The following is a 72,089-nucleotide window of genomic DNA, read 5'->3' as shown; positions in this document are numbered from 1 at the left end:
CCTACTGTGCCCAACCCACACACTATTTTGTCTCAAATTACATCAGATGCACAGTTTTTCTCAGTGGTTGACTTGTCGCCAGTGCACCCTGATAGCCCATTTTGGTTTGCTTTTTAGTTTGAAGGGAGATCTTGGACTTTTACCCGGTTATGCCAGGGGTACTGTGAAAGTCCCACTATTTACAATGCTGCCCTCAAAGCTAGTCTGGATTAACTTCAATCAACCACAGGCTCTGCTCTTTTGCAGTATGTGGATGACATCCTTTTATGTGGTCCATCTAAACAACAGTGTGAAAAAGACAGTGAATCTTTTGAAACATCTTCCTTCTTATGGCCATAAAGCCAGCCTTTCTAAATTACAGTTTGTACAGGACGAAGTCACCTTTTTGGGTCATGTGATTTCTAAGGATGGGCGCTCACTTTCTCCTAAACGTGTTGCTGCAGTTCAGATCATTCCTAAACCGGTTACTAAAAAACAGCTTATGTCATTCTTAGGTATAACATCTTACTGCAGGAATTTTATTCCTAACTACTCTTTTCTCGAAGCTCTCTTAGGTTCTCTTATCCATGGTAAAGGCAGCTGCAGTTCTGACATGCAGCTCCAGTCAGCTGATCGTGTTCCATGGACTCCTGAGGCTGAATCAGCCTTTAGTGAGCTTAAGCTGGCTCTTCAAACAGCACCAACACTTGGCATTCCAGATCCTCATAAACCTTTCATACAGGCAGTTGATGAGAAGCATGGTTGTATGACATCTGTTCTTATGCAGGAACATGGGGCAGGCAAAGGCCAGTGGCTCATTTCTCAGCAAAACTGGACTCTGTGGCTGCAGGCCTGCCTGGTTGTCTTCGTGCTGTTGCAGCTGCAGAGAAAGCTGTCCTGGCCTCCCAAGATATTGTGGGCTACGCTAATTTGACTGTTTTGGTTCCTCATACTGTTGCCATTATTCTTCTCGAGCAGAAAACTTCACATCTTTCAACTGCTTGTTGGCTCAGATACACCTCTGTGCTCCGTGATATGCCAAATGTCACTGTTAAACGTTGTACTGTTCTGAATCCTGCTACTTTGCTTCCGACTCCTGAGGATGGGGAGCCTCATGACTGTGAAGCTGTTTTGGAACAAGTTTGTACACCCCGACCTGAACTTTTAGAGACTCCTCTTCCAAACTCTGACATGATTCTTTTTGTAGATGGATCAGCTTTGCGTGATCCAGCCACAGGTACTAACTGTGTTTGGTTTGCAGTATGTTCTTCACATGACACTTTGTTGTCTGGTTCTCTTCCTAAACATTTCTCCGCTCAAACTACTGAACTTATTGCACTTACTGAAGCTTGTAAGTTGGCAGCTGGTAAGTCTGTCACTATTTACACAGATTCCAGATATGCTTTTGGTGTTGTTCATGACTTTGGTGCGCTGTGGAAACACAGGCATTTCCTTAAATCAGATGGTAAAACTATTCTGAACTCCAAGCAGGTTTCTGATCTTCTTGATGCGATCCATTTGCCTACAGCAATCTCGGTCTGTAAGTGTGCGGCTCACACTAACTCAGACGATCCTGTTGCTTGTGGTAATGCCAGAGCTGATGCTGCAGCTAAGCAAGCAGCTAATTTTTTTCCTGTTTTTGCTTCCCTCTCTTTGCAGGCAGAAGACTCCCTCACAGATCTCCATGCTTTGCAAACTTTTGCCTCTGCAGATGAAATTTGGTCCTCTGGACGCATTTGGTCCTCTGTGGGTGCAACTCATACGGATGGTGTTTGGATGGGACCTGAGGGTAAACCCTGTCTACCTAAACATTTTTTTCCTCATTTTTCAAAATTGACACATGGGTTGAACCATGTGTCAAAAGGAGGGATGCTGAATGCACTCACTGCTCAGTGGTTCACAAAAGGGTTCAGTTCATATGCGCAAAAATACTGTCAGTCATGTATGGTTTGTGCCACACATAATGTAGGAAAGGCATTACACACATCGCAAGTTGCACACCCTCCACCAGAGAAACCTTTTGAACATTTGATGATGGATTTTGTTGAACTCACACCAGCTGAAGGAAAGAAATATGCACTAGTAATAGTGGACGTGTTTAGTAAATGGGTTGAAGTTTTCCCTGCAAAACATGCAAACAGTAATGCAGTGACTAAAGCACTGCTAAACAGAAATCATTCCTAGATGGGGCATTCCAGAGAAGATCAGCAGTGATAATGGCACACATTTTGTAAACACTGCATTGACTGAGGTTGGTAAATTCCTGGGAATAAGCTTGCGCACACATTGTGCTTATCATCCACAGAGTGGAGGTGCTGTGGAAAGAGAAAATGGTACATTAAAGTCCAAGTTAGCCAAATGTTGTGAAGAAACAGGTCTGCCATAGACAAAAGCATTACCTATTGTGCTTACCTACATGAGAATGAGAATCAGAGCTCAATTGAATCTCAGCCCATTTGAAATTTTATTTGGCAGACCTCCTAACCTGGGATTGGGACCTGTAACCAGACCCCTCCCTTCCACAACTGTTTGTGATGATGCTATGTTGTCTTACTGTCGAAACCTTTCCACTGTTCTATCTCAAGTTTCACAGGCAGTAAAAGCAGCCCTTCCAGCCACAGAAAACACACCACTCCAACCAGATGACAGGTGGTGAAGGAACTTCGCAGGAAACATTGGAAGTCCAAACGTTGGCAAGGCCCGTTCCAGGTGCTACTGGTCACTCACACAGCTGTTAAAGTTGCAGAGAGAGCAACCTGGATTCATGCCAGTCACTGTAAGAAGGTACCAGAACCAGTAGATGACTTCCACCCTGACATACATCAGCCTAACCAACACGCCCGGAAGGACAAAGATAAGAGTCAGCAGTAAAAGCTGTACTCCACCGGTGTGTTAAGTGCTAGTAACCTCTGACACCGAAGATTGAAACATCCTTACTGAGACCAGCGATGAAGATGATCATACACATGCTGTGAACCATGGAAGAAATTGTTTGTTGTTTGTATTTTCTTATTTGTAACCAGCATGTGCACATTGTATCTTGATTTCACAGGAAGCAATAATACAGGGCTGCTGTATTTCCCCACGACCCGAGAGACCACCAGACGCCCGAAGCCACACAGCCCCCCCCAGCACACACCCAACCGCCCAGAGCGACGGGACAGCAACCCACCACCACCACTATGTGATCAAGCTAATCAGAAGGGACCAGAGAGAATTAAATTCAGCCAATTGATGTTTTGAGGAAGCAGACATTGTTTCCATGCTAATATAATCTAAAAGAAAATTTCTAAACTGGTTAATACACAGATTGTTCTTCGCTTTCCAGTTCATGAGAATAGTTTTCTTTGCTATACATAACACTGTGAGGATCATGTGTGCTAAGCTAAATTCCACGTTGATGTTGTCTAAGTCACCCAGTATGCACAGTGTGGGGCATGCAGGAATGCTACACTTTAGTCATGTTGATAGGTCCGCACAGACTTCAAGCCAGAACTTCTGGACAGGCGCACAAAACCACAAAGCGTGTGCATAATCATCAGGTGTGTTATCTGTGCAATGTGAGCAGATGTTTGAGTGTGTTAAACCCATCCTGAACATCCTTTGTCCTGTATAGTGTGTTCTATGAAGAATTTTGTATTGTATGAGCTGTAAATTAGGATTTCGAGTCATTCTGAAGGTGTTCAAACATATATGTGGCCAGAAGCTATGACTAGAACTGATGGATAAATCTGCCTCCCATTTTGAGGACGGTAGAGACATTGTGTCATCTATCTTAGACAATAATTTATATATTTTTGATAGTAGTTTTGGGGTGCAGATGCTTAGAAATTCTACTACCCTAATCGGGAGTTGTAAGTCTGGTTGGTGGAGGATATATTTCTTTTTTATTATAGACTTAAGTTGTTGATATTCTAGGAATTTATTGCTGCCTATCTCATGTTGTGATATGAGCTCATCAAATAAAATAAAATGTCCATTTTGGATTATATGTTCCAGATGTTTGATTCCTTTGATCTTCCAGAGAGTAAAGTTTAGCATTTTTTTGTTTTGCAGGATGTCAGGATTGTTCCAGATGGGTGTAAGCTTACACGGGACAAGTGAAGACTATGTTATTTTAAGAAATTCCCACCAGGCTGTCAGAGAGGTGCTGATGTTAATGCTTTTGAAACATTTGTGATTTTTTACATTTTGACTAATAAGTGGCAGATCAGAGATTTCCAGATTATCACACAATGCTTGTTCTATATTTATCCATGGTTCATCTATTGGGCTAGGTTTAAACCATTTTGATATATACTGTAACCTATTGGCTAAGGAATAGTGCTGAAAATTAGGTAAATCTAATCCACCCTGTCCTTGGTCTTCTGTAGGGTTTTTAAACTAATACGTGGTGGTTTGTTTTTCCACAGAAATTTGGAGATGCATGAACCTAGTGACTCAAACCAAGTAGCAGATGGTTTTATGGGGATCATTGAGAACAAATAGTTAACTTTTGGTAGTATCATCATTTTAATGGTTGTAACTCTCCCCATAAGTGATATAGGTAAGGACTTCAAACGAGAGAGATCGTCCTCTACTGTCTTTAATAATTGCACATAATTTAGCTTTGTTAGCCCTGAGAGCCTGGAGGAAATGTTTATTCCTAAATATCTAATATTTCCTGACTGTAAAATGATCGCAGGTATATTCTGGTCCCTATAGTTAATGGGCAGAACTGTGGTCTTAGACCAATTGATAGAGTAGTCAGAAAGTGCTGAGAATTTATTTATGAGTGTGATCGTGTGAGTGAGAGACGTTTGTGAGTTCTGAAGGAAAAGTAATACATCATCAGCATAAAGACTTATTTTATGCTCAATATTTTGGGGTTGGATGCCTTTAATATTTCTATCTTGTCTGATAGCAGCTGCTAAAGGTTCGATGAAAATAGCAAAAAGTGAGGGCGAAAGTGGGCAACCCTGTCTTGTACCTCTCTGCAGACTGAAGCTTGGAGAAGTTTGATAATTTGTCCTGACACTTGCACTTGGGGAGTCAGTTATTTTCTTTTGAGGAGATAAGAGGCTTTAATAATAATATCTTGCAAGAGAGAACAACACAGTACAGAATACAGAGTTGCTCTGACCACTGAAGCAAAAACACACAGTTATATTGCCCACTCATCACGTCATCTGTTTTTGGGTATAGTTGATTGTTCTTCTAACTTTCCTCCCCAACCATTAGTTGAGGTTACCCAGACACACTCGTAAATACCAGCCTAACCCTGTCCCCCCTAAAGTGCAGCTATCTCATAATAACAAGCCCACCATTGTAAAGAGGAATTTAAGAAAACAGGGCAGGGTGGTACCTTGCAGCTCAGTGTTTTGCAGGTTATACACAGTAACACTCAATGCAATGCATATAAGAATTATTTTCCATTACATTCCTCCCTTTTGATTATAATAATACCATTATATTAATCAACCCAAAAGAAACAAGGAAAATAATAACTTTATCTGTAAAACATCAGCCTGCATTTGCACACAACGTGAGTTTAAAATGCAGGCATCATAGTGATAAAGGGTCCAATGATAAACAATCAAAACATGAACAATTAAATATGATTATCTTCATCCCTCTCTAAGTCAGCGTCACTAGAGGAAAAATTTTGAAAGCAAAAAAGTTCTTTGAGTCATTTGAATCATTTGGTGAGATACATACAATGAGGCCTTTCACACAGGGAAAAATACAGCAGCCCTGTATTATTGCTTCCTGTGAAATCAAGATACAATGTGCACATGCTGGTTACAAATAAGAAAATACAAACAACAAACAGTTTCTTCCATGGTTCACAGCATGTGTATGATCATCTTCATCACAGGTCTCAGTAAGGATGTTTCAATCTTCGGTGTCAGAGGTTACTAGCACTTAACACACCGGTGGAGTACAGCTTTTACTGCTGACTCTTATCTTTGTCCTTCCGGGCGTGTTGGTTAGGCTGATGTATGTCAGGGTGGAAGTCATCTACTGGTTCTGGTACCTTCTTACAGTGACTGGCATGAATCCAGGTTGCTCTCTCTGCAACTTTAACAGCTGTATGAGTGACCAGTAGCACCTGGAACGGGCCTTGCCAACGTTTGGACTTCCAATGTTTCCTGCGAAGTTCCTTCACCACCTGTCATCTGGTTGGAGTGGTGTGTTTTCTGTGGCTGGAAGGGCTGCTTTTACTGTCTGTGAAACTTGAGATAGAACAGTGGAAAGGTTTCGACAGTAAGACAACATAGCATCATCACAAACAGTTGTGGAAGGGAGGGGTCTGGTTACAGGTCCCAATCCCAGGTTAGGAGGTCTGCCAAATAAAATTTCAAATGGGCTGAGATTCACTTGAGCTCTGATTCTCATTCTCATGTAGGTAAGCACAATAGGTAATGTTTTTGTCCATGGCAGACCTGTTTCTTCACAACATTTGGCTAACTTGGACTTTAATGTACCATTTTCTCTTTCCACAGCACCTCCACTCTGTGGATGATAAGCACAATGTGTGCGCAAGGTTATTCCCAGGAATTTACCAACCTCAGTCAATGCAGTGTTTACAAAATGTGTGCCATTATCACTGCTGATCTTCTCTGGAATGCCCCATCTAGGAATGATTTCTGTTTAGCAGTGCTTTAGTCACTGCATTACTGTTTGCATGTTTTGCAGGGAAAACTTCAACCCATTTACTAAACACGTCCACTATTACTAGTGCATATTTCTTTCCTTCAGCTGGTGTGAGTTCAACAAAATCCATCATCAAATGTTCAAAAGGTTTCTCTGATGGAGGGTGTGCAACTTGCGATGTGTGTAATGCCTTTCCTACATTATGTGTGGCACAAACCATACATGACTGACAGTATTTTTGCGCATATGAACTGAACCCTTTTGTGAACCACTGAGCAGTGAGTGCATTCAGCATCCCCCCTTTTGACACATGGTCCAACCCATGTGTCAATTTTGAAAAATGAGGAAAAAAATGTTTAGGTAGACAGGGTTTACCATCAGGTCCCATCCAAACACCATCCATATAAGTTGCACCCACAGAGGACCAAATGCGTCCAGAGGACCAAATTTCATCTGCAGAGGCAAAAGTTTGCAAAGCATGGAGATCTGTGAGGGAGTCTTCTGCCTGCAAAGAGAGGGAAGCGAAAACAGGAAAAGATTTAGCTGCTTGCTTAGCTGCAGCATCAGCTCTGGCATTGCCACAAGCAACAGGATTGTCTGAGTTAGTGTGAGCCGCACACTTACAGACCGAGATTGCTGTAGGCAAAAGGATCGCATCAAGAAGATCAGAAACCTGCTTGGAGTTCAGAATAGTTTTACCATCTGATTTAAGGAAATGCCTGTGTTTCCACAGCGCACCAAAGTCATGAACAACACCAAAAGCATATCTGGAATCTGTGTAAATAGTGACAGACTTACCAGCTGCCAACTTACAAGCTTCAGTAAGTGCAATAAGCTCAGTAGTTTGAGCAGAGAAATGTTTAGGAAGAGAACCAGACAACAAAGTGTCATGTGAAGAACATACTGCAAACCAAACACAGTTAGTACCTGTGGCTGGATCACGCAAAGCTGATCCATCTACAAAAAGAATCATGTCAGAGTTTGGAAGAGGAGTCTCTAAAAGATCAGGTCGGGGTGTACAAACTTGTTCCAAAACAGCTGAGGCTCCCCATCCTCAGGAGTCGGAAGCAAAGTAGCAGGATTCAGAACAGTACAACGTTTAACAGTGACATTTGGCATATCACAGAGGTGTATCTGAGCCAACGAGCAGTTGAAAGATGTGAAGTTTTCTGCTCGAGAAGAATAAAGGCAACAGCATGAGGAACCAAAACAGTCAAATTAGCGTAGCCCACAATATCTTGGGAGGCCAGGACAGCTTTCTCTGCAGCTGTAACAGCACGAAGACAACCAGGCAGGCCTGCAGCCACAGAGTCCAGTTTTGCTGAGAAATGAGCCACTGGCCTTTGCCTGCCCCATGTTCCTGCATAAGAACAGATGTCATACAACCATGCTTCTCATCAACTGCCTGTATGAAAGGTTTATGAGGATCTGGAATGCCAAGTGTTGGTGCTGTTTGAAGAGCCAGCTTAAGCTGACTAAAGGCTGGAGCTGCATGTCAGAACTGCAGCTGCCTTTACCATGGATAAGAGCACCTAAGAGAGCTTCGAGAAAAGAGTAGTTAGGAATAAAGTTCCTGCAGTAAGATGTTATACCTAAGAATGACATAAGCTGTTTTTTAGTAACCGGTTTAGGAATGATCTGAACTGCAGCAACACGTTTAGGAGAAAGTGAGCGCCCATCCTTAGAAATCACATGACCCAAAAAGGTGACTTCGTCCTGTACAAACTGTAACTTAGAAAGGCTGGCTTTATGGCCATAAGAAGGAAGATGTTTCAACAGATTCACTGTCTTTTTCACACTGTTGTTTAGATGGACCACATAAAAGGATGTCATCCACATACTGCAAAAGAGCAGAGCCTGTGGTTGATTGAAGTTAATCCAGACTAGCTTTGAGGGCAGCATTGTAAATAGTGGGACTTTCACAGTACCCCTGGCATAACCGGGTAAAAGTCCAAGATCTCCCTTCAAACTAAAAAGCAAACCAAAATGGGCTATCAGGGTGCACTGGCGACAAGTCAACCACTGAGAAAAACTGTGCATCTGATGTAATTTGAGACAAAATAGTGTGTGGGTTGGGCACAGTAGGAGCATGTGGCTGAACTGCAGCATTCACCGCTTGGAGGTCCTGTACAAAACGCCATTCATCTGGCTGGCCAGCATCTTTAATCTTTTTAACAGGAAACAATGGAGTAAGCACAGGTGAATTTTCAAAAGGAACAATAACGCCTGTTTTCTGAAAAGATTGAAAAACAGGTTTAATCCCTTTAATTGCTTCAGGCTTAAAAGGGTATTGTTTTTTACATGGACAAAAGTCTGATTTAGGGGTGACAATTACTGGTTCACAGCCTTTTATCAACCCCACATCATATTTGCTCTTAGCCCAAAGATCATTGGGCACTTCAGCCAACATGGGTATCGAAGACAAATCTGTTTCAGATAAAAAACATGCTTCAAAATGTGATTCTGTGGTAGGAATTAAGTCCACAGTTCTTTGACAATGCATTGTACTCAAAAATGTTTTTTTGTATGCTGACAATCGTTCAGAAAACATCAAATTTGGATCAGCAGGTGAAACGGTCCACTCCATTTCTTTCTGACATGTAGCAACAAACTCTCCCACACCTTGTCACTGCCAGTGTGTACATTTGGCCAAGGAAATGTGAGGGCGAGTACCACAAACATTAAAAAAATCGAAGTGCTCTGGAGTGAGCGACACAGCCAATAAAGTAGGCGCACATATTTTTTCACTTCTTCTCATAGTCATTGTCAGGCCCCGAAGAAATGTGTGATGTGCAGTGCAAATCAGTAGGTTGCATGAAATCAGAAAGGGGTGAAACTAACGCTTTTGCTTCTTCCACTAGTTGTTGTGAAAAAGGAGAGCTGGGAAGTTTCCACTCATAAGCATATGTAAGTGCCGATGAATCAAACTGCACTGCTGTGAAAACTTTGTCAGGCTGTAACATAACCTTAACACCCTCTGGTGTAGAAGTTAAAATAATGCCTAATTTACACATGAGATCACAGCCCATCAGGTTAATGGGACACAACTCTGATAACAAAAATGAGTGTTTGAAGGAGAGCTCATCGGGAGTGACAACACGCAATGGCCATTGTCATTTTCTCCTTCACAACCTGGCCTGAGGCAGACATACAGTAAACGTGGTTTCCACTTAACTTTTGAGGACAATCAAACTCCCCTGACGTCACTACTGATGAACATAAGTTCCTATATTCTGAAAGAAATATCTTTGCTCTAGGAGGGAAATAGCATGCAAAACTTTACTACGTGAATCACAGTCGGCAAGCGTTTCTTCACTACACAGAGCAGGAAAAATGTGTGAGTGTGTTTGTGCTATCACCCATCAGTGGAGGCTCCGCTGCCGCGTGACGTCCAGAACCTGCCTCCCACCCTCAGTCAGCCTTTTGCCCAATTTCATCACTTTTCAGCTGTGGACAGTCCTTCTTCCAGTGTCCAGTCTGGCCACAGTAAAAACAAATATTCGGATCATAGCTCTGGCGTGGCCCATTTCGACCTCCTCTCCCACACGTCCACGTCTTCAACTTCGGCCTCGTCCTCTGTTTACACCAACTGCGTAATACATGGTCATGGCTGCCAAATGCAGCTCCTTTTCACACTTGTCCCTTTTGGTTGTCTTACGCGTCTCAACTTGGTTATGAGCATGGCAAACATATCGGCGAACGTCAGCCAAACGAGGACCCTCACACCATCCCACGTAAATGTTCTTTACTTCAGTGGCGACATCTGGCATGAGGCCTTTAATTATTGCATTGCATGCAATACTCTCCCATGGTCCTGATTCATTACCCAAATCCCTTGGTCTCTGATGACCGCTGTGCTTGCTGACTTCCTCAAGGATGCGGTGTACAAAATCATCAGTCCCTTCACCGGGTTTCTGTTTGCAGGTGTAAATGTGGGACATATTGATTTTGGTTGGAAATTGAGTGGTGATGGCTTGACACAGTCTTTGGATGGCTGCTTCATATTGAGCGTTATCATTATGTCCTCGTTCACTGTTGGTAGGTCGCAAATCCAGTTGTAGCATACTGGCCTCTATTTTGCAGAGGTCGGTCGGTTTGAACTTTTTTGCCAATGTGCGACGCAATTCAACCCCAGTCGGGCAGATTGTGCGCAGAAATCTCGCAACTCGTCAGCAAAATGGGGTCCAGAAATCTCTGGATCTGGTAAGCATTGTTATGCTTCCATGATGTCAGTCTCAGTCCAGGGTCGATAAACCAGTAATGGTCCAGTGGGAACTGCAACTTTAACCATAGGCATGGTTTGAATCTGGTTTTGTTTTTTCTCACGTTTAGATCTCTGAAGTCCAGATTGTGGGTAAAGGATTTTTGTCACTTGCGTTAAAAGTTCTTGGGCAGGTACGCTGGAGAACCAAACGTCTTCCTTTTCCTCATCATCAGACCTATGTAACTGATGTTGTGAGAATGATGGAATTTCTTCCAGAGGGAGGATGGAAGAAGTCCCTTCTTCCCGAGAGGCTTGTGGCAGGGCTGGCTGTTGTTGTTGCAGGGCAGGAGTCCAGGTCTGGATCCGGCACAGCTAATACTAAATTATTATCATCATTCCGTCATGGCATTTGTTTAACATTTTCCTTTCTTTCTCTTAATACACTTTATTTTTTCCAAAATTCTATACCTTTCTTACTTCTTATTTAAACTTAATTTTCTTTTTTTTGCTTCATCTCTTTCTCATATTTGCAAAACTTTTCTTCTAATTTTCTTATTTCTAACATACTAAAAGAACCTTCAGGTGGAAAACCTCTGGACCATATGTCTTTTTCATTTCATCATGCTTAGGTCCCCCGGTAGGGTCAAAAGTCTGAGACCTACTGTTTCCCATTCTCAGACTTGGAATGGGGAAATATATTCCTTCACTCAAAGAACGTCTCCAATGAGGACCTTAATCTGTACTCACACTTCTTCGGAGTACTTCACACTTCTTCGGACTGCTTCAAAAGTTTCACTTACTCATGAAATCTCTGTCTCACTGATGACACAACCGGGAAACACTCTTTTATTCAAATAAAAACTAAAAAGCAGTCCTATCGTCTCAGACTATCATATTTCAAAAATGATCCCAGCGCTGGTATTCAAGAAAAGGACCTGCCAGTCCTCTCTCTCAGAAAAGGCCTTGGAGGTATGAGGCTGGAACAGCTACTTCAGTCCAGGCTGGCCATGCACTGCGATCCGGTCCAGAGACACCAGTCGAGGGATCCTGTTCGTGACGCCAAAATTGTGGTGGAAATTTAGTAACGCACAGAGTCAGTTATTTTCTTCTGAGGAGATAAGAGGCTTTAATAATAATATCTTGAAAGAGAGAACAACACAGTACAGAATACAGAGTTGCTCTGACCACTGAAGCAAAAACACACAGTTATATTGCCCGCTCATCACGTCATCTGTCTTTGGTTGATAGTTGATTGTTCTTCTAACTTTCCTCCCCAACCATCAGTTTAGGTTACCCAAAAGGAGTGTATTGCTCCATCACAAGTATGCTTCTTTCACATACAGGGTAATATGAAGAATTTTATGCCTGAAACCTATTTAGACATGCAAAAATATGAAGGACAAAGCAGTTTTAACTTGGTTTGAGTGAAGGAATTCATTTTATATCAAAATCCGGAATTGTGCATTATGGCAGCAGAATTGTAGTCTGAATACCTTTATGCCAAACAGATTTGCTTTGCCAAGGGAAGTTTTATAAATGTTTATTGTTTATGTTTACAATATATAAACTAGCAGAATAATTAATTCATCCTCCTGGTCCCTCCCACCCCGGAGAGGGCAGCCAGAGACTGGCTGCAATAGGCATCCCCGCTACCTGGGACCCAACACAGGGCAGGAGGGCCTGATGTCCACCAGGCTCGGGGCCTGCAGTCACCATATTCCGGGAGCTACTGTACCCCCAGAAGGAACCCATCCCGCCCCACCCCACTCAACCCAACCCCACCCCGGAGGACCTCTACAAAAACAAACAAACAACAACAAAAATCAAACAAACAAACAAACAAATCACCCGGTCACACCAGTCGCAGCAGCGAGACCCACCATCACCCAGGCCCCCCCCAACAGGGGAAAAGCACACCCCCACACAGACCCCCTCCCCCTCACCGCACGCCCCAACACCCTAAAAAAAATAACCACCTGCGGACACCTTGGAGTTCCCAGAGCAACAAGGCCGGCACCAGGATCTGCACCAACCCACGCATATTGTGGCATGTCCAGGGCAACCCAGACCCCCCAGGCACAGGCAGGGCCCCGCCCCGGGCGCAAGGCAGCGGCAAGCCACCAGGTCCAGGCCCAGCTCCACCACCCACGCCAGAGCGGCCCGGTCACCCGGTACAGAGCCAGCAGCCACCACCCCAAGGCCCCTAAGGGACCCCGCCCCACACCGCAAGACAGCCCCACCCGCAAGCCCCCAAAACTGCCCTCCAAGCCCGACACACAGTCCCCCCCAGCAATGAACAACCCGGTCCCCACGACCCGAGAGACCACCAGACGCCCGAAGCCACACAGCCCCCCCCAGCACACACCCAACCGCCCAGAGCGACGGGACAGCAACCCACCACCAACACTATGTGATCAAGCTAATCAGAGGGGACCAGAGAGAATTAAATTCAGCCAATTGATGTTTTGAGGAGGCAGACATTGTTTCCATGCTAATATAATCTAAAAGAAAATTTCTAAACTGGTTAATACACAGATTGTTCTTCGCTTTCCAGTTCATGAGAATAGTTTTCTTTGCTATACATAACACTGTGAGGATCATGTGTGCTAAGCTAAATTCCACGTTGATGTTGTCTAAGTCACCCAGTATGCACAGTGTGGGGCATGCAGGAATGCTACACTTTAGCCATGTTGATAGGTCCGCACAGACTTCAAGCCAGAACTTCTGGACAGGTGCACAAAACCACAAAGCGTGTGCATAATCATCAGGTGTGTTATCTGTGCAATGTGAGCAGATGTTTGAGTGTGTTAGACCCATCCTGAACATCCTTTGTCCTGTATAGTGTGTTCTATGAAGAATTTTGTATTGTATGAGCTGTAAATTAGGATTTTGAGTCATTCTGAAGGTGTTCAAACATATTTGTGGCCAGAAGCTATGACTAGAACTGATGGATAAATCTGCCTCCCATTTTGAGGACGGTAGAGACATTGTGTCATCTATCTTAGACAATAATTTATATATTTTTGATAGTAGTTTTGGGGTGCAGATGCTTAGAAATTCTGCTACCCTAATCGGGAGTTGTAAGTCTGGTTGGTGGAGGATATATTTCTTTGTTATTATAGACTTAAGTTGTTGATATTCTAGGAATTTATTGCTGCCTATCTCATGTTGTGATATGAGCTCATCAAATGAAATAAAATGTCCATTTTGGATTATATGTTCCAGATGTTTGATTCCTTTGATCTTCCACAGAGTAAAGTTTAGCATTTTTTTGTTTTGCAGGATGTCAGGATTGTTCCAGATGGGTGTAAGCTTACACGGGACAAGTGAAGACTTTGTTATTTTAAGAAATTCCCACCAGGCTGTCAGAGAGGTGCTGATGTTAATGCTTTTGAAACATTTGTGATTTTTTACGTTTTGACTAATAAGTGGCAGGTCAGAGATTTCCAGATTATCACACAATGCTTGTTCTATATTTATCCATGTTCATCTATTGGGCTAGGTTTAAACCATTTTGATATATACTGTAACCTATTGGCTAAGGAATAGTGCTGAAAATTAGGTAAATCTAATCCACCACTGTCCTTGGTCTTCTGTAGGGTTTTTAAACTAATACGTGGTGGTTTGTTTTTCCACGGAAATTTGGAGATGCATGAATCTAGTGACTTAAACCAAGTAGCAGGTTGGTTTTATGGGGATCATTGAGAACAAATAGTTAACTTTTGGTAGTATCATCATTTTAATGGTTGTAACTCTCCCCATAAGTGATATAGGTAAGGACTTCCAACGAGAGAGATTGTCCTCTACTGTCTTTAATAATTGCACATAAATTAGCTTTGTTAGCTCTGAGAGCCTGGAGGAAATGTTTATGCCTAAATATCTAATCTTTCCTGACTGTAAAGTGATCGCAGGTATATTCTGGACCCTACAGTTAATGGGCAGAACTGTGGTCTTAGACCAATTGATAGAGTAGTCAGAAAGTGCTGAGAATTTATTTATGAGTGTGATCGTGAGTGAGAGACGTCTGTGAGTTCTGAAGGAAAAGTAATACATCATCAGCATAAAGACTTATTTTATGCTCAATATTTTGGGGTTGGATGTCTTTAATATTTCTATCTTGTCTGATAGCAGCTGCTAAAGGTTTGATGAAAATAGCAAAAAGTGAGGGAGAAAGTGAGCAACCCTGTCTTGTACTTCTCTGCAGACTGAAGCTTGGAGAAGTTTGATCATTTGTCCTGACACTTGCATTTGGGGAGTCAGTTATTTTCTTGTGAGGAGATAAGAGACTTTAATAATAATATCTTGCAAGAGAGAACAACACAGTACAGAATACAGAGTTGCTCTGACCACTGAAGCAAAAACACACAGTTATATTGCCCGCTCATCACGTCATCTGTTTTTGGGTATAATTGATTGTTCTTCTAACTTTCCTCCCCAACCATCAGTTGAGGTTACCCAGACACACTCGTAAATACCAGCCTAACCCTGTCCCCCCTAAAGTGCAGCTATCTCATTATAACAAGCCCACCATTGTAAAGAGGAATTTAAGAAAACAGGGCAGGGTGGTACCTTGCAGCTCGGTCATTTGCAGGTTATACACAGTAACACTCAATACAATGCATATAAGAATTATTTTCCATTACATTCCTCCCTTTTGATTATAATAATACCATTATATTAATCAACCCAAAAGAAACAAGGAAAATAATAACTTTATCTGTAAAACATCAGCCTGCATTTGCACACAACGTGAGTTTAAAATGCAGGCATCATAGTAATAAAGGGTCCAATGATAAACAATCAAAACATGAACAATTAAACATGATTATCTTCATCCCTCTCTAAGTCAGCGTCACTAGAGGAAAAATTTTGAAAGCAAGAAAGTTATTTGAGTCATTTGGTCTTTTTCACACTGTTGTTTAGATGGACTACATAAAATGATGTCATCCACATACTGCAAAAGAGCAGAGCCTGTGGTTGATTGAAGTTAATCCAGACTAGCTTTGAGGGCAGCATTGTAAATAGTGGGACTTTCACAGTACCCCTGGCATAACCGGGTAAAAGTCCAAGATCTCCCTTCAAACTAAAAAGCAAACCAAAATGGGCTATCAGGGTGCACTGGCGACAAGTCAACCACTGAGAAAAACTGTGCATCTGATGTAATTTGAGACAAAATAGTGTGTGGGTTGGGCACAGTAGGAGCATGTGGCTGAACTGCAGCATTCACCGCTTGGAGGTCCTGTACAAAACGCCATTCATCTGGCTGGCCAGCATCTTTAATCTTTTTAACAGGAAACAATGGAGTAAGCACAGGTGAATTTTCAAAAGGAACAATAACGCCTGTTTTCTGAAAAGATTGAAAAACAGGTTTAATCCCTTTAATTGCTTCAGGCTTAAAAGGGTATTGTTTTTTACATGGACAAAAGTCTGATTTAGGGGTGACAATTACTGGTTCACAGCCTTTTATCAACCCCACATCATATTTGCTCTTAGCCCAAAGATCATTGGGCACTTCAGCCAACATGGGTATCGAAGACAAATCTGTTTCAGATAAAAAACATGCTTCGAAATGTGATTCTGTGGTAGGAATTAAGTCCACAGTTCTTTGACAATGCATTGTACTCAAAAATGTTTTTTTGTATGCTGACAATCGTTCAGAAAACATCAAATTTGGATCAGCAGGTGAAACAGTCCACTCCATTTCTTTCTGACATGTAGCAACAAACTCTCCCACACCTTGTCACTGCCAGTGTGTACGTTTGGCCAAGGAAATGTGAGGGCGAGTACCACAAACATTAAAAAAATCGAAATGCTCTGGAGTGAGCGACACAGCCAATAAAGTAGGCGCACATATTTTTTCACTTCTTCTCATAGTCATTGTCAGGCCCCAAAGAAATGTGTGATGTGCAGTGCAAATCAGTAGGTTGCATGAAATCAGAATGGGGTGAAACTAACGCTTTTGCTTCTTCCACTAGTTGTTGTGAAAAAGGAGAGCTGGGAAGTTTCCACTCATAAGCATATGTAAGTGCCGATGAATCAAACTGCACTGCTGTGAAAACTTTGTCAGGCTGTAACATAACCTTAACACCCTCTGGTGTAGAAGTTAAAATAATGCCTAATTTACACATGAGATCACAGCCCATCAGGTTAATGGGACACAACTCTGATAACAAAAATGAGTGTTTGAAGGAGAGCTCATCGGGAGTGACAACACGCAATGGGCATTGTCATTTTCTCCTTCACAACCTGGCCTGATGCAGACATACAGTAAACGTGGTTTCCACTTAACTTTGGAGGACAATCAAACTCCCCTGACGTCACTACTGATGAACATAAGTTCCTATATTCTGAGAGAAATATCTTTGCTCTAGGACGGAAATAGCATGCAAAACTTTACTACGTGAATCACAGTCGGCAAGCGTTGCTTCACTACACAGAGCAGGAAAAATGTGTGAGTGTGTTTGTGCTATCACCCATTAGTGGAGGCTCCGCTGCCGCGTGACGTCCAGAACCTGCCTCCCACCCTCAGTCAGCCTTTTGCCCAATTTCATCACTTTTTAGCTGTGGACAGTCCTTCTTCCAGTGTCCAGTCTGGCCACAGTAAAAACAAATATTCGGATCATAGCTCTGGCGTGGCTCCTCTCCCACACGTCCACGTCTTCGACTTCGGCCTCGTCCTCTGTTTACACCAACTGCGTAATACATGGTCATGGTTGCCACATGCAGCTCCTTTTCACACTTGTCCCTTTTGGTTGTCTTACGCGTCTCAACTTGGTTCTGAGCATGGCGAGCATATCGGCGAACGTCAGCCAAACGAGGACCCTCACACCATCCCACGTAAATGTTCTTTACTTCAGTGGCGACATCTATATAATATTGTCTGGGTCCCGTTAAAACATGTATTTTTCCCATCTAATTCCTTGTTTGCTTTAAAACAAGTATTCCCCATTTTCTATCCCTTCAGTAGCCAACCAGTTTGTATGGAGTACACTGGAGCAACTTGACTGATCAGTAAAACACTGCTTTTGTTGTCACCGCAAGGCTTCCCCCGTCGGTTGTTTCACTGAGACACTACTGAGTAACTACAACTCAACACAGTTTATACACATAACATTCATATACATACTAACAAACAAACAAACAATAATTTATCGCAATTTTCTCATCCCTGTTTGAACGTACACCCAGGTAAATATTCCTGTAGTCTTCTCATACCGACTATGGACCCATTCATTGTTTAACTTCACTGTTTTGCAAATCCTAATTGGATATTACACATTGACATTGAACTTTACTGGATAAGCAGGTCTTCATTGCATTCAGCAGCCTATATGTGAGCATTTATGTGTAAGCTGTTCTTCTTTGCATTTATCAGCAGCAAGCAATTCTTCACTGCACATGCATATGTAAATAGTAAAACAATTCCAATGTGTTAGCGAAACCTTCTATATCACAGTGGTTTCTAAGGTCTATTTTAAGTTCTTTGCCATCAGTGAGATGACATTGTTTACAAAGTGTGTCAAATTATCACTGAAGATCTTTTCAGGAATTTCAAATCTAGAAATGAGTTATTTTACGCGTGATTTTGCTACTGAGAGTGCATCTGCTTGTGCACATGGAAATATTTCAGACCATTTGGTAAAAACCTCTGTTGTCACTGAGCAGAATCGTTTCCCTTAACATTAATTTAGTTCAATGAAATCTACAAAATAATGAAATAATGAAATCCAAACAAATATGTTGAAAAAGATACACTGGCTTAGGGAATTATCTTCGTTTTGGTCTTAGATTGCCCTGTGGAATGTATTTTGCACATATTTGACCTGCTAGACAAAACTTTATTCATTTATTTATTCTAAAAAAATGTTTTTAATAATTAGTAAAACCATATGCTGTAAAAACCTGGTTCATTATTGCTTCCATCCCTCCTGTTGAGACATGACATGGTCCGTGGCTCAATACTGCAGCATATTTAAACAAATTCTTTGGCAGTATGGTTTTCCTTCCGGTCATTCATACGAGTCTATTGTAGATGGCAATTGAATAACATCTAATAATGCTAAAATATTTGTAGTTTATACATTTAGCTGTGGATGTCAACATACCTGTTTTTCCAATGCTGTGTTAACACATGTACAGTTGAGAAGGCATACTGACTGTCAGTGTAAACGTTAACAACCTTTTTGTTATTTAATTTACAAGCTTCAGTTAAAGCTACCAATTCGACTGCTTGAACAGAGTAATTTTTTGGTAGTGGTTGTTTTAAGAAAACTTCAGTTTCTGTTACTACTGCAAATCCTGTAGCATTTGTGCCATCAGGGTTTTTTGCTTTGATCTGTTGAATAAATATAGTTATTTCTGCATTTTCATAATGTATATCAATTAAGTCTGGCCTGGGTAAAACACTGATGGTTATTTCTGACATGCAATCATGAGGCTTTCCATCTGTGGGGTAGGTAGCAGTGTGGATGGATTAAGTGTAGCACATCTCTCGACAACAAGGTGTGGCTGTGAAAGAAGAACTGTTATGTAGGAGAGATGTCTGGTAAAGATATTTTGTTAAGTAACCATATCACAGCCACTGCATGAGGTACCTTAAGTGTTAATGGGTGAAATAACACCATTATTGTTGATGCCTGCACTGCCAATGGCTTCTGGCCATTGATTCAAAAGTACGATCTCGTCCCTTTTTCCCCTTTCAGTGGACACTGGCCCCTAATTACCGCAATTCAGCAGGGGGTCTTTCATTAGGAGTACTGGACTCCCCCGTGCACGGTTTCAGCTCCGACCCTGGACAGCGGAAAAAACGTTGAGATCTGGTTTGAGGACCCAATTGTTGAGAAAAGTCTCTCAATGAGACTCAGAGTTGCTGGAGTCAGTTAATGCAAAGGTTTAATCTTGCAGCAAGTTCAAGAATGTGTGTGTGTATGGGTGTATGTGTGCGAACGTGTGTGAGTTTGTGTGTGTGAGAGTTTAAAGAACCTGTAATCCACAGGCAGGCCTTAACTAGTATGGCACGGGTCCAGCCTGTCTCATCTTTTTTGGAAGGTCCAGCGCTCGGCCGTAACCCTTCTGTCTGTTTGGACTCTCACATACATTCGGTTAATCATAGAAAAACGAGAACAAAACTTTTTAGCCCCTTAAATTCATAAAACAGACATGGTGCAGTTATTTCCATTGTAGAAAATAAGAGTAATCACCACCATTCCTATAAATTCTGGATATTCTAACAATCTGAATCTTTTTTAAATGTTCGATGAAGCCCTTTGCTGTTCTGTTTAGAGACTCAGCTGATCATAAACCAAGTTTTGCTCTTGAACCAAGCTTCTAAACTCTTCACCTTTTTCATTTCTCAGTTAGTATTCACTTTAAAACTGATTAAAAGAAAAATTAAATGAATGCCTATCAACAAATGTGGGATCTAAACTCTAGTGCTTCCTCTAAAATAATTTCCTTTCTCAATTCAGAAATGTGTATGTGTAAGTCACAACACCCGTGACACCAAAACGGCTTTCTTTTCTCTCTTTTCTCTACACTCTGCACTGTGAGCACACACAACAAATCAGAAAGGCTTTTTTCTCTCTTTTCTACATTATGGACTGTGGGGACACAAAACCGCTCTCTCTTTTTTTTTTTTTGATTGTGTGCCAGGGCGTTGTCTCACGTATTAGATTATGCTTAAGATACGAATGAGTTTATCAGTCACATCAGAATCCATATATACTGATCCTCCCGTAATAAAATGGTCGGATCTTATCAAACACACTTTGTTTCTTGTGACAAGTCAGCGAAACAGCGTATACACGTCAAGACACTGAATCAAGTTTGCCACAAGAACTCATAAGTTTGGCAGTATTGCTCTGCCGTCAGCAATCATACACCCATTTTATTTTCATGAGACATGTGCAGGCACCTGTTCATCTACTGTTCTATCACTATGAATTAGTTTATCTATTATCAATAAGGATACTTCTACAACTACTATCAAAGTATGTCCGGACTTCTTATGTTGTCAGTTGCTATATATGAATAAGTGGGTTGCTACTGAAAAGCATTAAGCATGTCACACAGCCCAAACATATAACATTTCAGGACACACCACACAGTTAACAACCACAGTGAAGCGTGTCAAAGCCCAAACATGTAACATTCAACAGGACACTTACACAACACATTCAAATCAAACAGTCAGACAACATACAAGAACCTATACCCCAGCCGGCATTGCTCCCTGCCTATTTTCCTACAACTCACTATGTGTGTGCACACCTTTATTCACAAACTCTTCAACTTATACTCTTTTACCGAAGCTGCTACAGCTCGATTGGCCAAATACCCTTAGATCCTATTTCGGTGAATTTGACATCTGCCTTGCATGTAACAGATTAGCGGTTTAGCAGTTTTAATTTAGTTTGAGTGAAGGAATTCATTTTATAGCAAAATCCGAAATCGTGAAGAACTCATGGAAGTAAGCTTATTCTCGGATTCCTGAATCTTTAGATTTGCTCTTTCTTTTACTGCAAAGTACAACGTTGAGCAGCACTAATGAGTTGTTTCTATTTTTGGCAGGCTTTACCTTCGCGGATGAAGCCCTTTCTGTCTGTGCAAAAGAAATCTTGTTACTGTGCAGAGTGACTTCTCTGAGTAGAGTCGCCTTACTTGTTGCGACTGTGCCAATGTTCGAAGCTGGAGTGCAAAGTTGTTGCTTGAATGGTGCTCGCTGGAGCGTGCGGTAGTGTAAAGTTATACCATTTAAAAGGGCTGAAGAGTGCTCAGTGCAGCGGGTGGGCCGAGGTGCAAAGTGACACTATGGCCATAAAAAGAACACCGCTACAAGTGCGCATTGTGCCAGGAAGGGCCCTCGGACGTGAACCAGTGGACAGTTATCGCTTCTCTGCCTTTTGGCTAAGATCAAGTGTAGTATCTGTTCTTATCAGTTTAATGTCTGATGTGTCCTCTATGCGAGGACTACATATTAAATGGATTTGTATCAATAGGAGTTGAAAAAGGAGCTTGCTCCGTTCACTCCAAGCATCGACCCGGTACTGTAGTGCCCCTGGGAACGGTGCGCTCTCCTCTGCTCTTGTGAAAAAGCAAACAGCGGTGCAGGATGGAGGTTTCAGGGAGCCCAAGATGAAACTTTCTTTTAGTCTGCTGAGAAAAGAGAGTGAATGCGAAGTAGACTTTAACACGGCTCTGGGAGCGAGCCGAGTGCGGGCTAACCAGGCGAATTGCTTGAAAGAAACGCGACACCGAATGAGCGGTCAGAACAACGCCTCAATACGGTGTTCCTGTGGTGTTTTTATAAAATGCGGTGAAAAAAAAGGTGTGAATGCCCCATAGAAAACTAAAAGGTGGAGCGGAAGTGTTCGGCTGCAAGAAGGTGTGAATGTCCGACTATATTTGGTGAAAAGCAGGTGAAGCAAGGTCTGAATGCCCAACCTTACATCATCAAAAGCGAGATCAGAGGTTTTTGGCTGCAAGAAGGCCATAGTTTGCCAAAAGTGGGTAAGGTGCGAATGACCGACTAAATATCAACAAAAGTGGGGGCGGAGGTCTTCGGATGCAAGTGGGTGTGAATATCCCACCATAGAAGTATGGTGGAGAGGAAGCTGTGAATGGCCGACCATAGTTTGCAAAAAGCGGGTGAGAAAAGGTGCGAATGTCCAACCATACATGATCAAAACAGGGAGCGGAGGTGTTTGGCTGCGACAAGGTGTGAATGTCCACCCATAATTAATGAAAAGCGGGCAACAAGTAGGTTCGAATGCCATACCATACATCATCAAAAGCAGGAGTGGATGTGTTCGGCTACAAGAAGGTTTGAATGTCCGAGCATAGTTTGTAAAAAGCTGGTAAGAAAAGGTTCGAATGCCTGAACATACATCATCAAAAGCAGGACTGGATGTGTTCGGCTACAAGAAGGTTTGAATGTCCGACAATAGTTGGTAAAAAGTGGGTATGAAAAGGTTCGAATGCCCAAGTTCGGCTGAAAAAAACTGTGTTCGGCTGCAAAAAGGTGTGAATGTTTGACTAAAGTTTGTAAGACAAGGTTCGAATGCCTGACAATGTATGATCAAAAGCGGGAGCGGAGGTGTTCAGCTGCAAGAAGGTCTAAATGTCCATCATTAATTGCTAGAAAACATGAAAGAAAATTTTCGAAAATCAATCTGCACATGATCATAAGTGGGAGAGGAGGTGTTCAGCTGCAAGAAGGTGTGAATGTCCTACCATAATTGCTGAAAAATGTGTTAGAAACGGTAAGAATGCCGGACCATACATCATCAAAAGCTAGAGAGGTGGTGTTCGGCTGCAAGTAGGTGTGAATGTCTGACTAAAGTTCAAATATATTAACAAAAGCGGGAGGAGAGGTCTTCGGATGAGTGGTTGAGAATTTCCAACCATAATCTATAAAATGCGGTGAAAAAAAAGGTGTGATAGAAACCTAAAAGGTGGAGCGGAAGTGTTCGGCTGCAAGAAGGTGTGAATGTCCGTCTATAGTTGGTGAAAAGCAGGAAAAGCAAGGTCTGAATGCCCAATCTTACATCATCAAAAGCGAGATCAGAGGTGTTTGGCTGCAAGAAAACGGGTAAGGTGTGAATGACCGACTAAATATCAACAAAAGTGGGGGCAGAGGTCTTCGGATGCAAGTGGGTGTGATTATCCCACCATACAAGTATGGTGGAGAGGAAGCTGTGAATGTCCGACCATGGTTTGTAAAACGCGGGTAAGACAAGGTGCGAATGTCCGACAATGTATGATCAAAAGAGGGAGCGGAGGTGTTCGGCTGCAAGGTCTGAATTTCCAACCATAATTTGTAAACACCGTTGAAGAAAAGCCTCGAAAGCCCGACTATACACCATCAAAAGCGGGAGCAGAGGTGTTCAGCTGCAAGAAGGTCTGAATGTCCACCAATAATTACTGAAAAATGGGTAAGAAGAGGTGTGAATGCCCAACTATACATCATCAAAAGCAGAAGTGGATGTGTTCGGCCACAAGAAGGTTTGAATGTCCGAGCATAGTTTGTAAAAGGCGGGTAAGAAAAGGTTTGAATGCCCGAACATACACCATCAAAAGAGGGAGCGGAGGTGTTCCGCTGTAAGAAGGTGTGAATGTCCAACCATAGTTGGTAAAAAGCGGGTAAGAAAAGGTTAAAATACCCGACTCTACACAATCAATAGCGGGAGCGGAGTTGTTCGGCTAAAAGAAGGTGTGAAAGTCCGACCATGGTTTGTAAAAAGCGGGTAAGAAAAGGTTCGAATGCAAAAATATACACCATCAAAAGCGGAAGCCGAGGTGTTCGGCTGCAAGTAGGTCTGAATGTCCACCCATAATTAATGAAAAGCGGGCAACAAGTAGGTTCGAATGCCCAACCATACATCAACAAAAGCAGGAGTGGATGTGTTTGGCTACAAGAAGGTTTGAATGTCCAACCATAGTTTGTAAAAAGCGGGTAAGAAAAGGTGCGAATGCCCGAAAATACACCATCAAAAGAGGGAGCGGAGGTGTTCCGCTGTAAGATGGTGCGAATGTCCGACCATAGTTGGTAAAAAGCGGGTAAGAAAAGGTGCGAATGCCCGAAAATACACCATCAAAAGAGGGAGCGGAGGTGTTCCGCTGTAAGATGGTGCGAATGTCCGACCAAAGTTTGTAAAAACCAGTTAAGAAAAGGTTCGAATATCCAACCAAACATAATCAAAAGTGGGAGCAGAGCTGTTCGACTGCAAGTAGGTGTGAATTTCCACCCATAATTCCTGAAAAATGGGTAAGAAAAGGTGCGAATGCCATCATCAAAAGATGATAAAAAGTTGGTAAAAAGCGGGTAAGAAAAGGTTAAAATACCCGACTGTACACAATCAATAGCGGGAGCGGAGTTGTTCGGCTACAAGAAGGTGTGAAAGTCCGACCATGGTTTGTAAAACGCGGGTAAGACAAGGTGCGAATGCCCGACAATGTATGATCAAAAGAGGGAGCGGAGGTGTTCGGCTGCAAGGTCTGAATTTCCAACCATAATTTGTAAACACCGTTGAAGAAAAGCCTCGAAAGCCCGACTATACACCATCAAAAGCGGGAGCAGAGGTGTTCAGCTGCAAGAAGGTCTGAATGTCCACCAATAATTACTGAGAAATGGATAAGAAAAGGTGTGAATGCCCAACTATACATCATCACAAGCAGAAGTGGATGTGTGCGGCCACAAGAAGGTTTGAATGTCCGACCATAGTTTGTAAAAGGCGGGTAAGAAAAGGTTTAAATGCCCGAACATACACAATCAAAAGAGGGAGCGGAGGTGTTTCGCTGCAAGAAGGTGTGAATGTCCGAGCATAGTTTGTAAAAAGTGGGTAAGAAAAGGTTCGAATGCCAGAACATACACCATCAAAAGAGGGAGCGGAGGTTTTCCGCTGTAAGAAGGTGTGAATGTCCGACCATAGTTGGTAAAAAGCGGGTAAGAAAAGGTTCGAATGCCCGAATATATACCATCAAAAGCGGAAACGGAGGTGTTCGGCTGCAAGAAGGTGTGAACGTCCGACCAAAGTTTGTAAAAAGCAGTTAAGAAAAGGTTCGAATATCCAACCAAACATAATCAAAAGTGGGAGCAGAGCTGTTCGACTGCAAGTAGGTGTGAATGTCCACCCATAATTCCTGAAAAATGGGTAAGAAAAGGTGCAAATGCCCAACCATACATCATCAAAAGAAGAAGTGGATGTGTTCTGCTACAAGAAGGTTTGAAGGTCCGACCATAGTTTGTAAAAAGTGGGTAAGAAAAAGTTTGAATGCCCGAACATACACCATCAAAAGAGGGAGCGGAGGTGTTCCGCTGTAAGACGGTGTGAAAGTCCGACCATAATTGGTAAAAAGCGGGTAAGAAAAGGTTAAAATACCCGACTCTACACAATCAATAGCGGGAGCGGAGTTGTTCGGCTACAAGAAGGTGTGAAAGTCCGACCATGGTTTGTAAAACGCGGGTAAGACAAGGTGCGAATGCCCGACAATGTATGATCAAAAGAGGGAGCGGAGGTGTTCGGCTGCAAGGTCTGAATTTCCAACCAATAATTACTGAAAAATGGGTAAGAAAAGGTGTGAATGCCCAACTATACATCATAAAAAGCAGAAGTGGATTTGTTCGGCCACAAGAAGGTTTGAATGTCCGACCATAGTTTGTGAAAAGCGGGTAAGAAAAGGTTCGAATGCCCGAACATACACAATCAAAAGAGGGAGCGGAGGGGTTTCGCTGCAAGAAGGTGTGAATGTCCGAGCATAGTTTGTAAAAAGTGGGTAAGAAAAGGTTCGAATGCCAAAATATACACCATCAAAAACGGAAGCCGAGGTGTTCGGCTGCAAGTAGGTGTGAATATCAGATCATAATTTGCAAAAAGCTGATGAGAAAGGTGTGAATGACCGACAATAATTACTGAAAAATGTGTTAGAAAAGGTAAGAATGCCGGACTATTCATCATCAAAAGCAGAGAAGAGGTGTTCGGATGCAAGAAGCTGTGAATGTCCAGCCATAATTACTCAAAAACGGTTAAGAAAAGGTAGTATTGCCAGACCATAAATGATCAAAACAGGGAGCGGAGGTGTTCCGCTGTAAGAAGGTGTGAATGTCCGACCATAATTGGTAAAAAGCGGGAAAGAAAAGGTTAAAATACCCGACTGTACACAATCAATAGCGGGAGCGGAGTTGTTTGGCTACTAAAAGGTGTGAAAGTCCGACCATACATCCTCAAAAGCAGAACTGGATGTGTTCGGCTACAAGAAGGTTTGAATGTCCGACCATAGTTTGTAAAAAGCGGGTAAGAAAAGGTTCGAATGCCCAAACATACACCATCAAAAGAGGGAGCGGATGTGTTCCGCCATAAGAAGGTGTGAATGTCCGACCGTAGTTGCTAAAAAGTGGGTAAGAAAAGGTTAAAATACCCGACTGTACACAATCAATAGCGGGAGCGAATGTGTTCGGCTACAAGAAGGTGTGAAAGTCCGACCATGTTTTGTAAATAGCGGGTAAGAAAAGGTGCGAATGCCCGACAATGTATGATCAAATGAGGGAGCGGAGGTTTTCGGCTAAAAGAAGGTCTGAATGTCCAACCATAATTTGTAAAAACCGGGGAAGAAAAGGCTCGAAAGCCCGACTATACACCATCAAAAGCGGGAGCAGAGGGGTTCAGCTGCAAGAAGGTCTGAATGTCCATCAATAATTGCTAGAAAACATGAAAGAAAATTTTCGAATATCAAACCGCACATGATCATAAGTGGGAGCGGAGGTGTTTAGCTGCAAGAAGGTGTGAATGTCCACCCATAATTCCTCAAAAATGGGTAAAAAAAAAAGGTGCGAATGCCCAACCATACATCATCAAAAGCAGGACTGGATGTGTTCGGCTACAAGGTTTGAATGTCCGAGCATAGTTTGTTAAAAGCGGGTAAGAAAAGGTTCGAATGCCCGAACATACACCATCAAAAGAGGGAGCGGAGGTGTTCAGCTGCAAGAAGGTCTGAATGTCCATCAATAATTGCTAGAAAACATGAAAAAAAATGTTCGAATATCCAACCGCACATGATCATAAGTGGGAGAGGAGGTGTTCAGCTGCAAGAAGGTGTGAATGTCCACCCATAATTCCTCAAAAATGGGTAAAAAAAAAGGTGCGAATGCCCAACCATACATCATCAAAAGCAGGACTGGATGTGTTCGGCTACAAGGTTTGAATGTCCGAGCATAGTTTGTTAAAAGCGGGTAAGAAAAGGTTCGAATGCCCGAACATACACCATCAAAAGAGGGAGCGGAGGTGTTCCGCCATAAGAAGGTGTGAATGTCCGACCGTAGTTGGTAAAAAGCGGGTAAGAAAAGGTTAAAATGGCCGTCTGTACACAATCAATAGCGGGAAGGGATGTGTTCGGCTACAAGAAGGTGTGAAAGTCCGACCATGTTTTGTAAAAAGCGGTTAAGAAAAGGTGTGAATGCCCGACAATGTATGATCAAAAGAGGGAGCGGAGGTTTTCTGCTGCAAGAAGGTCTGAATGTCCAACCATAATTTGTAAAAACCGGGGAAGAAAAGGCTCGGAAGCCCGACTATACACCGTCAAAAGCGGGAGCAGAGGTGTTCAGCTGCAAGAAGGTCTCAATGTCCATCAATAATTGCTAAAAAACATGAAAGAAAATTTTCGAATATCAAACCGCACATGATCATATGTGGGAGAGGAGGTGTTCAGCTGCAAGAAGGTGTGAATGTCCACCCACAATTCCTGAAAAATGGGTAAAAAAAGGTGCGAATGCCCAACCATACATCATCAAAAGCAGGTGTGAATGTCAGATCATAATTTGCAAAAACCTGATGAGAAATGGTGAGAATGCCCGACTATACACCATCAAATGCGGGAGCGGAGGTGTTCGGCTGTGAGTAGGTGTGAATGTCCGACCATACTTGCTGAAAAATATGACAAAGCAGTTTTCACTTGGTTTGAGTGAAGGATTTCATTTTATATAGAAATCCGAAATTGTGTAGAACTCGTGGAAATAAGTTTATTCTCGGATTCCTAAAGGTTTAGTGTTGTTCTTTGGTATACTGCAAAGTAATACTTTTTATTTTGTTGAAACCGATTCAGACATGGATAAATATCAAGGAAAAAGCAGTTTTAACTTGGTTTGAGTGAAGGAATTCATTTTATATCAAAATCCGAAATTGTGTAGAACTCGTGGAAATAAGTTTATTCTCGGATTCCTAAAGGTTTAGTGTTGTTCTTTGGTATACTGCAAAGTAATACTTTCTATTTTGTTGAAACCGATTAAGTTAAAACTGCTTTGTCCTTCATATTTATCCATGTCATAATAGCTTTAAACAAAAAAGAACGTTGTACTTTGCAGGATAGGAAAGAACAACACTAAACGTTTAGGAATCCGAGAATAATCTTCTTTTCACGAGTTCTACACAATTTCGGATTTTGATATAAAATGAATTCCTTCACTCAAACCAAGTTAAAACTGCTTTGTCCTTCATATTTATTCATGTCTAAATAGCTTTAAACAAAAAAGAACGTTGTACTTTGCAGGATAGGAAAGAACAACTCTAAACCTTTTCAGGAATCCGAGAATAAGCGTCGATTGACGAGTTCTACACAATTTCGGATTTTGATATAAAATGAATTCGTTCACTCAAACCAAGTTAAAACTGCTTTTGTCCTTCATATTTATCCATGTCTGAATAGGTTGCAACAAAAAAGAAAGTATTACTTTGCAGTATACCAAAGAACAACACTAAACCTTTAGGAATCCGAAAATAAGCTTCTTATCACCAGTTCTACACAATTTCGGATTTTGATATAAAATGAATTCCTTCACTCAAACCAAGTTAAAACTGCTTTGTCCTTAATATTTATCCATGTCTGAATAGGTTTCAACAAAAAAGAAAGTATTACTTTGCAGTATACCAAAGAACAACACTAAACCTTTAGGAATCCGAGAATAAGCTTCTTTTCACCAGTTCTACACAATTTTGGATTTTGATATAAAATGAATTCCTTCACTCAAACCAAGTTAAAACTGCTTTGTCCTTCATATTTATCCATGTCTGAATGGGTTTCAACAAAATAGAAAGTATTACTTTGCAGTATACCAAAGAACAACACTAAACCTTTAGGAATCCGAGAATAAGCTTCTTTTCACCAGTTCTACACAATTTTGGATTTTGATATAAAATGAATTCCTTCACTCAAACCAAGTTAAAACTGCTTTGTCCTTCATATTTATCCATGTCTGAATCGGTTTCAACAAAATAGAAAGTATTACTTTGCAGTATACCAAAGAACAACACTAAACCTTTAGGAATCCGAGAATAAACTTATTTCCACGAGTTCTACACAAATTCGGATTTTGATATAAAATGAATTCCTTCACTCAAACCAAGTGAAAACTGCTTTGTCATATTTTTCAGCAAGTATGGTCGGACATTCACACCTACTCACAGCCGAACACCTCCGCTCCCGCATTTGATGGTGTATAGTCGGGCATTCTCACCATTTCTCATCAGGTTTTTGCAAATTATGATCTGACATTCACACATGCTTTTGATGTTGTATGGTTGGGCATTCGCACCTTTTTTTACCCATTTTTCAGGAATTATGGGTGGACATTCACACCATCTTGCAGCTGAACACCTCCTCTCCCGCATATGATCATGTGCGGTTTGATATTCGAAAATTTTCTTTCATGTTTTCTAGCAATTATTGATGGACATTGAGACCTTCTTGCAGCTGAACACCTCTGCTCCCGCTTTTGATGGTGTATAGTCGGGCTTTCGAGCCTTTTCTTCCCCGGTTTTTACAAATTATGGTTGGACATTCAGACCTTCTTGCAGCCGAAAACCTCCGCTCCCTCTTTTGATCATACATTGTCGGGCATTCGCACCTTTTCTTAACCACTTTTTACAAAACATGGTCGGACTTTCACACTTTCTTGTAGCCGAACACATCCCTTCCCGCTATTGATTGTGTACAGTCGGGTATTTTAACCTTTTCTTACCCGCTTTTTACCAACTACGGTCGGACATTCACACCTTCTTATGGCGGAACACCTCCGCTCCCTCTTTTGATGGTGTAGGTTCGGGCATTCGAACCTTTTCTTACCCGCTTTTTACAAACTATGCTCGGACATTCAAACCTTCTTGTAGCCGAACACATCCAGTCCTGCTTTTGATGATGTATGGTTGGGCATTCGCACCTTTTTTTTTACCCATTTTTGAGGAATTATGGGTGGACATTCACACCTTCTTGCAGCTGAACACCTCCTCTCCCACTTATGATCATGTGCGGTTGGATATTCGAACATTTTTTTTCATGTTTTCTAGCAATTATTGATGGACATTCAGACCTTCTTGCAGCCGAAACACTCCGCTCCCTCTTTTGATCATACATTGTCGGGCATTCGCACCTTGTCTTACCCGCTTTTTACAAACCATGGTCGGACTTTCACACCTTCTTGTAGCCGAACAACTCCGCTCCCGCTATTGATTGTGTACAGTCCGGTTTTTTAACCTTTTTTTACCCGCTTTTTACCAACTATGGTCGGACATTCGCAGCATCTTACAGCGGAACACCTCCGCTCCCTCTTTTGATGGTGTATGTTCGGGCATTCGAACTTTTTCTTACCCACTTTTTACAAACTATGGTCGGACATTCAAACCTTCTTGTAGCAGAACACATCCACTTCTTCTTTTGATGATGTATGGTTGGGCATTCGCACCTTTTCTTACCCATTTTTCAGGAATTATGGGTGGATATTCACACCGTCTTTCAAGTGTAACACCTCCGCTCCCTCTTTTGATGGTGTATGTTCGGGCATTCGCACCTTTTCTTACCCGCTTTTTACAAACTATGCTCGGACATTCAAACCTTCTTGTAGCCAAACACATCCACTCCTGCTTTTGTTGATGTATGGTTGGGCATTCGAACCTACTTGTTGCCCGCTTTTCATTAATTATGGGTGGACATTCACACCTTGTCACCGCCAAACACCTCCGCTCCCTGTTTTGATCATGTATGGTTGGACATTCGCACCTTTTCTCACCCGCTTTTTGCAAACTATGGTCGGCCATTCACAGCTTCCTCTCCACCATACTTGTATGGTGGGATATTCACACCCACTTGCATCCGAAGATCTCCGCCCCCACTTTTGTTGATATTTAGTCGGTCATTCACACCTTACCCGTTTTCTTGCCGCCAAACACCTCTGATCTCGCTTTTGATGATGTAAGATTGGGCATTCAGACCTTGCTTTTCCTGCTTTTCACCAACTATAGATGGACATTCACACCTTCTTGCAGCCGAACACTTCCGCTCCACCTTTTAGGTTTCTATCACACCTTTTTTTTCACCGCATTTTATAGATTATGGTTGGAAATTCTCAACCACTCATCCGAAGACCTCTCCTCCCGCTTTTGTTAATATATTTGAACTTTAGTCAGACATTCACACCTACTTGTAGCCGAACACCACCTCTCTAGCTTTTGATGAGGTATGGTCCGGGATTCTTACCGTTTCTAACACATTTTTCAGCAATTATGGTAGGATATTCACACCTTCTTGCAGCTGAACACCTCCTCTCCCACTTATGATCATGTGCGGATTGATTTTCGAAAATTTTCTTTCATGTTTTCTAGCAATTAATTATGGACATTTAGACCTTCTTGCAGCTGAACACCTCCGCTCCCGCTTTTGATCATACATTGTCAGGCATTCGCCACTTGTCTTACCCGCTTTTTACAAACTTTAGTCGAACATTCACACCTTTTTGCAGCCGAACACAGTTTTTTGCAGCCGAATTTGGGCATTCGCACCTTTTCATACCCACTTTTTACCAACTATGGTCGGACATTCACACCGTCTTACAGCGGAACACCTCCGCTCCCTCTTTTGATGGTGTATGTTCGGGCATTCGAACCTTTTCTTACCCGCTTTTTACAAACTATGCTCGGACATTCAAACCTTCTTGTAGCCGAACACATCCACTCCTGCTTTTGATGATGTATGGTATGGCATTTGAACCTACTTGTTGCCCGCTTTTTATTAATTATGGGTGGACATTCACACCTTGTCGCAGCCAAACACCCTGTTTCGATCATGTATGGTTGGACATTCGCACCTTTTCTCACCTGCTTTTAGCAAACTATGGTCGGCCATTCACAGCTTCCTCTCCACCATACTTGTATGGTGGGATATTCACACCCACTTGCATCCGAAGACCTCCGCCCCCACTTTTGTTGATATTTAGTCGGTCATTCGCACCTTACCCGCTTTTGGCAAACTATGGCCTTCTTGCAGCCAAAAACCTCTGATCTCGCTTTTGATGATGTAAGGTTGGGCATTCAGACCTTGCTTCACCTGCTTTTCACCAAATATAGTCGGACATTCACACCTTCTTGCAGCCGAACACTTCCGCTCCACCTTTAAGTTTTCTATGGGGCATTCACACCTTTATTTTCACCGCATTTTATAAAAACACCACAGGAACACCGTATTGAGGCTTTGTTCTGACCGCTCATTCGGTGTCGCGTTTCTTTCAAGCATTTCTCCTGGTTAGCCCGCACTCGGCTCGCTCCCAGAGCCGTGTTAAAGTCTACTTCGCATTCACTCTCTTTTCTCAGCAGACTAAAAGAAACTTCCATCCTGCACCGCTGTTAGCTTTTTCACAACAGCAGAGGAGAGCGCACCGTTCCCAGCGGCACTGCAGCACCGGGTCGATGCTTGGAGTGAACGGAGCAAGCTCCTTTTTCAACTCCTATTGATAAAAATCCATTTAATATGTAGTCCTTGCATAGACATATCACATATTAAACTGATAAGTACAGATGGATTATGTGCAATTAGTAAAGAGAGTAGAGGACGATCTCTCTCGTTGGAAGTCCTTACCTATATCACTTATGGGGAGAGTTACAACCATTAAAATGATGATACTACCAAAAGTTAACTATTTGTTCTCAATGATCCCCATAAAACCATCTGCTACTTGGTTTAAGTCACTAGATTCATGCATCTCCAAATTTCTGTGGAAAAACAAACCACCACGTATTAGTTTAAAAACCCTACAGAAGACCAAGGACAGTGGTGGATTAGATTTACCTCATTTTCAGCACTATTCCTTAGCCAATAGGTTACAATATATATCAAAATGGTTTAAACCTTGTTGTTGTCACAGTTCCCAGAGACGTTGTAATCGTTGAGGATTCTATATTCACCCCCTCATTAGAGGCACGTGTTGCAGATTGATGACACTGAATCTTCTTCTCTGTTCATTGCTGGCATCATTCCCAGCATCGTAAGTATTCGTGGCATTGTTAGCCTCTTCTTCTGGATCTTGATATCGAGCATCCTTTTGTATTTCTGGTTTGTAAGTCCTCTCTCTTCGTTCACCGGAGTCTTCGTCTCTTTGTCCTTGAGTTTGGTGATTTTTTCTTCTTTTGATGCCTTGACACAGTGTGACAGGTGATACCACATGGGAGATCCTTTAACTTGGACTGCTGCCCCTGTGCTGCGAAATGGCTGTGCTGCTCAAATGGTCTCTCCTTCATCATATACACAGTTATTTATACATCACCTTCCACCATGAAGCGTTGTCCCTTTTTGTTTCTCTCTTTGTTCTTAAAATGCTGTTATGCATGTCTAAACCAATCCATTAAACTAGATCATTTTGGCAGTAAAGCGATCTACAATGTGCTTGGTCGCAAAGCTGCTCATCTGTGGTAAACAGCTCTTCAGAAAGGCATTCTTCAATTGATTTCACTCATTTTATGTAATAATTTTGTGATTTCCTACAAAACTACACTTCTTCTCCCATCTGTCTGAGTATTTAATATTGTCTGGGTCCCGTTAAAACATGTATTTTTCCCATCTAATTCCTTGTTTGCTTTAAAACAAGTATTCCCCATTTTCTATCCCTTCAGTAGCCAACCAGTTTGTATGGAGTACACTGGAGCAACTTGACTGATCAGTAAAACACTGCTTTTGTTGTCACCGCAAGGCTTCCCCCGTCGGTTGTTTCACTGAGACACTACTGAGTAACTACAACTCAACACAGTTTATACACATAACATTCATATACATACTAACAAACAAACAAACAATAATTTATCGCAATTTTCTCATCTCTGTTTGAACGTACACCCAGGTAAATATTCCTGTAGTCTTCTCATACCGACTATGGACCCATTCATTGTTTAACTTCACTGTTTTGCAAATCCTAATTGAATATTACACATTGACATTGAACTTTACTGGATAAGCAGGTCTTCATTGCATTCAGCAGCCTATATGTGAGCATTTATGTGTAAGCTGTTCTTCTTTGCATTTATCAGCAGCAAGCAATTCTTCACTGCACATGCATATGTAAATAGTAAAACAATTCCAATGTGTTAGCGAAACCTTCTATATCACAGTGGTTTCTAAGGTCTATTTTAAGTTCTTTGCCATCAGTGAGATGACATTGTTTACAAAGTGTGTCAAATTATCACTGAAGATCTTTTCAGGAATTTCAAATCTAGAAATGAGTTATTTTACGCGTGATTTTGCTACTGAGAGTGCATCTGCTTGTGCACATGGAAATATTTCAGACCATTTGGTAAAAACCTCTGTTGTCACTGAGCAGAATCGTTTCCCTTAACATTAATTTAGTTCAATGAAATCTACAAAATAATGAAATAATGAAATCCAAACAAATATGTTGAAAAAGATACACTGGCTTAGGGAATTATCTTCGTTTTGGTCTTAGATTGCCCTGTGGAATGTATTTTGCACATATTTGACCTGCTAGACAAAACTTTATTCATTTATTTATTCTAAAAAAATGTTTTTAATAATTAGTAAAACCATATGCTGTAAAAACCTGGTTCATTATTGCTTCCATCCCTCCCGTTGAGACATGACATGGTCCGTGGCTCAATACTGCAGCATATTTAAACAAATTCTTTGGCAGTATGGTTTTCCTTCCGGTCATTCATACGAGTCTATTGTAGATGGCAATTGAATAACATCTAATAATGCTAAAATATTTGTAGTTTATACATTTAGCTGTGGATGTCAACATACCTGTTTTTCCAATGCTGTGTTAACACATGTACAGTTGAGAAGGCATACTGACTGTCAGTGTAAACGTTAACAACCTTTTTGTTATTTAATTTACAAGCTTCAGTTAAAGCTACCAATTCGACTGCTTGAACAGAGTAATTTTTTGGTAGTGGTTGTTTTAAGAAAACTTCAGTTTCTGTTACTACTGCAAATCCTGTAGCATTTGTGCCATCAGGGTTTTTTTCCTTGATCTGTTGAATAAATATAGTTATTTCTGCATTTTCATAACGTATATCAGTTAAGTCTGGCCTGGGTCACTGATGGTTATTTCTGGCTTTCCATCTGTGGGGTAGGTAGCAGTGTGGATGGATTAAGTGTAGCACATCTCTCGACAACAAGGTGTGGCTGTGAAAGAAGAACTGTTATGTAGGAGAGATGTCTGGTAAAGATATTTTGTTAAGTAACCATATCACAGCCACTGCATGAGGTACCTTAAGTGTTAATGGGTGAAATAACACCATTATTGTTGATGCCTGCACTGCCAATGGCTTCTGGCCATTGATTCAAAAGTACGATCTCGTCCCTTTTTCCCCCTTTCAGTGGACACTGGCCCCTAATTACCGCAATTCAGCAGGGGGTCTTTCATTAGGAGTACTGTGCACGGTTTCAGCTCCGACCCTGGACAGCGGAAAAAACGTTGAGATCTGGTTTGAGGACCCAATTGTTGAGAAAAGTCTCTCAATGAGACTCAGAGTTGCTGGAGTCAGTTAATGCAAAGGTTTAATCTTGCAGCAAGTTCAAGAATGTGTGTGTGTATGGGTGTATGTGTGCGAACGTGTGTGAGTTTGTGTGTGTGAGAGTTTAAAGAACCTGTTATCCACAGGCAGGCCTTAACTAGTATGGCACGGGTCCAGCCTGTCTCATCTTTTTTGGAAGGTCCAGCGCTCGGCCGTAACCCTTCTGTCTGTTTGGACTCTCACATACATTCGGTTAATCATAGAAAAACGAGAACAAAACTTTTTAGCCCCTTAAATTCATAAAACAGACATGGTGCAGTTATTTCCATTCTAGAAAATAAGAGTAATCACCACCATTCCTATAAATTCTGGATATTCTAACAATCTGAATCTTTTTTAAATGTTCGATGAAGCCCTTTGCTGTTCTGTTTAGAGACTCAGCTGATCATAAACCAAGTTTTGCTCTTGAACCAAGCTTCTAAACTCTTCACCTTTTTCATTTCTCAGTTAGTATTCACTTTAAAACTGATTAAAAGAAAAATTAAATGAATGCCTATCAACAAATGTGGGATCTAAACTCTAGTGCTTCCTCTAAAATAATTTCCTTTCTCAATTCAGAAATGTGTGTGTGTAAGTCACAACACCCGTGACACCAAAACGGCTTTCTTTTCTCTCTTTTCTCTACACTCTGCACTGTGAGCACACACAACAAATCAGAAAGGCTTTTTTCTCTCTTTTCTACATTATGGACTGTGGGGACACAAAACCGCTCTCTCTTTTTTTTTTTTTGATTGTGTGCCAGGGCGTTGTCTCACGTATTAGATTATGCTTAAGATACGAATGAGTTTATCAGTCACATCAGAATCCATACATACTGATCCTCCCGTAATAAAATGGTCGGATCTTATCAAACACACTTTGTTTCTTGTGACAAGTCAGCGAAACAGCGTATACACGTCAAGACACTGAATCAAGTTTGCCACAAGAACTCATAAGTTTGGCAGTATTGCTCTGCCGTCAGCAATCATACACCCATTTTATTTTCATGAGACATGTGCAGGCACCTGTTCATCTACTGTTCTATCACTATGAATTAGTTTATCTATTATCAATAAGGATACTTCTACAACTACTATCAAAGTATGTCCGGACTTCTTATGTTGTCAGTTGCTATATATGAATAAGTGGGTTGCTACTGAAAAGCATTAAGCATGTCACACAGCCCAAACATATAACATTTCAGGACACACCACACAGTTAACAACCACAGTGAAGCGTGTCAAAGCCCAAACATGTAACATTCAACAGGACACTTACACAACACATTCAAATCAAACAGTCAGACAACATACAAGAACCTATACCCCAGCCGGCATTGCTCCCTGCCTATTTTCCTACAACTCACTATGTGTGCGCACACCTTTATTCACAAACTCTTCAACTTATACTCTTTTACCGAAGCTGCTACAGCTCGATTGGCCAAATACCCTTAGATCCTATTTCGGTGAATTTGACATCTGCCTTGCATGTAACAGATTAGCGGTTTAGCAGTTTTAATTTAGTTTGAGTGAAGGAATTCATTTTATAGCAAAATCCGAAATCGTGAAGAACTCATGGAAGTAAGCTTATTCTCGGATTCCTGAATCTTTAGATTTGTTCTTTCTTTTACTGCAAAGTACAACGTTGAGCAGCACTAATGAGTTGTTTCTATTTTTGGCAGCCTTTACCTTTGCGGATGAAGCCCTTTCTGTCTGTGCAAAAGAAATCTTATTACTGTGCAGAGTGACTTCTCTGAGTAGAGTCGCCTTACTTGTTGTGACTGTGCCAATGTTCGAAGCTGGAGTGCAAAGTTGTTGCTTGAATGGTGCTCGCTGGAGCGTGCGGTAGTGTAAAGTTATACCATTTAAAAGGGCTGAAGAGTGCTCAGTGCAGCGGGTGGGCCGAGGTGCAAAGTGACACTATGGCCATAAAAAGAACACCGCTACAAGTGCGCATTGTGCCAGGAAGGGCCCTCGGACGTGAACCAGTGGACAGTTATCGCTTCTCGGCCTTTTGGCTAAGATCAAGTGTAGTATCTGTTCTTATCAGTTTAATGTCTGATGTGTCCTCTATACGAGGACTACATATTAAATGGATTTGTATCAATAGGAGTTGAAAAAGGAGCTTGCTCCGTTCACTCCAAGCATCGACCCGGTACTGTAGTGCCCCTGGGAACGGTGCGCTCTCCTCTGCTCTTGTGAAAAAGCAAACAGCGGTGCAGGATGGAAGTTTCAGGGAGCCCAAGATGAAACTTTCTTTTAGTCTGCTGAGAAAAGAGAGTGAATGCGAAGTAGACTTTAACACGGCTCTGGGAGCAAGCCGAGTGCGGGCTAACCAGGAGAATTGCTTGAAAGAAACGAGACACCGAATGAGCGGTCAGAACAAAGCCTCAATACGGTGTTCCTGTGGTGTTTTTATAAAATGCGGTGAAAAAAAAGGTGTGAATGCCCCATAGAAAACTAAAAGGTGGAGCGGAAGTGTTCGGCTGCAAGAAGGTGTGAATGTCCGACTATATTTGGTGAAAAGCAGGTGAAGCAAGGTCTGAATGCCCAACCTTACATCATCAAAAGCGAGATCAGAGGTTTTTGGCTGCGAGAAGGCCATAGTTTGCCAAAAGTGGGTAAGGTGCGAATGACCGACTAAATATCAACAAAAGTGGGGGCGGAGGTCTTCGGATGCAAGTGGGTGTGAATATCCCACCATAGAAGTATGGTGGAGAGGAAGCTGTGAATGGCCGACCATAGTTTGCAAAAAGCGGGTGAGAAAAGGTGCGAATGTCCAACCATACATGATCAAAACAGGGAGCGGAGGTGTTTGGCTGCGACAAGGTGTGAATGTCCACCCATAATTAATGAAAAGCGGGCAACAAGTAGGTTCGAATGCCCAACCATACATCATCAAAAGCAGGAGTGGATGTGTTCGGCTACAAGAAGGTTTGAATGTCCGAGCATAGTTTGTAAAAAGCTGGTAAGAAAAGGTTCGAATGCCTGAACATACATCATCAAAAGCAGGACTGGATGTGTTCGGCTACAAGAAGGTTTGAATGTCCGACCATAGTTGGTAAAAAGTGGGTATGAAAAGGTTCGAATGCCCAAGTTCGGCTGAAAAAAACTGTGTTCGGCTGCAAAAAGGTGTGAATGTTTGACTAAAGTTTGTAAGACAAGGTTCGAATGCCTGACAATGTATGATCAAAAGCGGGAGCGGAGGTGTTCAGCTGCAAGAAGGTCTAAATGTCCATCATTAATTGCTAGAAAACATGAAAGAAAATTTTCGAAAATCAATCTGCACATGATCATAAGTGGGAGAGTAGGTGTTCAGCTGCAAGAAGGTGTGAATGTCCTACCATAATTGCTGAAAAATGTGTTAGAAACGGTAAGAATGCCGGACCATACATCATCAAAAGCTAGAGAGGTGGTGTTCGGCTGCAAGTAGGTGTGAATGTCCGACTATATTTGGTGAAAAGCAGGTGAAGCAAGGTCTGAATGCCCAACCTTACATCATCAAAAGCGAGATCAGAGGTTTTTGGCTGCAAGAAGGCCATAGTTTGCCAAAAGTGGGTAAGGTGCGAATGACCGACTAAATATCAACAAAAGTGGGGGCGGAGGTCTTCGGATGCAAGTGGGTGTGAATATCCCACCATAGAAGTATGGTGGAGAGGAAGCTGTGAATGGCCGACCATAGTTTGCAAAAAGCGGGTGAGAAAAGGTGCGAATGTCCAACCATACATGATCAAAACAGGGAGCGGAGGTGTTTGGCTGCGACAAGGTGTGAATGTCCACCCATAATTAATGAAAAGCGGGCAACAAGTAGGTTCGAATGCCCAACCATACATCATCAAAAGCAGGAGTGGATGTGTTCGGCTACAAGAAGGTTTGAATGTCCGAGCATAGTTTGTAAAAAGCTGGTAAGAAAAGGTTCGAATGCCTGAACATACATCATCAAAAGCAGGACTGGATGTGTTCGGCTACAAGAAGGTTTGAATGTCCGACCATAGTTGGTAAAAAGTGGGTATGAAAAGGTTCGAATGCCCAAGTTCGGCTGAAAAAAACTGTGTTCGGCTGCAAAAAGGTGTGAATGTTTGACTAAAGTTTGTAAGACAAGGTTCGAATGCCTGACAATGTATGATCAAAAGCGGGAGCGGAGGTGTTCAGCTGCAAGAAGGTCTAAATGTCCATCATTAATTGCTAGAAAACATGAAAGAAAATTTTCGAAAATCAATCTGCACATGATCATAAGTGGGAGAGTAGGTGTTCAGCTGCAAGAAGGTGTGAATGTCCTACCATAATTGCTGAAAAATGTGTTAGAAACGGTAAGAATGCCGGACCATACATCATCAAAAGCTAGAGAGGTGGTGTTCGGCTGCAAGTAGGTGTGAATGTCCGACTATATTTGGTGAAAAGCAGGTGAAGCAAGGTCTGAATGCCCAACCTTACATCATCAAAAGCGAGATCAGAGGTTTTTGGCTGCAAGAAGGCCATAGTTTGCCAAAAGTGGGTAAGGTGCGAATGACCGACTAAATATCAACAAAAGTGGGGGCGGAGGTCTTCGGATGCAAGTGGGTGTGAATATCCCACCATAGAAGTATGGTGGAGAGGAAGCTGTGAATGGCCGACCATAGTTTGCAAAAAGCGGGTGAGAAAAGGTGCGAATGTCCAACCATACATGATCAAAACAGGGAGCGGAGGTGTTTGGCTGCGACAAGGTGTGAATGTCCACCCATAATTAATGAAAAGCGGGCAACAAGTAGGTTCGAATGCCCAACCATACATCATCAAAAGCAGGAGTGGATGTGTTCGGCTACAAGAAGGTTTGAATGTCCGAGCATAGTTTGTAAAAAGCTGGTAAGAAAAGGTTCGAATGCCTGAACATACATCATCAAAAGCAGGACTGGATGTGTTCGGCTACAAGAAGGTTTGAATGTCCGACCATAGTTGGTAAAAAGTGGGTATGAAAAGGTTCGAATGCCCAAGTTCGGCTGAAAAAAACTGTGTTCGGCTGCAAAAAGGTGTGAATGTTTGACTAAAGTTTGTAAGACAAGGTTCGAATGCCTGACAATGTATGATCAAAAGCGGGAGCGGAGGTGTTCAGCTGCAAGAAGGTCTAAATGTCCATCATTAATTGCTAGAAAACATGAAAGAAAATTTTCGAAAATCAATCTGCACATGATCATAAGTGGGAGAGGAGGTGTTCAGCTGCAAGAAGGTGTGAATGTCCTACCATAATTGCTGAAAAATGTGTTAGAAACGGTAAGAATGCCGGACCATACATCATCAAAAGCTAGAGAGGTGGTGTTCGGCTGCAAGTAGGTGTGAATGTCTGACTAAAGTTCAAATATATTAACAAAAGCGGGAGGAGAGGTCTTCGGATGAGTGGTTGAGAATTTCCAACCATAATCTATAAAATGCGGTGAAAAAAAAGGTGTGATAGAAACCTAAAAGGTGGAGCGGAAGTGTTCGGCTGCAAGAAGGTGTGAATGTCCGTCTATAGTTGGTGAAAAGCAGGAAAAGCAAGGTCTGAATGCCCAATCTTACATCATCAAAAGCGAGATCAGAGGTGTTTGGCGGCAAGAAAACGGGTAAGGTGTGAACGACCGACTAAATATCAACAAAAGTGGGGGCGGAGGTCTTCGGATGCAAGTGGGTGTGAATATCCCACCATACAAGTATGGTGGAGAGGAAGCTGTGAATGTCCGACCATGGTTTGTAAAACGCGGGTAAGACAAGGTGCGAATGTCCGACAATGTATGATCAAAAGAGGGAGCGGAGGTGTTTGGCTGCAAGGTCTGAATTTCCAAACATAATTTGTAAACACCGTTGAAGAAAAGCCTCGAAAGCCCGACTATACACCATCAAAAGCGGGAGCAGAGGTGTTCAGCTGCAAGAAGGTCTGAATGTCCACCAATAATTACTGAAAAATGGGTAAGAAGAGGTGTGAATGCCCAACTATACATCATCAAAATCAGAAGTGGATGTGTTCGGCCACAAGAAGGTTTGAATGTCCGACCATAGTTTGTAAAAGGCGGGTAAGAAAAGGTTTGAATGCCCGAACATACACAATCAAAAGAGGGAGCGGAGGTGTTTCGCTGCAAGAAGGTGTGAATGTCCGAGCATAGTTTGTAAAAAGCGGGTAAGAAAAGGTTCGAATGCCCGAACATACACCATCAAAAGAGGGAGCGGAGGTGTTCCGCTGTAAGAAGGTGTGAATGTCCAACCATAGTTGGTAAAAAGCGGGTAAGAAAAGGTTAAAATACCCGACTCTACACAATCAATAGCGGGAGCGGAGTTGTTCGGCTAAAAGAAGGTGTGAAAGTCCGACCATGGTTTGTAAAAAGCGGGTAAGAAAAGGTTCGAATGCAAAAATATACACCATCAAAAGCGGAAGCCGAGGTGTTCGGCTGCAAGTAGGTCTGAATGTCCACCCATAATTAATGAAAAGCGGGCAACAAGTAGGTTCGAATGCCCAACCATACATCAACAAAAGCAGGAGTGGATGTGTTTGGCTACAAGAAGGTTTGAATGTCCGAGCATAGTTTGTAAAAAGCGGGTAAGAAAAGGTGCGAATGCCCGACAATGTATGATCAAAAGAGGGAGTGGAGGTTTTCGGCTACAAGAAGGTTTGAATGTCCAACCATAGTTTGTAAAAAGCGGGTAAGAAAAGGTGCGAATGCCCGAAAATACACCATCAAAAGAGGGAGCGGAGGTGTTCCGCTGTAAGATGGTGCGAATGTCCGACCATAGTTGGTAAAAAGCGGGTAAGAAAAGTTCGAATGCCCGAATATATACCATCATAAGCGGAAGCGGAGGTGTTCGGCTGCAAGAAGGTGTGAACGTCCGACCAAAGTTTGTAAAAAGCAGTTAAGAAAAGGTTCGAATATCCAACCAAACATAATCAAAAGTGGGAGCAGAGCTGTTCGACTGCAAGTAGGTGTGAATTTCCACCCATAATTCCTGAAAAATGGGTAAGAAAAGGTGCGAATGCCTAACCATACATCATCAAAAGAAGAAGTGGATGTGTTCTGCTACAAGAAGGTTTGAATGTCCGACCATAGCTTGTAAAAAGTGGGTAAGAAAAAGTTCGAATGCTCGAACATACACCATCAAAATTGGGAGCGGAGGTGTTCCGCTGTAAGACGGTGTGAATGTCCGACCATAATTGGTAAAAAGCGGGTAAGAAAAGGTTAAAATACCCGACTGTACACAATCAATAGCGGGAGCGGAGTTGTTCGGCTACAAGAAGGTGTGAAAGTCCGACCATGGTTTGTAAAACGCGGGTAAGACAAGGTGCGAATGCCCGACAATGTATGATCAAAAGAGGGAGCGGAGGTGTTCGGCTGCAAGGTCTGAATTTCCAACCATAATTTGTAAACACCGTTGAAGAAATGCCTCGAAAGCCCGACTATACACCATCAAAAGCGGGAGCAGAGGTGTTCAGCTGCAAGAAGGTCTGAATGTCCACCAATAATTACTGAGAAATGGATAAGAAAAGGTGTGAATGCCCAACTATACATCATCACAAGCAGAAGTGGATGTGTGCGGCCACAAGAAGGTTTGAATGTCCGACCATAGTTTGTAAAAGGCGGGTAAGAAAAGGTTTAAATGCCCGAACATACACAATCAAAAGAGGGAGCGGAGGTGTTTCGCTGCAAGAAGGTGTGAATGTCCGAGCATAGTTTGTAAAAAGTGGGTAAGAAAAGGTTCGAATGCCAGAACATACACCATCAAAAGAGGGAGCGGAGGTTTTCCGCTGTAAGAAGGTGTGAATGTCCGACCATAGTTGGTAAAAAGCGGGTAAGAAAAGGTTCGAATGCCCGAATATATACCATCAAAAGCGGAAACGGAGGTGTTCGGCTGCAAGAAGGTGTGAACGTCCGACCAAAGTTTGTAAAAAGCAGTTAAGAAAAGGTTCGAATATCCAACCAAACATAATCAAAAGTGGGAGCAGAGCTGTTCGACTGCAAGTAGGTGTGAATGTCCACCCATAATTCCTGAAAAATGGGTAAGAAAAGGTGCAAATGCCCAACCATACATCATCAAAAGAAGAAGTGGATGTGTTCTGCTACAAGAAGGTTTGAAGGTCCGACCATAGTTTGTAAAAAGTGGGTAAGAAAAAGTTTGAATGCCCGAACATACACCATCAAAAGAGGGAGCGGAGGTGTTCCGCTGTAAGACGGTGTGAAAGTCCGACCATAATTGGTAAAAAGCGGGTAAGAAAAGGTTAAAATACCCGACTCTACACAATCAATAGCGGGAGCGGAGTTGTTCGGCTACAAGAAGGTGTGAAAGTCCGACCATGGTTTGTAAAACGCGGGTAAGACAAGGTGCGAATGCCCGACAATGTATGATCAAAAGAGGGAGCGGAGGTGTTCGGCTGCAAGGTCTGAATTTCCAACCAATAATTACTGAAAAATGGGTAAGAAAAGGTGTGAATGCCCAACTATACATCATAAAAAGCAGAAGTGGATTTGTTCGGCCACAAGAAGGTTTGAATGTCCGACCATAGTTTGTGAAAAGCGGGTAAGAAAAGGTTCGAATGCCCGAACATACACAATCAAAAGAGGGAGCGGAGGGGTTTCGCTGCAAGAAGGTGTGAATGTCCGAGCATAGTTTGTAAAAAGTGGGTAAGAAAAGGTTCGAATGCCAAAATATACACCATCAAAAACGGAAGCCGAGGTGTTCGGCTGCAAGTAGGTGTGAATATCAGATCATAATTTGCAAAAAGCTGATGAGAAAGGTGTGAATGACCGACAATAATTACTGAAAAATGTGTTAGAAAAGGTAAGAATGCCGGACTATTCATCATCAAAAGCAGAGAAGAGGTGTTCGGATGCAAGAAGCTGTGAATGTCCAGCCATAATTACTCAAAAACGGTTAAGAAAAGGTAGTATTGCCAGACCATAAATGATCAAAACAGGGAGCGGAGGTGTTCCGCTGTAAGAAGGTGTGAATGTCCGACCATAATTGGTAAAAAGCGGGAAAGAAAAGGTTAAAATACCCGACTGTACACAATCAATAGCGGGAGCGGAGTTGTTTGGCTACTAAAAGGTGTGAAAGTCCGACCATACATCCTCAAAAGCAGAACTGGATGTGTTCGGCTACAAGAAGGTTTGAATGTCCGACCATAGTTTGTAAAAAGCGGGTAAGAAAAGGTTCGAATGCCCAAACATACACCATCAAAAGAGGGAGCGGATGTGTTCCGCCATAAGAAGGTGTGAATGTCCGACCGTAGTTGCTAAAAAGTGGGTAAGAAAAGGTTAAAATACCCGACTGTACACAATCAATAGCGGGAGCGAATGTGTTCGGCTACAAGAAGGTGTGAAAGTCCGACCATGTTTTGTAAATAGCGGGTAAGAAAAGGTGCGAATGCCCGACAATGTATGATCAAATGAGGGAGCGGAGGTTTTCGGCTAAAAGAAGGTCTGAATGTCCAACCATAATTTGTAAAAACCGGGGAAGAAAAGGCTCGAAAGCCCGACTATACACCATCAAAAGCGGGAGCAGAGGGGTTCAGCTGCAAGAAGGTCTGAATGTCCATCAATAATTGCTAGAAAACATGAAAGAAAATTTTCGAATATCAAACCGCACATGATCATAAGTGGGAGCGGAGGTGTTTAGCTGCAAGAAGGTGTGAATGTCCACCCATAATTCCTCAAAAATGGGTAAAAAAAAAAGGTGCGAATGCCCAACCATACATCATCAAAAGCAGGACTGGATGTGTTCGGCTACAAGGTTTGAATGTCCGAGCATAGTTTGTTAAAAGCGGGTAAGAAAAGGTTCGAATGCCCGAACATACACCATCAAAAGAGGGAGCGGAGGTGTTCAGCTGCAAGAAGGTCTGAATGTCCATCAATAATTGCTAGAAAACATGAAAAAAAATGTTCGAATATCCAACCGCACATGATCATAAGTGGGAGAGGAGGTGTTCAGCTGCAAGAAGGTGTGAATGTCCACCCATAATTCCTCAAAAATGGGTAAAAAAAAAGGTGCGAATGCCCAACCATACATCATCAAAAGCAGGACTGGATGTGTTCGGCTACAAGGTTTGAATGTCCGAGCATAGTTTGTTAAAAGCGGGTAAGAAAAGGTTCGAATGCCCGAACATACACCATCAAAAGAGGGAGCGGAGGTGTTCCGCCATAAGAAGGTGTGAATGTCCGACCGTAGTTGGTAAAAAGCGGGTAAGAAAAGGTTAAAATGGCCGTCTGTACACAATCAATAGCGGGAAGGGATGTGTTCGGCTACAAGAAGGTGTGAAAGTCCGACCATGTTTTGTAAAAAGCGGTTAAGAAAAGGTGTGAATGCCCGACAATGTATGATCAAAAGAGGGAGCGGAGGTTTTCTGCTGCAAGAAGGTCTGAATGTCCAACCATAATTTGTAAAAACCGGGGAAGAAAAGGCTCGGAAGCCCGACTATACACCGTCAAAAGCGGGAGCAGAGGTGTTCAGCTGCAAGAAGGTCTCAATGTCCATCAATAATTGCTAAAAAACATGAAAGAAAATTTTCGAATATCAAACCGCACATGATCATATGTGGGAGAGGAGGTGTTCAGCTGCAAGAAGGTGTGAATGTCCACCCACAATTCCTGAAAAATGGGTAAAAAAAGGTGCGAATGCCCAACCATACATCATCAAAAGCAGGTGTGAATGTCAGATCATAATTTGCAAAAACCTGATGAGAAATGGTGAGAATGCCCGACTATACACCATCAAATGCGGGAGCGGAGGTGTTCGGCTGTGAGTAGGTGTGAATGTCCGACCATACTTGCTGAAAAATATGACAAAGCAGTTTTCACTTGGTTTGAGTGAAGGAATTCATTTTATATCAAAATCCGAATTTGTGTAGAACTCGTGGAAATAAGTTTATTCTCGGATTCCTAAAGGTTTAGTGTTGTTCTTTGGTATACTGCAAAGTAATACTTTCTATTTTGTTGAAACCGATTCAGACATGGATAAATATGAAGGACAAAGCAGTTTTAACTTGGTTTGAGTGAAGGAATTCATTTTATATCAAAATCCAAAATTGTGTAGAACTGGTGAAAAGAAGCTTATTCTCGGATTCCTAAAGGTTTAGTGTTGTTCTTTGGTATACTGCAAAGTAATACTTTCTATTTTGTTGAAACCCATTCAGACATGGATAAATATGAAGGACAAAGCAGTTTTAACTTGGTTTGAGTGAAGGAATTCATTTTATATCAAAATCCAAAATTGTGTAGAACTGGTGAAAAGAAGCTTATTCTCGGATTCCTAAAGGTTTAGTGTTGTTCTTTGGTATACTGCAAAGTAATACTTTCTATTTTGTTGAAACCCATTCAGACATGGATAAATATGAAGGACAAAGCAGTTTTAACTTGGTTTGAGTGAAGGAATTCATTTTATATCAAAATCCGAAATTGTGTAGAACTCGTCAATCGACGCTTATTCTCGGATTCCTGAAAAGGTTTAGAGTTGTTCTTTCCTATCCTGCAAAGTACAACGTTCTTTTTTGTTTAAAGCTATTTAGACATGAATAAATATGAAGGACAAAGCAGTTTTAACTTGGTTTGAGTGAAGGAATTCATTTTATATCAAAATCCGAAATTGTGTAGAATGTGTTCTGCTACAAGAAGGTTTGAAGGTCCGACCATAGTTTGTAAAAAGTGGGTAAGAAAAAGTTTGAATGCCCGAACATACACCATCAAAAGAGGGAGCGGAGGTGTTCCGCTGTAAGACGGTGTGAAAGTCCGACCATAATTGGTAAAAAGCGGGTAAGAAAAGGTTAAAATACCCGACTCTACACAATCAATAGCGGGAGCGGAGTTGTTCGGCTACAAGAAGGTGTGAAAGTCCGACCATGGTTTGTAAAACGCGGGTAAGACAAGGTGCGAATGCCCGACAATGTATGATCAAAAGAGGGAGCGGAGGTGTTCGGCTGCAAGGTCTGAATTTCCAACCAATAATTACTGAAAAATGGGTAAGAAAAGGTGTGAATGCCCAACTATACATCATAAAAAGCAGAAGTGGATTTGTTCGGCCACAAGAAGGTTTGAATGTCCGACCATAGTTTGTGAAAAGCGGGTAAGAAAAGGTTCGAATGCCCGAACATACACAATCAAAAGAGGGAGCGGAGGGGTTTCGCTGCAAGAAGGTGTGAATGTCCGAGCATAGTTTGTAAAAAGTGGGTAAGAAAAGGTTCGAATGCCAAAATATACACCATCAAAAACGGAAGCCGAGGTGTTCGGCTGCAAGTAGGTGTGAATATCAGATCATAATTTGCAAAAAGCTGATGAGAAAGGTGTGAATGACCGACAATAATTACTGAAAAATGTGTTAGAAAAGGTAAGAATGCCGGACTATTCATCATCAAAAGCAGAGAAGAGGTGTTCGGATGCAAGAAGCTGTGAATGTCCAGCCATAATTACTCAAAAACGGTTAAGAAAAGGTAGTATTGCCAGACCATAAATGATCAAAACAGGGAGCGGAGGTGTTCCGCTGTAAGAAGGTGTGAATGTCCGACCATAATTGGTAAAAAGCGGGAAAGAAAAGGTTAAAATACCCGACTGTACACAATCAATAGCGGGAGCGGAGTTGTTTGGCTACTAAAAGGTGTGAAAGTCCGACCATACATCCTCAAAAGCAGAACTGGATGTGTTCGGCTACAAGAAGGTTTGAATGTCCGACCATAGTTTGTAAAAAGCGGGTAAGAAAAGGTTCGAATGCCCAAACATACACCATCAAAAGAGGGAGCGGATGTGTTCCGCCATAAGAAGGTGTGAATGTCCGACCGTAGTTGCTAAAAAGTGGGTAAGAAAAGGTTAAAATACCCGACTGTACACAATCAATAGCGGGAGCGAATGTGTTCGGCTACAAGAAGGTGTGAAAGTCCGACCATGTTTTGTAAATAGCGGGTAAGAAAAGGTGCGAATGCCCGACAATGTATGATCAAATGAGGGAGCGGAGGTTTTCGGCTAAAAGAAGGTCTGAATGTCCAACCATAATTTGTAAAAACCGGGGAAGAAAAGGCTCGAAAGCCCGATTATTGCAGTATACCAAAGAACAACACTAAACCTTTAGGAATCCGAGAATAAGCTTCTTTTCACCAGTTCTACACAATTTTGGATTTTGATATAAAATGAATTCCTTCACTCAAACCAAGTTAAAACTGCTTTGTCCTTCATATTTATCCATGTCTGAATCGGTTTCAACAAAATAGAAAGTATTACTTTGCAGTATACCAAAGAACAACACTAAACCTTTAGGAATCCGAGAATAAACTTATTTCCACGAGTTCTACACAAATTCGGATTTTGATATAAAATGAATTCCTTCACTCAAACCAAGTGAAAACTGCTTTGTCATATTTTTCAGCAAGTATGGTCGGACATTCACACCTACTCACAGCCGAACACCTCCGCTCCCGCATTTGATGGTGTATAGTCGGGCATTCTCACCATTTCTCATCAGGTTTTTGCAAATTATGATCTGACATTCACACATGCTTTTGATGTTGTATGGTTGGGCATTCGCACCTTTTTTTACCCATTTTTCAGGAATTATGGGTGGACATTCACACCATCTTGCAGCTGAACACCTCCTCTCCCGCATATGATCATGTGCGGTTTGATATTCGAAAATTTTCTTTCATGTTTTCTAGCAATTATTGATGGACATTGAGACCTTCTTGCAGCTGAACACCTCTGCTCCCGCTTTTGATGGTGTATAGTCGGGCTTCCGAGCCTTTTCTTCCCCGGTTTTTACAAATTATGGTTGGACATTCAGACCTTCTTGCAGCCGAAAACCTCCGCTCCCTCTTTTGATCATACATTGTCGGGCATTCGCACCTTTTCTTAACCACTTTTTACAAAACATGGTCGGACTTTCACACTTTCTTGTAGCCGAACACATCCCTTCCCGCTATTGATTGTGTACAGTCGGGTATTTTAACCTTTTCTTACCCGCTTTTTACCAACTACGGTCGGACATTCACACCTTCTTATGGCGGAACACCTCCGCTCCCTCTTTTGATGGTGTAGGTTCGGGCATTCGAACCTTTTCTTACCCGCTTTTTACAAACTATGCTCGGACATTCAAACCTTCTTGTAGCCGAACACATCCAGTCCTGCTTTTGATGATGTATGGTTGGGCATTCGCACCTTTTTTTTTACCCATTTTTGAGGAATTATGGGTGGACATTCACACCTTCTTGCAGCTGAACACCTCCTCTCCCACTTATGATCATGTGCGGTTGGATATTCGAACATTTTTTTTCATGTTTTCTAGCAATTATTGATGGACATTCAGACCTTCTTGCAGCTGAACACCTCCGCTCCCGCTTTTGATGGTGTATAGTCGGGCTTCCGAGCCTTTTCTTCCCCGGTTTTTACAAATTATGGTTGGACATTTAGACCTTCTTGCAGCCGAAAACCTCCGTTCCCTCTTTTGATCATACATTGTCCGGCATTCGCAACTTTTCTTACCCGCTTTTTACAAACCATGGTCGGACTTTCACACCTTTTAGTAGCCAAACAACTCCGCTCCCGCTATTGATTGTGTACAGTCGGGTATTTTAACCTTTTCTTACCCGCTTTTTACCAATTATGGTGGGACATTCACACCTTCTTACAGCGGAACACCTCCGCTCCCTGTTTTGATCATTTATGGTCTGGCAATACTACCTTTTCTTACCCGTTTTTGAGTTATTATGGCTGGACATTCACAGCTTCTTGCAGCCGAACACCTCTTCTCCCGCTTTTGATGATGAATGGTCCGGCATTCTTACCTTTTCTAACACATTTTTCAGCAATTATTGTTGGTCATTCACACCTTTCTCATCAGCTTTTTACAAATTATGATCTGACATTCACACCTACTTGCAGCCGAACACCTCGGCTTCGGCTTTTGATGGTGTATATTTTGGCATTCGAACCTTTTCTTACCCGCTTTTTACAAACCATGGTCGGACTTTCATACCTTCTTTTAGCCGAACAACTCCGCTCCTGCTATTGATTGTGTAGAGTTGGGTATTTTAGCCTTTTCTTACCCGCTTTTTACCAACTATGGTCGGACATTCACACCTTCTTACAGCGGAACACCTCCGCTCCCTCTTTTGATGGTGTATGTTCTGGCATTCGAACCTTTTCTTACCCACTTTTTACAAACTATGCTCGGACATTCACACCTTCTTGCAGTGAAACACCTCCGCTCCCTCTTTTGATTGTGTATGTTCGGGCATTCGAACCTTTTCTTACCCGCCTTTTACAAACTATGGTCGGACATTCAAACCTTCTTGTGGCCGAACACATCCACTTCTGCTTGTGATGATGTATAGTTGGGCATTCACACCTTTTCTTACCCATTTTTCAGTAATTATTGGTGGACATTCAGACCTTCTTGCAGCTGAACACCTCCGCTCCCGCTTTTGATGGTGTATAGTCGGGCTTTCGAGCCTTTTCTTCAACGGTGTTTACAAATTATGGTTGGAAATTCAGACCTTGCAGCCGAAACACTCCGCTCCCTCTTTTGATCATACATTGTCGGGCATTCGCACCTTGGTCGGACTTTCACACCTTCTTGTAGCCGAACAACTCCGCTCCCGCTATTGATTGTGTACAGTCCGGTTTTTTAACCTTTTCTTACCCGCTTTTTACCAACTATGGTCGGACATTCGCAGCATCTTACAGCGGAACACCTCCGCTCCCTCTTTTGATGGTGTATGTTCGGGCATTCGAACTTTTTCTTACCCACTTTTTACAAACTATGGTCGGACATTCAAACCTTCTTGTAGCAGAACACATCCACTTCTTCTTTTGATGATGTATGGTTGGGCATTCGCACCTTTTCTTACCCATTTTTCAGGAATTATGGGTGGATATTCACACCGTCTTTCAAGTGTAACACCTCCGCTCCCTCTTTTGATGGTGTATGTTCGGGCATTCGCACCTTTTCTTACCCGCTTTTTACAAACTATGCTCGGACATTCAAACCTTCTTGTAGCCAAACACATCCACTCCTGCTTTTGTTGATGTATGGTTGGGCATTCGAACCTACTTGTTGCCCGCTTTTCATTAATTATGGGTGGACATTCACACCTTGTCACCGCCAAACACCTCCGCTCCCTGTTTTGATCATGTATGGTTGGACATTCGCACCTTTTCTCACCCGCTTTTTGCAAACTATGGTCGGCCATTCACAGCTTCCTCTCCACCATACTTGTATGGTGGGATATTCACACCCACTTGCATCCGAAGATCTCCGCCCCCACTTTTGTTGATATTTAGTCGGTCATTCACACCTTACCCGTTTTCTTGCCGCCAAACACCTCTGATCTCGCTTTTGATGATGTAAGATTGGGCATTCAGACCTTGCTTTTCCTGCTTTTCACCAACTATAGATGGACATTCACACCTTCTTGCAGCCGAACACTTCCGCTCCACCTTTTAGGTTTCTATCACACCTTTTTTTTCACCGCATTTTATAGATTATGGTTGGAAATTCTCAACCACTCATCCGAAGACCTCTCCTCCCGCTTTTGTTAATATATTTGAACTTTAGTCAGACATTCACACCTACTTGTAGCCGAACACCACCTCTCTAGCTTTTGATGAGGTATGGTCCGGGATTCTTACCGTTTCTAACACATTTTTCAGCAATTATGGTAGGATATTCACACCTTCTTGCAGCTGAACACCTCCTCTCCCACTTATGATCATGTGCGGATTGATTTTCGAAAATTTTCTTTCATGTTTTCTAGCAATTAATTATGGACATTTAGACCTTCTTGCAGCTGAACACCTCCGCTCCCGCTTTTGATCATACATTGTCAGGCATTCGCCACTTGTCTTACCCGCTTTTTACAAACTTTAGTCGAACATTCACACCTTTTTGCAGCCGAACACAGTTTTTTGCAGCCGAATTTGGGCATTCGCACCTTTTCATACCCACTTTTTACCAACTATGGTCGGACATTCACACCGTCTTACAGCGGAACACCTCCGCTCCCTCTTTTGATGGTGTATGTTCGGGCATTCGAACCTTTTCTTACCCGCTTTTTACAAACTATGCTCGGACATTCAAACCTTCTTGTAGCCGAACACATCCACTCCTGCTTTTGATGATGTATGGTATGGCATTCGAACCTACTTGTTGCCCGCTTTTTATTAATTATGGGTGGACATTCACACCTTGTCGCAGCCAAACACCCTGTTTCGATCATGTATGGTTGGACATTCGCACCTTTTCTCACCTGCTTTTTGCAAACTATGGTCGGCCATTCACAGCTTCCTCTCCACCATACTTGTATGGTGGGATATTCACACCCACTTGCATCCGAAGACCTCCGCCCCCACTTTTGTTGATATTTAGTCGGTCATTCGCACCTTACCCGCTTTTGGCAAACTATGGCCTTCTTGCAGCCAAAAACCTCTGATCTCGCTTTTGATGATGTAAGGTTGGGCATTCAGACCTTGCTTCACCTGCTTTTCACCAAATATAGTCGGACATTCACACCTTCTTGCAGCCGAACACTTCCGCTCCACCTTTAAGTTTTCTATGGGGCATTCACACCTTTTCTCACCTGCTTTTTATAAAAACACCACAGGAACACCGTATTGAGGCTTTGTTCTGACCGCTCATTCGGTGTCGCGTTTCTTTCAAGCATTTCTCCTGGTTAGCCCGCACTCGGCTCGCTCCCAGAGCCGTGTTAAAGTCTACTTCGCATTCACTCTCTTTTCTCAGCAGACTAAAAGAAACTTCCATCCTGCACCGCTGTTAGCTTTTTCACAACAGCAGAGGAGAGCGCACCGTTCCCAGCGGCACTGCAGCACCGGGTCGATGCTTGGAGTGAACGGAGCAAGCTCCTTTTTCAACTCCTATTGATAAAAATCCATTTAATATGTAGTCCTTGCATAGACATATCACATATTAAACTGATAAGTACAGATGGATTATGTGCAATTAGTAAAGAGAGTAGAGGACGATCTCTCTCGTTGGAAGTCCTTACCTATATCACTTATGGGGAGAGTTACAACCATTAAAATGATGATACTACCAAAAGTTAACTATTTGTTCTCAATGATCCCCATAAAACCATCTGCTACTTGGTTTAAGTCACTAGATTCATGCATCTCCAAATTTCTGTGGAAAAACAAACCACCACGTATTAGTTTAAAAACCCTACAGAAGACCAAGGACAGTGGTGGATTAGATTTACCTCATTTTCAGCACTATTCCTTAGCCAATAGGTTACAATATATATCAAAATGGTTTAAACCTTGTTGTTGTCACAGTTCCCAGAGACGTTGTAATCGTTGAGGATTCTATATTCACCCCCTCATTAGAGGCACGTGTTGCAGATTGATGACACTGAATCTTCTTCTCTGTTCATTGCTGGCATCATTCCCAGCATCGTAAGTATTCGTGGCATTGTTAGCCTCTTCTTCTGGATCTTGATATCGAGCATCCTTTTGTATTTCTGGTTTGTAAGTCCTCTCTCTTCGTTCACCGGAGTCTTCGTCTCTTTGTCCTTGAGTTTGGTGATTTTTTCTTCTTTTGATGCCTTGACACAGTGTGACAGGTGATACCACATGGGAGATCCTTTAACTTGGACTGCTGCCCCTGTGCTGCGAAATGGCTGTGCTGCTCAAATGGTCTCTCCTTCATCATATACACAGTTATTTATACATCACCTTCCACCATGAAGCGTTGTCCCTTTTTGTTTCTCTCTTTGTTCTTAAAATGCTGTTATGCATGTCTAAACCAATCCATTAAACTAGATCATTTTGGCAGTAAAGCGATCTACAATGTGCTTGGTCGCAAAGCTGCTCATCTGTGGTAAACAGCTCTTCAGAAAGGCATTCTTCAATTGATTTCACTCATTTTATGTAATAATTTTGTGATTTCCTACAAAACTACACTTCTTCTCCCATCTGTCTGAGTATTTAATATTGTCTGGGTCCCGTTAAAACATGTATTTTTCCCATCTAATTCCTTGTTTGCTTTAAAACAAGTATTCCCCATTTTCTATCCCTTCAGTAGCCAACCAGTTTGTATGGAGTACACTGGAGCAACTTGACTGATCAGTAAAACACTGCTTTTGTTGTCACCGCAAGGCTTCCCCCGTCGGTTGTTTCACTGAGACACTACTGAGTAACTACAACTCAACACAGTTTATACACATAACATTCATATACATACTAACAAACAAACAAACAATAATTTATCGCAACTTTCTCATCTCTGTTTGAACGTACACCCAGGTAAATATTCCTGTAGTCTTCTCATACCGACTATGGACCCATTCATTGTTTAACTTCACTGTTTTGCAAATCCTAATTGAATATTACACATTGACATTGAACTTTACTGGATAAGCAGGTCTTCATTGCATTCAGCAGCCTATATGTGAGCATTTATGTGTAAGCTGTTCTTCTTTGCATTTATCAGCAGCAAGCAATTCTTCACTGCACATGCATATGTAAATAGTAAAACAATTCCAATGTGTTAGCGAAACCTTCTATATCACAGTGGTTTCTAAGGTCTATTTTAAGTTCTTTGCCATCAGTGAGATGACATTGTTTACAAAGTGTGTCAAATTATCACTGAAGATCTTTTCAGGAATTTCAAATCTAGAAATGAGTTATTTTACGCGTGATTTTGCTACTGAGAGTGCATCTGCTTGTGCACATGGAAATATTTCAGACCATTTGGTAAAAACCTCTGTTGTCACTGAGCAGAATCGTTTCCCTTAACATTAATTTAGTTCAATGAAATCTACAAAATAATGAAATAATGAAATCCAAACAAATATGTTGAAAAAGATACACTGGCTTAGGGAATTATCTTCGTTTTGGTCTTAGATTGCCCTGTGGAATGTATTTTGCACATATTTGACCTGCTAGACAAAACTTTATTCATTTATTTATTCTAAAAAAATCCATCCATCCATCCATCCATCATCTGCCGCTTATCCGGGGGTCGGGTCGCGGGGGCAGCAGCTTGAGCAGAGAAACCCAGACGTCTCTGTCCCCGGCCACTTCTTCCAGCTCTTCCGGGGGGACCCCGAGGCGTTCCCAGGCCAGCCGAGAGACATAGTCTCTCCAGCGTGTCCTGGGTCTTCCCCGGGGTCTCCTCCCAGTGGGACGTGCCCGGAACACCTCCCCAGGGAGGCGCCCAGGGGGCATCCTAACCAGATGCCCGAGCCACCTCATCTGACTCCTCTCAATGCGGAGGAGCAGCGGTTCTACTCCGAGCCCCTCCCGGATGACTGAGCTTCTCACCCTATCTCTAAGGGAGAGCCCAGACACCCTGCGGAGGAAACCCATTTCGGCCGCTTGTATTCGCGATCTTGTTCTTTCGGTCACTACCCACAACTCGTGACCATAGGTGAGGATGGGAACGTAGATTGACCAGTAAGTAGAGAGCTTCGCCTTCTGGCTCAGCTCCCTCTTCACAACGACGGGTCGGTGCAGAGCCCGCAACACTGCAGACGCCGCACCGATCCGCCCGTCAATCTCCCGCTCCATTCGTCCCTCACTCGTGAACAAGACCCCGAGATACTTGAACTCCTCCACTTGGGGAAGGATCTCATTCCCGACCCGGAGAGAGCATTCCACCCTTTTCCGGCTGAGAACCATAGTCTCGGATTTGGAGGTGCTGATTCTCATCCCAGCCGCTTCACACTCGGCTGCGAATCGCTCCAGTGAGAGCTGAAGGTCACGGCCTGACGACGCTAACAGAACCACATCATCTGCAAAAAGCAGAGACCCGATTCTGAGGTCGCCAAATCGGACACCCTCAACGCCCTGGCTGCGCCTAGAAATTCTGTCCATAAAAGTTAGGAACAGAATCGGTGACAAAGGGCAGCCCTGACGGAGTCCAACTCTCACCGGAAACGTATCCGACTTACTGCCGGCAATGCGGACCAAACTCTGGCACCGGTCATACAGAGACCGAACGGACCCTATCAAGGGGTCCGGCACTCCATATTCCCGGAGCACCCCCCACAGGACTCCACGAGGGACACGGTCGAACGCTTTCTCCAAGTCCACAAAACACATGTAGACTGGTTGGGCGAACTCCCATGCACCCTCCAGGATCCTGCCGAGGGTATAGAGCTGGTCCACTGTTCCACGGCCAGGACGAAAGCCACACTGCATCTCCTGAATCCGAGGCTCGATTTTCCGACGGATCCTCCTCTCCAATACCCCCGAATAGACCTTACCAGGGAGGCTGAGGAGTGTGATACCCCTATAGTTGGAACACACCCTCCGGTCCCCCTTTTTAAAGAGGGGGACCACCACCCCAATCTGCCAGTCCAGAGGCACTGTCCCCGATGTCCACGCGATGCTGCAGAGGCGTGTCAGCCAAGACAGCCCTACAACATCCAGAGCCTTGAGAAACTCAGGACGGACCTCATCCACCCCCGGGGCCTTGCCACCGAGGAGCTTTTTGACCACCTCGGCAACCTCAGCCCCAGAAATGGGAGGCCCCGTCTCCGAGCTCTCCGACTCTGCCTCTTCCGAGCACGTGTTGGTAGGATTGAGGAGTTCCTCGAAGTACTCCCCCCACCGACTCACAACATCCCTAGTTGAGGTCAGCAAAGCCCCGTCCCCACTGTAAACAGTGTTGACTGTGAGCCGCTTCCCCCCCCTGAGACGCCGGATGGTGGACCAGAATCTCTTCGAGGCCGTCCGGAAATCGTTCTCCATGGTCTCACCGAACTCCTCCCAGGCCCGAGTTTTTGCCTCAGCAACCGCCGAAGCCGCAGCCCGTCTGGCCTGTCGGTACCTATCAGCTGCTTCCAGGGTCCCACTGGCCAAAAAGGCCCGATAGGACTCCTTCTTCAGCTTGACGGCTTCCCTCACCACTGGTGTCCACCAGCAGGTTCGAGGGTTGCCGCCACGACAGGCACCGACCACCTTACGGCCACAACTCCGATCAGCTGCCTCGGCAATGGAGTCACGGAACATGGCCCATTCGGACTCAATGTCCCCCACCTCCCCCGGGATATGGTTGAAGCTCTGCCGGAGGTGGGAGTTAAAGCTCCTTCTGACGGGGGATTCTGACAAACGCTCCCAGCAGACCCTCACAATACGTTTGGGCCTGCCAGGTCTGATCGGCATCCTCCCCCACCAGCGGAGCCAACTCACCACCAGGTGGTGATCAGTTGACAGCTCCGCCCCTCTCTTCGCCCGAGTGTCCAGGACATACGGCCGCAAGTCTGATGATACAACCACAAAGTCGATCATCGAACTGCGGCCAAGGGTGTCCTGGTGCCAAGTGCACATATGGACACCCTTATGTCTGAACATGGTGTTCGTTATGGACAGTCCATGACCAGCACAGAAGTCCAACAACATAACACCACTCTGGTTCAGATCGGGGGGGGCCGTTCCTCCCAATCACACCCCTCCAGGTCTCACTGTCATTGCCCACGTGAGCATTGAAGTCCCCCAGCAGAACGAGGGAGTCTCCGGTAGGAGCATTCTCCAGTGCCTCCCCCAGAGACTCCAAAAAGGGTGGGTACTCTGAACTGCTGTTTGGCGCATAGGCACAAACAACAGTCAGGACTCGTCCCCCCACCCGAAGGCGGAGGGAGGCTACCCTCTCGTTCACTGGGGTAAACCCCAATGTACTGGCACACAGCTGGGGGGCAATAAGTATGCCCACACCTGCTCTGCGCCTCTCACCACGGGCAACTCCAGAGTGGAAGAGAGTCCAACCCCTCTCAAGAGGACTGGTTCCAGAGCCCAAGCCGTGCGTCGAGGTGAGTCCGACTATATCTAGCCGGAACCGCTCAGCCTCGCGCACCAGCTCCGGCTCCTTCCCCAACAGAGAGGTGACATTCCACGTCCCAAGAGCTAGCTTCAGTAGCCGAGGATCAGACCGCCAAGGCCTCTGCCTTCGGCCGCTACCCAGCTCACATCGCACCCGACCCCCTTGGCCCCTCCCACGGGTGGTGAGCCCGTGCTAGACAAAACTTTATTCATTTATTTATTCTAAAAAAATGTTTTTAATAATTAGTAAAACCATATGCTGTAAAAACCTGGTTCATTATTGCTTCCATCCCTCCTGTTGAGACATGACATGGTCCGTGGCTCAATACTGCAGCATATTTAAACAAATTCTTTGGCAGTATGGTTTTCCTTCCGGTCATTCATACGAGTCTATTGTAGATGGCAATTGAATAACATCTAATAATGCTAAAATATTTGTAGTTTATACATTTAGCTGTGGATGTCAACATACCTGTTTTTCCAATGCTGTGTTAACACATGTACAGTTGAGAAGGCATACTGAATAACAACCTTTTTGTTATTTAATTTACAAGCTTCAGTTAAAGCTACCAATTCGACTGCTTGAACAGAGTAATTTTTTGGTAGTGGTTGTTTTAAGAAAACTTCAGTTTCTGTTACTACTGCAAATCCTGTAGCATTTGTGCCATCAGGGTTTTTTTCCTTGATCTGTTGAATAAATATAGTTATTTCTGCATTTTCATAATGTATATCAGTTAAGTCTGGCCTGGGTAAAACACTGATGGTTATTTCTGACATGCAATCATGAGGCTTTCCATCTGTGGGGTAGGTAGCAGTGTGGATGGATTAAGTGTAGCACATCTCTCGACAACAAGGTGTGGCTGTGAAAGAAGAACTGTTATGTAGGAGAGATGTCTGGTAAAGATATTTTGTTAAGTAACCATATCACAGCCACTGCATGAGGTACCTTAAGTGTTAATGGGTGAAATAACACCATTATTGTTGATGCCTGCACTGCCAATGGCTTCTGGCCATTGATTCAAAAGTACGATCTCGTCCCTTTTTCCCCTTTCAGTGGACACTGGCCCCTAATTACCGCAATTCAGCAGGGGGTCTTTCATTAGGAGTACTGGACTCCCCCGTGCACGGTTTCAGCTCCGACCCTGGACAGCGGAAAAAACGTTGAGATCTGGTTTGAGGACCCAATTGTTGAGAAAAGTCTCTCAATGAGACTCAGAGTTGCTGGAGTCAGTTAATGCAAAGGTTTAATCTTGCAGCAAGTTCAAGAATGTGTGTGTGTATGGGTGTATGTGTGCGAACGTGTGTGAGTTTGTGTGTGTGAGAGTTTAAAGAACCTGTAATCCACAGGCAGGCCTTAACTAGTATGGCACGGGTCCAGCCTGTCTCATCTTTTTTGGAAGGTCCAGCGCTCGGCCGTAACCCTTCTGTCTGTTTGGACTCTCACATACATTCGGTTAATCATAGAAAAACGAGAACAAAACTTTTTAGCCCCTTAAATTCATAAAACAGACATGGTGCAGTTATTTCCATTCTAGAAAATAAGAGTAATCACCACCATTCCTATAAATTCTGGATATTCTAACAATCTGAATCTTTTTTAAATGTTCGATGAAGCCCTTTGCTGTTCTGTTTAGAGACTCAGCTGATCATAAACCAAGTTTTGCTCTTGAACCAAGCTTCTAAACTCTTCACCTTTTTCATTTCTCAGTTAGTATTCACTTTAAAACTGATTAAAAGAAAAATTAAATGAATGCCTATCAACAAATGTGGGATCTAAACTCTAGTGCTTCCTCTAAAATAATTTCCTTTCTCAATTCAGAAATGTGTGTGTGTAAGTCACAACACCCGTGACACCAAAACGGCTTTCTTTTCTCTCTTTTCTCTACACTCTGCACTGTGAGCACACACAACAAATCAGAAAGGCTTTTTTCTCTCTTTTCTACATTATGGACTGTGGGGACACAAAACCGCTCTCTCTTTTTTTTTTTTTGATTGTGTGCCAGGGCGTTGTCTCACGTATTAGATTATGCTTAAGATACGAATGAGTTTATCAGTCACATCAGAATCCATATATACTGATCCTCCCGTAATAAAATGGTCGGATCTTATCAAACACACTTTGTTTCTTGTGACAAGTCAGCGAAACAGCGTATACACGTCAAGACACTGAATCAAGTTTGCCACAAGAACTCATAAGTTTGGCAGTATTGCTCTGCCGTCAGCAATCATACACCCATTTTATTTTCATGAGACATGTGCAGGCACCTGTTCATCTACTGTTCTATCACTATGAATTAGTTTATCTATTATCAATAAGGATACTTCTACAACTACTATCAAAGTATGTCCGGACTTCTTATGTTGTCAGTTGCTATATATGAATAAGTGGGTTGCTACTGAAAAGCATTAAGCATGTCACACAGCCCAAACATATAACATTTCAGGACACACCACACAGTTAACAACCACAGTGAAGCGTGTCAAAGCCCAAACATGTAACATTCAACAGGACACTTACACAACACACTCAAATCAAACAGTCAGACAACATACAAGAACCTATACCCCAGCCGGCATTGCTCCCTGCCTATTTTCCTACAACTCACTATGTGTGCGCACACCTTTATTCACAAACTCTTCAACTTATACTCCTTATACCTATACTACTTTTACCGAAGCTGCTACAGCTCGATTGGCCAAATACCCTTAGATCCTATTTCGGTGAATTTGACATCTGCCTTGCATGTAACAGATTAGCGGTTTAGCAGTTTTAATTTAGTTTGAGTGAAGGAATTCATTTTATAGCAAAATCCGAAATCGTGAAGAACTCATGGAAGTAAGCTTATTCTCGGATTCCTGAATCTTTAGATTTGCTCTTTCTTTTACTGCAAAGTACAACGTTGAGCAGCACTAATGAGTTGTTTCTATTTTTGGCAGGCTTTACCTTTGCGGATGAAGCCCTTTCTGTCTGTGCAAAAGAAATCTTGTTACTGTGCAGAGTGACTTCTCTGAGTAGAGTCGCCTTACATGTTGCGACTGTGCCAATGTTCGAAGCTGGAGTGCAAAGTTGTTGCTTGAATGGTGCTCGCTGGAGCGTGCGGTAGTGTAAAGTTATACCATTTAAAAGGGCTGAAGAGTGCTCAGTGCAGCGGGTGGGCCGAGGTGCAAAGTGACACTATGGCCATAAAAAGAACACAGCTACAAGTGCGCATTGTGCCAGGAAGGGCCCTCGGACGTGAACCAGTGGACAGTTATCGCTTCTCGGCCTTTTGGCTAAGATCAAGTGTAGTATCTGTTCTTATCAGTTTAATGTCTGATGTGTCCTCTATGCGAGGACTACATATTAAATGGATTTGTATCAATAGGAGTTGAAAAAGGAGCTTGCTCCGTTCACTCCAAGCATCGACCCGGTACTGTAGTGCCCCTGGGAACGGTGCGCTCTCCTCTGCTCTTGTGAAAAAGCAAACAGCGGTGCAGGATGGAAGTTTCAGGGAGCCCAAGATGAAACTTTCTTTTAGTCTGCTGAGAAAAGAGAGTGAATGCGAAGTAGACTTTAACACGGCTCTGGGAGCGAGCCGAGTGCGGGCTAACCAGGCGAATTGCTTGAAAGAAACGCGACACCGAATGAGCGGTCAGAACAAAGCCTCAATACGGTGTTCCTGTGGTGTTTTTATAAAATGCGGTGAAAAAAAAGGTGTGAATGCCCCATAGAAAACTAAAAGGTGGAGCGGAAGTGTTCGGCTGCAAGAAGGTGTGAATGTCCGACTATATTTGGTGAAAAGCAGGTGAAGCAAGGTCTGAATGCCCAACCTTACATCATCAAAAGCGAGATCAGAGGTTTTTGGCTGCAAGAAGGCCATAGTTTGCCAAAAGTGGGTAAGGTGCGAATGACCGACTAAATATCAACAAAAGTGGGGGCGGAGGTCTTCGGATGCAAGTGGGTGTGAATATCCCACCATAGAAGTATGGTGGAGAGGAAGCTGTGAATGGCCGACCATAGTTTGCAAAAAGCGGGTGAGAAAAGGTGCGAATGTCCAACCATACATGATCAAAACAGGGAGCGGAGGTGTTTGGCTGCGACAAGGTGTGAATGTCCACTCATAATTAATGAAAAGCGGGCAACAAGTAGGTTCGAATGCCCAACCATACATCATCAAAAGCAGGAGTGGATGTGTTCGGCTACAAAAAGGTTTGAATGTCCGAGCATAGTTTGTAAAAAGCTGGTAAGAAAAGGTTCGAATGCCTGAACATACATCATCAAAAGCAGGACTGGATGTGTTCGGCTACAAGAAGGTTTGAATGTCCGACCATAGTTGATAAAAAGTGGGTATGAAAAGGTTCGAATGCCCAAGTTCGGCTGAAAAAAACTGTGTTCGGCTGCAAAAAGGTGTGAATGTTTGACTAAAGTTTGTAAGACAAGGTTCGAATGCCTGACAATGTATGATCAAAAGCGGGAGCGGAGGTGTTCAGCTGCAAGAAGGTCTAAATGTCCATCATTAATTGCTAGAAAACATGAAAGAAAATTTTCGAAAATCAATCTGCACATGATCATAAGTGGGAGAGGAGGTGTTCAGCTGCAAGAAGGTGTGAATGTCCTACCATAATTGCTGAAAAATGTGTTAGAAACGGTAAGAATGCCGGACCATACATCATCAAAAGCTAGAGAGGTGGTGTTCGGCTGCAAGTAGGTGTGAATGTCTGACTAAAGTTCAAATATATTAACAAAAGCGGGAGGAGAGGTCTTCGGATGAGTGGTTGAGAATTTCCAACCATAATCTATAAAATGCGGTGAAAAAAAAGGTGTGATAGAAACCTAAAAGGTGGAGCGGAAGTGTTCGGCTGCAAGAAGGTGTGAATGTCCGTCTATAGTTGGTGAAAAGCAGGAAAAGCAAGGTCTGAATGCCCAATCTTACATCATCAAAAGCGAGATCAGAGGTGTTTGGTTGCAAGAAAACGGGTAAGGTGTGAATGACCAACTAAATATCAACAAAAGTGGGGGCGGAGGTCTTCGGATGCAAGTGGGTGTGAATATCCCACCATACAAGTATGGTGGAGAGGAAGCTGTGAATGTCCGACCATGGTTTGTAAAACGCGGGTAAGACAAGGTGCGAATGTCCGACAATGTATGATCAAAAGAGGGAGCGGAGGTGTTCGGCTGCAAGGTCTGAATTTCCAACCATAATTTGTAAACACCGTTGAAGAAAAGCCTCGAAAGCCCAACTATACACCATCAAAAGCGGGAGCAGAGGTGTTCAGCTGCAAGAAGGTCTGAATGTCCACCAATAATTACTGAAAAATGGGTAAGAAGAGGTGTGAATGCCCAACTATACATCATCAAAAGCAGAAGTGGATGTGTTCGGCCACAAGAAGGTTTGAATGTCCGACCATAGTTTGTAAAAGGCGGGTAAGAAAAGGTTTGAATGCCCGAACATACACAATCAAAAGAGGGAGCGGAGGTGTTTCGCTGCAAGAAGGTGTGAATGTCCGAGCATAGTTTGTAAAAAAAGGGTAAGAAAAGGTTCGAATGCCCGAACATACACCATCAAAAGAGGGAGCGGAGGTGTTCCGCTGTAAGAAGGTGTGAATGTCCAACCATAGTTGGTAAAAAGCGGGTAAGAAAAGGTTAAAATACCCGACTCTACACAATCAATAGCGGGAGCGGAGTTGTTCGGCTAAAAGAAGGTGTGAAAGTCCGACCATGGTTTGTAAAAAGCGGGTAAGAAAAGGTTCGAATGCAAAAATATACACCATCAAAAGCGGAAGCCGAGGTGTTCGGCTGCAAGTAGGTCTGAATGTCCACCCATAATTAATGAAAAGCGGGCAACAAGTAGGTTCGAATGCCCAACCATACATCAACAAAAGCAGGAGTGGATGTGTTTGGCTACAAGAAGGTTTGAATGTCCGAGCATAGTTTGTAAAAAGCGGGTAAGAAAAGGTGCGAATGCCCAACAATGTATGATCAAAAGAGGGAGTGGAGGTTTTCGGCTACAAGAAGGTTTGAATGTCCAACCATAGTTTGTAAAAAGCAGGTAAGAAAAGGTGCGAATGCCCGAAAATACACCATCAAAAGAGGGAGCGGAGGTGTTCCGCTGTAAGATGGTGCGAATGTCCGACCATAGTTGGTAAAAAGCGGGTAAGAAAAGGTTCGCATGCCCGAATATATACCATCATAAGCGGAAGCGGAGGTGTTCAGCTGCAAGAAGGTGTGAACGTCCGACCAAAGTTTGTAAAAAGCAGTTAAGAAAAGGTTCGAATATCCAACCAAACATAATCAAAAGTGGGAGCAGAGCTGTTCGACTGCAAGTAGGTGTGAATTTCCACCCATAATTCCTGAAAAATGGGTAAGAAAAGGTGCGAATGCCCAACCATACATCATCAAAAGAAGAAGTGGATGTGTTCTGCTACAAGAAGGTTTGAATGTCCGACCATAGCTTGTAAAAAGTGGGTAAGAAAAAGTTCGAATGCTCGAACATACACCATCAAAATTGGGAGCGGAGGTGTTCCGCTGTAAGACGGTGTGAATGTCCGACCATAATTGGTAAAAAGCGGGTAAGAAAAGGTTAAAATACCCGACTGTACACAATCAATAGCGGGAGCGGATTTGTTCGGCTACTAAAAGGTGTGAAAGTCCAACCCTGGTTTTAAAAAGCGGGTAAGAAAAGGTTCGAATGCCCGAACATACACCATCAAAAGAGGTAGCGGAGGTGTTCCGCTGTAAGACGGTGTGAATGTCCGATCATAGTTGGTAAAAAGCGGGTAAGAAAAGGTTAAAATACCCGACTGTACACAATCAAAAGAGGGAGCGGAGTTGTTCAGCTAAGAGAAGGTGTGAAAGTCCGACCATGGTTTGTAAAAAGCGGGTAAGAAAAGGTTCGTATGCCCGAATATACACTATCAAAACCGGAAGCGTAGGTGTTCGGCTGCAAGAAGGTGTGAACGTCCAACCAAAGTTTGTGAAAAAGCAGTTAAGAAAAGTTTAGAATATCTAACCAAACATAATCAAAAGCGGGAGCAGAGCTGTTCGACTGCAGGTAGGTGTGAATGTCAGAGAATAATTTGCAAAAAGCTGATGAGAAAGGATGAGAAATCCCGACTATACACCATCAAATGCGGTAGCGGAGTTGTTCGGCTGTGAGTAGGTGTGATTCTCCAACCATAATTGCTGAAAAATGTGTTAGAAAAGGTAAGAATGCCGGTCCATACATCATCAAAAGCGGGAGAGGTCGTGTTCGGCTGAAAGTAGGTGTGAACGTCCATTAATAATTGCTTTAAAACATGAAAGAAAATTTTCGAATATCAAACCTTACATGATCATTAGCGGGAGAGGAGGTGTTCAGCTGCAAGAAGGTGTGAATATCCACCCATAATTACTGAAAAATGGGTAGGAAAAGATGCGAATGTCCAACCATAAATCATCAAAAGCAGGAGTGGAGTTGTTCAGCTACAAGAAGGTATGAAAGTCCAACCATGGTTTGTAAAAAGCGGGTAAGAGAAGGTTCGAATACCCGAATATATACCATCAAAAGCGGAAGCGGAGGTGTTCGGCTGCAAGAAGGTGTGAACGTCCGACCAAAGTTTGTAAAAAGCAGTTAAGAAAAGGTTTGAATATCCAACCGAACATAATCAAAAGCGGGAGCAGAGCTGTTCGACTGCAAGTAGGTGTGAATGTCAGATCATAATTGCTGAAAAATGTGATAGAAAAGACTAGAATGCCGGACAATACATCATCAAAAGCGGGAGAGGTGGTTTTTCGGCTGCAAGTACGTGTGAATGTCCAGCCATAATTACTCACAAACGGGGGAAGAAAAGGTAGTATTTCCAGACCACACATGATCAAAACAGGGAATGGAGGTGGTTCAGCTGCAAGGTGTGAATGTCTGACTAAAGTTTGTAAAAACCGTGTAAGACAAGGGGCGAATGCCCGACAATGTATGATCAAAAGAGGGAGCGGAGGTTTTCGGCTGCAAGGTCTGAATGTCCAACCACAATTTGTAAAAATCGGGGAAGAAAAGGCTCGAAAGCCCGACTATACACCATCAAAAGTGGGAGCAGAGGTGTTCAGGTGCAAGAAGGTCTGAATGTCCGACCAAAAATTACTGAAAAATGGGTAAGAAAAGGTGCGAATGCCAAATCATACATCATCAAAAGCAGGAGCGGATGTGTTCGGCTACAAGAAGGTTTGAATGTCCAACCATAGTAAGTAATAGGCGGGTAAGAAAAGGCTCGAATGCCCGACTATATACCATCAAAAGCGGAAGCGGAGGTGTTCGGCTGCAAGACGGTGTGAACGTCCGACAAAGTTTGTAAAAAGCAGTTAAGAAAATGTTCGAATATCCAACCAAACATAATCAAAAGCGGGAGCAGAGCTGTTCGACTGCAAGTAGGTGTGAATATCAGATCATAATTTGCAAAAAGCTGTTGAGAAAGGGTGAGAATGCCCGACTATACACTATCAAATGTGGGAGCGGAGGTGTTCGTCTGTGAGTAGGTGTGAATGTCCGACCATAATTGCTGAAAAATGTGTTAGAAAAAGTAAGAATGCCGGACCATATATCATCAAAAGCGGGAGAGGTTGTGTTCGGCTGCAAGTAGGTGTGAATGTCCAGCCATAATTACTCACAAACGGGTAAGAAAAGGTACTATTGCCAGACCATATATGATCAAAATAGGGAGCGGAGGTGGTTCAGCTGCAAGAAGGTTTGAATGTCCGACTAAAGTTTGTAAAAAGCGGGTAAGACAAGGTGTGAATGCCCGACAATGTATGATCAAAAGAGGAGCGGAGGTTTTCGGCTGCAAGAAGGTCTGAATGTCCACCCATAATTACTGAAAAATGGGTAAGAAAAGGTGCGAAAGCCCAACCGCACATGATCATAAGTGGATGAGAAGGTGTTCGACTGCAAGTAGGTGTGAATGTAAGATCATAATATTTAAAAAGCGGGTAAGAAAAGGTAAGAATGCCCAACCATAAATTATCAAAAGCGGCAGCAGAGTTTCGGCTGGTATTTATCAATGTCTAGATAGATTTCAACAAAAAACAACGTTGTACTTTGCAGTAAAAGAAAGTGCAAATCAAAAGTCTTAGGAATCCGAGAATAAGCTTATTTTCATGAGTTCTGCACGATTTCGGATTTTATGTATAAAATGAATTCCTTCACGCAAACTAAGTTAACACTGCTTTGTCCTTCATATGTACCCATTTCTACATATATTTCAAGCATAAACTTTCTCATACTACCCTGAATGAGAAAGAGCCACACTTGTGATTAAGCCATACGACCCTTTTGAGGAGTTCTGCATGGTTTGGGATTTTATCTATAAAATTAATTCCTTCACTCAAACTATGTTAAAACGGCTTTTACCTTCATATTTATCAATGTCTCGATAGATTTAAACAAAAAAAACAACGTTGTACTTTGCAATAAAAGAAAGAGCAAATCAAAAGTTTTAGGAATCCGAGAATAAGCTTATTTTCATGAGTTCTGCACGATTTCGGATTTTATGTATAAAATGAATTCATTCACTCAAACCAAGTTAAAACTGCTTTTTCCTTCATATTTATCAATGTCTAGATCGACTTCAACAAAGAACAACATTGTATTTTGCAGTAGAAGAAAGAGCAAAACTGAAGGATCAGGAATCCGAGAATAAGCTTCTTTTCATACGTTCTGCATGATTTGGGATTTTATGTATAAAATGAATTCCTTCACTCAAACTAAGTTAACACTGCTTTGTCCTTCATATGTACCCATTTCTACATATATTTCAAGCATAAACTTCCTCATACTACCCTGAATGAGAAAGAGCCACACTTGTGATTAAGCCATACGCCCCTTTTGAGGAGTTCTGCATGATTTGGGATTTTATCTATAAAATCAATTCCTTCACTCAAACTATGTTAAAACGGCTTTTACCTTCATATTTATCAATGTTTCGATAGATTTAAACAAAAAAACAACGTTGTACTTTGCAGTAAAAGAAAGAGCCAATCAAAAGTTTTAGGAATCCGAGAATAAGCTTATTTTCATGAGTTCTGCACGATTTCGGATTTTATGTATAAAATGAATTCATTCACTCAAACCAAGTTAAAAATGCTTTTTCATTCATATTTATCAATGTCTAGATCGACTTCAACAAAGAAAAACATTGTATTTTGCAGTAGAAGAAAGAGCAAAACTGAAGGATCAGGAATCCCAGAATAAGCTTATTTTCTTATGGGCAAGTGGGAACTGCTTTGTCCTTCATATTTATCAATGTGTAGATGGATTTCAACTTCTTCTACTGCAAAGTCCAATGTTTTTCTTTGTTGAAGTCGATCTAGACATTGATGAATATGGAAGGACAAAGCAGTTTTAACTTGGTTTGAGCAAAGCAATTCATTTTATAGCAAAATCCGAAATCGTGCAGAACTCATGAAAGCAGGCTTATACTCGGATTCCTGAAACTTTAGATTTGCTCTTTCTTTTACTGCAAAGTACAACGTTGTTTTTTTGTTTAAATCTTTCTAGACATGGTAAATATGAAGAACAAATCAGTTTTAACATAGTTTGAGTGAAGTAATGCATTTTATAAGCAAAATCCCAAATCATGCAGAACTCACGAAAAGCTTTTTCTCGCTTTTCACTGCTTTTTACAAACTTTGGTCGGACGTTCACACCTTCTTGCATCCGAACACCTCCGCTTCCGCTTTTGATGATGTATATTCGGGCATTCGAACCTTTTATTACCCGCTTTTTACAAACCATTGTCGAACATTCACACCTTCTTGCAGCTGAACACCTCCGCTCCCGCTTTTGATGATGTATAGTCGGGCTTTCAAGCCTTTTCTTAACCGGTTTTTACAAATTATGGTTGGACATTCAGACCTTGCATTCGAACACCTCCGCTCTCTCTTTTGATCATACATTGTCGGGCATTCGCACCTTGTCTTACCCGCTTTTTACAAACTATAGTGAGACATTCACACCTTGCAGCTGAACCTCCGCTCCCTGTTTTGATCATGTATGGTCTGGCAATACTACCTTTTCTTCCCCCGTTTGTGAGTAATTATGGCTGGACATTCACACCTACTTGCAGTCGAACAGCTCTGCTCCCGCTTTTGATTATGTTTGGTTGGATATTCGAACCTTTTCTTAACTGCTTTTTACAAACCATGGTCGGACTTTCACACCTTCTTGTAGCCGAACAACTCCGCTCCCGCTATTGATTTTGTACAGTCGGGTATTTTAACCTTTTCTTACGCGCTTTTTACCAACTATGGTTGGACATTCACACCATCTTACAGCGGAACACCTCCGCTCCCGCTTTTTATGGTGTAAAGTCGGGCATTCGAACCTTTTCTTACCCGCTATTTACAAACTATGGTAGGACATTCAAACTTTCGTGTATCCGAAAACCTCCGCTCTCTCTTTTGATCATACATTGTCGGACATTCGCACCTTTTCTTACCCGCTTTTTACAAACCATGGTCGGACTGTCACACCTTCTTGTAGCCGAACACATCCGCTCCCGCTATTGATTGTGTACAGTCGGGTATTTTAACCTTTTCTTACCCGCTCTTTACCAACTATGGTCGGACATTCACACCGTCTTACAGCGGAACACCTCTGCTCCCGCTTTTGATGGTGTATAGTCGGGCATTCGAACCTTTTCTTACGCGCTTTTTCCAAACTATGGTGGGACATTTAAACCTTCTTGTATCCGAAAACCTCCGCTCTCTCTTTTGATCATACATTGTCGGACATTCGCACCTTTTCTTACCCGCTTTTTACAAACCATGGTCGGACTTTCACACCTTCTTGTAGCCGAACACATCCGCTCCCGCTATTGATTTTGTACAGTCGGGTATTTTAACCTTTTCTTACGCGCTTTTTACCAACTATGGTTGGACATTCACACCATCTTACAGCGGAACACCTCCGCTCCCGCTTTTTATGGTGTAAAGTCGGGCATTCGAACCTTTTCTTACCCGCTATTTACAAACTATGGTAGGACATTCAAACTTTCGTGTATCCGAAAACCTCCGCTCTCTCTTTTGATCATACATTGTCGGACATTCGCACCTTTTCTTACCCGCTTTTTACAAACCATGGTCGGACTGTCACACCTTCTTGTAGCCGAACACATCCGCTCCCGCTATTGATTGTGTACAGTCGGGTATTTTAACCTTTTCTTACCCGCTCTTTACCAACTATGGTCGGACATTCACACCGTCTTACAGCGGAACACCTCTGCTCCCGCTTTTGATGGTGTATAGTCGGGCATTCGAACCTTTTCTTACGCGCTTTTTCCAAACTATGGTGGGACATTTAAACCTTCTTGTATCCGAAAACCTCCGCTCTCTCTTTTGATCATACATTGTCGGACATTCGCACCTTTTCTTACCCGCTTTTTACAAACCATGGTCGGACTTTCACATCTTCTTGTAGCCGAACACATCAGCTCCCGCTATTGATTGTGTACAGTCGGGTATTTTAACCTTTTCTTACCCGCTTTTTACCAAGTATGGTCGGACATTCACACCTTCGTACAGCGGAATACCTCCGCTCCCTCTTTTGATGGTGTATGTTCGGGCATTCAAACCTTTTCTTACCCGCTTTTTCCAAACTATGGTGGGCTATTCACAGCTTCCTCTCCACCATACTTGTATGGTGGGATATTCACACCCACTTGCATCCGAAGACCTCCGCCCCAAATTTTGTTGATATTTAGTCGGACATTCGCACCTTACCCGCTTTTGGCAAACTATGGCCTTCTTGCAGCCAAACACCTCTGGTTTCGCTTTTGATGATGTAAGGTTGGGCATTCAGACCTTGCTTCACCTGCTTTTCACCAAATATAGTCGGACATTCACACCTTCTTGCAGCCGAACACTTCCGCTCCACCTTTTAGTGTTCTATCACACCTTTTTTTTCACCGCATTTTATACATTATGGTTGGAAATTTTCAACCACTCTCATCCGAAGACCTCTCCTCCCGCTTTTGTTAATATATTTGAACTTTAGTTTGACATTCAAACCTTCTTGCAGCTGAACCACCTCCGCTCCCTGTTTTGATCATATATGGTCTGGCTACTACCTTTTCTTACCCGTTTGTGAGTAATTATGGCTGGACATTCACACCTACTTGCAGTCGAACACAACCTCTCTCGCTTTTGATGATGTATGGACCGGCATTTTTACCTTTTCTAACACATTTTTCAGCAATTATG

The 72,089-nt window shown here is 42.7% G+C and overlaps 3 non-coding genes and 2 pseudogenes across 3 annotated transcripts; 3 read left to right on the top strand and 2 right to left on the bottom strand.

Moving 5' to 3' along the window:
- The first annotated feature begins 21,704 nt into the window (after nucleotides 1-21,704).
- On the top strand, nucleotides 21,705-21,895 carry LOC140283577 (U2 spliceosomal RNA). Its single transcript, XR_011910170.1, has one exon. It is a non-coding gene; the product is annotated as a U2 spliceosomal RNA (small nuclear RNA).
- An 11,106-nt stretch (nucleotides 21,896-33,001) lies between these two features.
- Nucleotides 33,002-33,178, bottom strand: LOC140283460 (U2 spliceosomal RNA; annotated as a pseudogene).
- A 4,957-nt stretch (nucleotides 33,179-38,135) lies between these two features.
- On the top strand, nucleotides 38,136-38,326 carry LOC140283511 (U2 spliceosomal RNA). The gene has a single exon (XR_011910109.1). It is a non-coding gene; the product is annotated as a U2 spliceosomal RNA (small nuclear RNA).
- A 15,572-nt stretch (nucleotides 38,327-53,898) lies between these two features.
- On the bottom strand, nucleotides 53,899-54,075 carry LOC140283459 (U2 spliceosomal RNA; annotated as a pseudogene).
- An 8,060-nt stretch (nucleotides 54,076-62,135) lies between these two features.
- Nucleotides 62,136-62,326, top strand: LOC140283536 (U2 spliceosomal RNA). Its single transcript, XR_011910133.1, has one exon. It is a non-coding gene; the product is annotated as a U2 spliceosomal RNA (small nuclear RNA).
- The last annotated feature ends 9,763 nt before the right edge of the window (nucleotides 62,327-72,089 follow it).

Source organism: Leuresthes tenuis, unplaced genomic scaffold (genome assembly GCF_036924035.1).
Source record: "Leuresthes tenuis unplaced genomic scaffold, fLeuTen1.0.hap1 SCAF_23, whole genome shotgun sequence".
Classification (NCBI taxonomy): Eukaryota; Metazoa; Chordata; class Actinopteri; order Atheriniformes; family Atherinopsidae; genus Leuresthes; species Leuresthes tenuis.
Note: the sequence above shows the minus strand (reverse complement) of the source record. Positions and strands in the feature narration are given on the sequence as shown.